This window comes from Nyctereutes procyonoides, unplaced genomic scaffold (genome assembly GCF_905146905.1).
Source record: "Nyctereutes procyonoides isolate TBG_1078 unplaced genomic scaffold, NYPRO_anot_genome, whole genome shotgun sequence".
Taxonomy (NCBI): domain Eukaryota; kingdom Metazoa; phylum Chordata; class Mammalia; order Carnivora; family Canidae; genus Nyctereutes; species Nyctereutes procyonoides.
The window spans coordinates 15,613,219-15,685,307 of record NW_026575032.1 but is presented as its reverse complement, the minus strand read 5'-3'; positions in this window follow the sequence as shown (position 1 = coordinate 15,685,307).

Here is a 72,089-nt window from a genome sequence, read left to right as displayed (position 1 = left end):
GGCTGATAGTACACTAAGCTTAACATAAAGCTTTGCAGTATAAACTAAAGGAATCATTCTAGATGTCTCTGGATGATCCCATTAACAAACCCCAATTCCAGTCTGAATTGTACATCCTGTGCACTAGTATTGGTGTCCTGAATGCCAAAGGTGTTGCTGTTCATAATTGCTTTTGATGGTACTCAAGAGAGCACTATCTTTTCCTTCCTGGAACTTATCACCACAGTTTAACTCCTGGATCTTGACCTGGACCCTTAAGAAGGCCCATTTAGAAGAGGCCCATTTAGGCTCATTGTAATGCCTCCTCTGTCAGGAGAGAAAATGGAATTAGTTAATCCTTTTAGCACTTAGACTTTTAAAGTGGAGGCCTGGGCAGCCCGGGAGGCTCAGCGGTTTAGCGCGGCCTTCAGCCCAGGGTGTGATCCTGGAGACCAGGGATCGAGTCCCACATTGGGCTCCCTGCATGGAGCCTGCTTCTCCCTCTGCCTGTGTCTCTGCCTCTCTCTCTCTGTCTCCTGAATAAATAAATAAAATCTTAAAAAAATAAAGTGGAGGCCCATTTTTTGGGTGTACAGTAGACCAAGATTAAAGTGGAGGTGCCAACTCAACCACTCATTCTCTTAACAGTCACCTGTAGGCCTAAGACAAGATGTGTTCACTTTCCAGATGTCCTTCTCTGGGCTGAGACTGGTTGACAGTGGGCACCATATCAGGCATCCCCCTTGGACTGCAGCTTGTCTACTGCTGGGCACCTATCCAAAAGACAAAGAGCTGAATTGATTTTCAGAGCATCTTCCACAGGAGCCAAGTGTGTGCTACAGCCAGAGACCACTTTCTGGTCCTCGTACAGTGCTTTTTCTGTCCCCCTAGCATCAGGGTAAGAGCCTGATCCTTGCTAATCCGCCTCTGTCAGGGTGGCCGCATCAGAAGGTGGCTAACTCCTAGCTGGCTTAGTCCTCCTACCTGAGAATGCTCTAGAAGCAGAGGCACTCCTTATTGGATGCTTTGTCCTTCCCAGGGAAGCAAAATGTGGTGGACGCCGAGATACAAAGAGAAAAGATCTATTGCCATTCATTTCCTTTTCTCAAACACATAACAAACTTAAACATTTTCAGAATTTTCAAGATACTTATTTTCCTTTTTCCAAAGGTGAGATAATCAAAACGGTATAAAGAAATTCCCTTGTGCCCTCATCATCTGTTACGGGAGATAGCCCTGTGATGATTGACGCTTGATGAATGGTGCTGTCGGGAAATGACAAGTAGCCCACTAGTTGGCAACTCCTCTCATGGAAGATGAGGATGTTTCCTCCTCCACGGAGATGCACTTGGCGGTTCCTCAGGGGGCACAAGATACTACATAGGGTTAAAAATGCGCTAAGTAGTTTTTAATTTCCGCTTTTTATTAAAATGGAATTTCACCATGAAACAATAAAGGAGAATAAAAATATAATTTTAGCAAGTTTTTTAAAAATCAAAATTAAAAAAAAAAAGTTTCTTTTCGATCAGAAACTTCCTAGCTCACCTACTTTCCATAACGCACCTGATCCCTTCACTGAGGAATTTACTTCCCCCGGTCTCTGGGTTACTTGTGTAGCAATTTACAAAAGAAAAGATTTTCATAATTAAAGAGCCCTTTTTCCCCTATAAAAATACCCGACAGCACTGAAACAGGAGCCTCGTCTCCTTCTCTCCCTTCAAACCTTTCTCTATCCTTGATCATAATTGCCTAATTGCACCCATTCTTTATATAGCCCTCTGTGCCTTCTTAGCAGTTCCCCCAGGTGGTTAGAAATGTTATTTGAAAGACACAGATACAGATGCATGTTATGCAATTAATAGGCCTTCACTAAGTGGAACCAATAGACCATTAAAATGAATTCGTGCTGTCCAAGCTCTCTCTCTCCATCTTTCTTTCTCTGGCAGTAACCTGACCCAATGGCTAAAGAGATATGAAAACCCTGCCCTGCAATCCCACTCTGTTTCAAGCACCAAGGAAGAACAGGGCACAGATAATGATTTCCTGCTCTCAGCGACAAATGTGCAAATGCTTCCCTCCTAAGCTCGCCTCCTGTCGAGGCTCCTGAATTAGGAGGTGCACCATTTCCTATAGAAAATGGAATCATTTGCCTACTCCAACCCAGAGAGAGGCAGTATCTTGCAATAAATGGCCTGGCCGTATAAATAATAAAGTAAAAATGGACCCAAGGCTGCCGGGATTTTTTTGTTTGCGGGCAATGGGATAACTCTAAGCAATTTATGGCACTGTTTCCCAGCCAGAGTCCAGGGGCTATTTAGTTAGTAATGGCAATAACAGGAACGGCTTCATGTCAAGATGGAGTCACAAGTGCTAGGCAGAAAGAGGGCAACAAATATTAAAAGATGTCTAGTGCCAGCACGAGTTGCTTGTGCCTTGTGGTGCTGGGGAAACGGAGCAGGCCAGGAGCACGGGCGGTGAGAGGCCAACAGCCCAAAGCCCCTGCATCCCCAAGATCCTTGCTGAGGAAGGAAAGAAAGAATAATTTATGAGCACTGGAGGCCTGATCTGTTAACACATTGTTATTATTATTATTATTTTTTGTCAGATGGGGTAATAACTGACCTGACAATATTATGGATATACCTCCAGAGTAACAAACATTCCTGGGGTGATGGCAGGAAATAGAGTGTTCAGGTTGCCAGAGTGACCAGTCCACTCTTGCAATGTCCTGGAGCAGAAAGGGAGACGTGCTGGACTTCCTGAGAGGTTGACGTACGAGGGGGATATGCTCCCCAGAGACTTCTCCAACGAGTACGCTGCAGCAGATTTTTGAACCCTCCCAATATCACATTTTCCTTGCAAGATAATATGATTAGTGGCTTCTACTTAATGAGTGCCTGCAAGGTGCCAAAAGATTTACGTGCTTTATTTTATTTGATACTCATAGTGACCTTCTGAGGCAGGCACCATCATCATATAGATGAGCGAGGTGAGGTGTAGGAGGCTAAGTGACTGGGAAACACAGTTGGTACGTGTGGCATGAGGGGTCAGACCCAATTTTGTCTGATTCCAGAGCTTGAGCTTGAGCTATCATGCCGTATTGTCTCATGCATGAATAATAATATGACCACAAATAATAATTCTGGGATCTTCAGCTAACATTTCTTCGGTACTCTGTGCTGAACATTGGGCTAAATGTTTGAATGAAGCAGGGTAGAGGACCGCAACAAAAAACCACAAGGACTTAGTGTAATAACACAATACAATTTTTTTGAGTTTTCTTTTTTTTTTTTTGAGTTTTCTTTTCTTCTTCTTCTTTCTTCTTTCTTCTTCTTCTTCTTCTTCTTCTTCTTCTTCTTCTTCTTCTTCTTCTTCTCCTCCTCCTCCTCCTCCTCCTCCTCCTCCTTCTCCTTCTTCTTCTTCTTCTTCTTCTTCTTCTTCTTCTTCTTCTTCTTCTTCTTCTTCTTCTTTTCTTCTTCTTCTTCTTGTTCTTGTTTTTCTTCTTCTTGTTCTTGTTCTTTTTCTTGTTCTTCTTCTTGTTGTTGTTGTTCTTGTTCTTTTTCTTGTTGTTGTTGTTGTTGTTGTTGTTGTTGTTCTTCTTCTTCTTCTTCTTCTTCTTCTTCTTCTTCTTCTTCTTTCTTCTTCCTCTTCTTCTTTTTATCATCGCATGTCACAGTCCAGCCAGGTTAGCAGAGGGTAGGTGTGTGGTATCATAAAGGGGTTCTGCTTCATGTAGTCATTCAGAGACCCAAGCTTCTTCCCAGGGAGTGTTCAACATGTGGACTCCAAAGTTATCACCCAAGGAAAGGGAGAGACGATGACAAGGATGCACCTGCTCTTAATTGCCTTAGTCTAGGAACTGACACACCCCTAGGACTCACCTAGCATTGGTAACTAGTTCCATGGCCCACCTAGATAAAAGGTTGCCCCCAAATGTAGTGTAACTATGGCCCAGGGGCAGGAAAACATTTGGTGAGCAACCAATTCATCCCTGATGTGGCATTTTGCCTGTATTAGCTCCCATGTCATACCAGTTTCATGAAATTATTATTCCCATGATGAAGATGAGGAAATGGAACAGGGAGGTTCCACTGTCTTAAGATCACACAGCCAATAAATGTTAGAGGTGGGATTATGAGAGGAAACTGATGAATTTCTCACACAACAGAAACAAAAATTTGTAAAAAGCCTTTCTTCAATGTATTTATTGATCACTGAATGGAATCATCACCAGCATTTTTCTTTGCAGCCGGTCCTTATATCCAATAGCTAGCTCTTTATCTCTGCCCATTTAGCGTGGCTCTCCGAATGAGCTTTGTTCTTTCTTACTTCTGGGCCTTCGCAAGAGCTGCTGTTCCTCTGTTTCTCAGCTTGAATCACTCTGATGTATCCTTCACATCTCAGCTCAGATATCACTTCTTCAGTAACTCTCCTCTGATTTCAAAGCCTGGGTTAGAGATTTCTTCTTGAAGCTTCCTTAGCATCCCAGATTTCCCTTAACATAGCATTTGCTGCACTACATTTTAACTTTTGATGAATGATTCAGTCTCCTTTGAGGTAGGCTTAGTTCCACTGGGGTGGAGATTTTGTTTAGCTGGTTTAGCTCTGTATCCTAGCATCTGAGGTGTCTGGCACATAACGAGAGTTCAAGAAATATTTGTTAAATGAATGAACAAATAGTGACTCCCCCAGTATTCTGAACCTACCCTTATCCATCCATGATGGTTGCCTGAATAGGTTGCTATTCCTTCTCTTATGAATCATCTGAGTGAGCCTGAATACTTAAATGTGGTAGGCACTGTATTAAGTCCCAGGCAGATACAAAGAAGAAAGACACTCATCCTGAAACTTTGAGGAGCTCCTAGTCTGGGGATAGATAGAGACCAGTAACAATGAATTATGATGTGGTATGATGCATGCTGCTAGAGTGGAATGTGGAAGTGAAGTTCTATGAGAGCTCAGGGAAAGGAACGGTTGGTGAAGAAGCTACGCAGGGAAGGAGATCTATGAGCCAGACTTTAAAAGATGTATTAAATAGAGACAGAAAGTAAGGTCATCCAGTGCATAGTGAATTGCATCACATGGGCTGAACCAGGAAGATAGATTTCCTTTTTGAAGAATACAAGAGAACAACCCAGTGGGCACATGATTTGAAGAGATTTTTCATGGAAGAAGATGTAGGAATGGCCAAGAACACATGCAAAGATGCTCGACATCATTAGACACGAGGATAAGGCAAGTTAAGATCACAGTGAGACACTTCTATGTACCCACTTGAATGGTGAAGATTAAAGAGACTTACATACCGAGTGCTGGCTGGTGAGGAAGTGGAACCCCTGAACCTGCACACACTGCACACTGCTAGTGGAAATATAGGGATATAATCATTTGGGAAAAACAGCTTGGATATCTCTTATAGGATTAAACATATCTTTTCCCTATGTTGGGAATGATTCAGCCATTCCACTCCTAGATTTTTACCCAAGAGAAATGAAAATATATATCTTCCAAAAGATTTGTACACACATGTTCCTAGCAGATTTATTCATAATAGTCAAAAGCCTCAAGTAACCCAAATGTTCCTCCACAGGAAAGTAGATCAATGAATTGTAGTACATCTATATAAGGAACTATTTCTCAGGGATGAAAAGAAACTACTTACAAACCCAACAGCATGGCTGACCTCAAAGCATTATTCTGAGTCAAAGAAGCCAGATGCAATGAGTATAAGCTGTATGATTGCATTTCTATAATATTTTAGAATGAGAAAAACCAATCTATAGTGATAGAAAGGCAACTCGCGGTTGCCTGGGGTCAGAGGTTGGGAGTGAATGACTGTAAATAGGCATTAGTAAGAATTTGCCGGTGATGGAAATATTCTTGATTGTGCTAATAGTTGCACTGCTGCATGTATCTGTTAAAATATCAAACTATAACTTGGGTAGTAGAAACAATAAAGTCCATTGCAAAGATTATTCTTGATTCAAGCAAATAGGACCACTTGTTGATTCCCAAACGCCATGTGCTTTTCCCAAACACCATGTGTATTAGAGTCTTTGATAACACTATTCCTTAGGTCAGGAATGTCCAGCCCGCCCCATCTTTGTTGGATGGACTTGTACCAACTTTACGTCACATCTTTTCAATGTTGTCAATATATCTAATTAGATGATCTCGAGCTGCCCTGCCTCTGAAACTTGTAATTGTTTTCTATCTTTCTTTCAGGCTTTTTCCCCCTATTCTGCTTTGCATTCTATTTATTTGTGCCCCTAACTTGTGTTGCTCTCCAGTGATACATAAGCTGCCCTAAGGGCTGCTTACCTCCAGGAGCACAGTGCCCAACAATGCACGTGAGAGTGGGTGTTCAGTATAGGTTTGCTGACATCAATTAATTGCAATGAATTGTTTTGCAAGTCTGATCTGAGAGATGTGTAAAATCAGGCTTTTTTTGCACATGGAGATACATTTGAAAAAGACCCGCTATTTTTCACTGTTGTTCGTACCAGGTGTTCACAATGGAATCAGGAGGATTTGCCCTCAGATTAGATTTTAAAATTGAAACAGCTACATGTGAGTTGAGCCCAGAAAGGTATATGACAGCTTTATAGAGACATGTGGTGGTTGGGTTATGAAATAAAAGGGTTGCCATTGTAAACTATTATTTGTTCTGAGGAACTTCTAAAACAAAAGAAAAATGATTTTGCTTTTGTAAAACATGAAAGTTGATAGATGGTAATTATTTTCTGCTTGACTGCAATTATGACTTCATAACATAATACAGTATATTAATGACTAGGCTGTGTTAATTGGGGAAATAGGTATATTAAGAGTATCTATTAAATGCCAAATTCTATACAGGTATTTGTTATTTTAATAAGGTTTTTTTTCATTTTTTTTCACATATATTACTTTATTTAACCACATTTCCAGGTCTTATAAGTCTCATAAATTGCAAAGATATTTTAATCCTCAAGAAGAATCTTTTCCATAATTAAAAAAGTTATTTGGACAGGTAACTTAACCTTAGTTTCTTTGCCTGTGAAACAGAGAATAATAAATGTTTCCCGGTGATGTATGGGTAGCAGATCGACGCCCAGGACTATCTTTACAAAGGATAAACCTTGATTCTAATTATCTACCTAACTCTTAGCCATGTAATTGCTATTGCATATAATTGTGCTTTCTCTCGCACCAGAATTCAATATATATGTTTATAAGGTTTAAGGCTATGGGTATTGGCTTGAATAAGGTGGTAAGTTTATAATGAAATGTATCAAGCAACAAGGAAAAATCGGAATGTCTATGAGATTTTAATACTGGTGATGTATTTGTATCCTTAACTCTAATGGAAATGGCATGAAACGTTATTTTTCCATGCCAGGACTTTTATCCTCAAAGCTAAAGAATTTGAGCAGTGAGTTTATAGCCTTGTCAATGCAGAGAATCAACTAATTGACAGATTTTTTAAATATAATTTGTTTCAAGAGATGTGAAACTTGAGATTGGAAAGATGCAAATGCTCTAACCTCTGGTTAGAGGAGAGAGAACTAACCCTATGGCTGGCTCTCCCCTAGTGTCTCCAGGGCTGTGGCTGTCCTGGCTATAAGGTTGCTAAAAGGTGTCCTATTGTATTAAGTAGATGTAGACACAGATTTAAATTTTGGGTCTTATGATTTTAGAGCCCAGACTTTTTGCGGGGTGGGGGGTGGGGGTTATCAAGCTTTTGTGCGGTTCTCAGCATCTGTGTCTGTTTCTCAGTTGTGTTGAGGGATATCATCATATTATTACCCTTTGGGAGAGGATAGGAGAAGCTGGAGATCACAGTTAATGGCAGCTCCCTCACCTTATCTTTTTCTCATGTTATGCTGAGTTTTCCTCATTGACATACCAGTGAGGATCCCGAGGTAATCCTTACCATGAAAATAGCCAATATTTATTGAGTGCCAGCGGTATGCTGAGCCCTTTACATACAATCCTATAAAAAGTAGGTATTATCATTATTCTCCCTTTTTTTACAGGTGAGCAAACTGAGACTTGGGTTAAGTAAACTTAGTCAAGTGTACACGTTAGTAAATATTAGGATTCGAACCACAAGTATTTTCTTACTTTTTGGTCACTTAAAAATATATACTCTTTCATTGCTGCTATCTTTGACCCTAAAATGAGATTAGAAAGAGCTGAACGTATTATCACAAATTCATCAAACAGGACTTAGGAACACCCACTCTGATCTGAATAGCTTTTTGCTCAGGATGGGCAAAGAGAATTCATATACGGCCAAAGTGGGAAGGACTGCTTTTATGTTTCCATCTTCAAATTAAAGTTGGAGTCTTTTGAGGCTCCATGAATATACAAATATCGTCAATAGATTTGCCCTCTTAGTCTTTGGACTTGAAAGTCTAGTTTTAACAAAAATCTGTCAATGCATGTTTAATAGATTCAACGTATATGCATCCCATCTTCAGAATGTATAAGGTTATGATTTTACATATTTGTCACAAGTGGCTGCAGCATCCATATATTATTGGAGTGAGCTTTTCTAATGGGGATAAATGTACTGCACTGTGGACTCTCAAGATGGCAAGATACACAACTCATGCTCAGCGAAGCAGGGGGAAATATATTATCCCTCTGCCATGCTGTGACTTGCATATATTCCATTCGAGCTTCATGAGGGCATTAAATCCAGAGAGAGAGATCAAAAGAAAATACAGATGCAGACTTCCACTGCTAGCTTTTACAGCACTTTCTGTTGGTTCTACGGTATTTGCATAGAGTGCAGAAGGCTCAATTGCTTCTTCAAAAGAGAAATTTTGTTAAAACATTATATTCTATAAGTTTTTTCTCTTACAAGTTACATTTCCCCAAATTGCCTGAAAATCCAGGGAGATTTTTAATAAATGATAACTCAAGGGAAAAAGTTCTACTCCAGTTTAATAATGATGGAATGCAGAAAAAAAAATTTTTTTAACTTGCTTACAAATTATCGCAGTAAGTTCAAAATTGTATTTCCTAAAGACATAATTTTCACAAGCCTTGTTTCAAATAATTGTTTTTGTCTGGCTTATTTCCTTCCATTCTTTTGTTAGTAGCATTTTACACACAAAAATAAAGGTGCCCCGGGTTAATTAATAAATTCTTTGGGCAGATACCGTTTGTTTTCTTCAGAAAAGCAAGACAAAATAAAAACAAACATAATGTGGGGAGTAACTTTTCACGAGAGTTATCATTTTCAATTTTTGCATTCTGCATAGTACAGTGGACTGTTCAAGGCATTGAAATTGTGGGGCACAGTGAGGGTTCCAGAGGATTGTAGGAAGCTCTGGGCAGCGCCTCTTTGCTCCACATACCAGACTAATCCTGGTGTCAGAACCAGAGAGCTCAAGCATTGTGATCGCCTACCTCTGTGGAAATGTAAGTGTGAAGAGAGGTGTTAAAACTCTGGGTAGAAATCCTCTTGGCAATGCTAAACGAGCTTCAGGATGGCATTAAATGAAGGGATTAAAGCCAGAAATTTTGCATTCTAGCCATTGTAGATTTTATTTCTGTGACCTCTGAAACAAAGAGATGACATTGCAAGTGAGAATTTTTCATTTGCACAGGAAACTTGACAGTAGCTTTAGTCTGGAAAAGAAAACTGAGGTTGAGTGTCTATTGGCCATGTTTGAGTTCAATGGCATGATAGACAGTTCTCTCTGGCATTGCAGAAGGCTGGACGTTTGGGGCGCTACGGAATTGCTAGGGACTCAGGTTCTCTCTACCTGGCTGCTTTGCCTTTCTTAGGATGGTTCAAGATGATGACTGGAACTCTAGCTAACATGGGGAAAGGACTGAAAGAGCAGATAAGGAGTACATGGCATGTTCTAAGGGAGTTTCCTAGAACCTGCCTCATACAATTTTTCTTTACGTTGCATTGGCCCTAACTTAATTCCACCATCACACATAGCTGCAAAGGAAGTTTGGAAATCCTGTTACTGGTCAAAAGGGAAGAAAGGATATTGGTGTGGTAACCTCGTCTCTTTTATAATGAGATTAAATAATTGCTTAGGATCATACAGTTTGCTAATTGGAGAGATTAGAAGTAGGTGTCCTGATGGTACAGTGCTCTTTGAATCAAAGAAAATGACCTTCTCAGCTCAAAGAGGAACAATTTATGTATAGACGGAAATGAGAATAAAGGCCGTTATGAATTTAAAGTTACATTGGAAAGTTTGGTTTTAAATGTTCTTTTATGGGCAGCCCGGGTGGCTCAGTGGTTTAACACCACCTTTGGCCCAGGGCCTGATCCTGGAGACCTGGGATCGAGTCCCATGTTGGGCTCCCTGCATGGAACCTGCTTCTCCCTCTGCCTGTGTCTCTGCCTGTGTCTCTCTCTGTCTCTTGTGAATAAATAAATAAAATCTTAAAAAAAAAAAGAATATAGAGATTATATCCAAATTTCCCATTCAGCAGTACTGGGGAAGCAGTAAGAGGCAGAGAGTTACTTAACTTGTGACTACCAATCTGCACTCCCCGGAGGGCTGTCAGGTCCCCTGGCCAACTCCTCCACTCTGAGAAGCTGTTTCCCGTGCTTTCTCTCACCCCCCTAGCATTTGATACTCTTACATCACTGTGGACTGATGACCTTACCTGCTATTTCACTAAGAGAATAAAGACAAACACAAGAGATTTTCTGCCAGTTTCCGCCATCCCAGATCCCCTTGGCACCGGATCCATACACTTGGCCTTCCTTTCATTGCAATGGATGAACAGTCCTGTTTCTTCCAAGGTCCAAGTCTACATTCATGCATGGATCCCATCCCTTCTTCCTTCTCAAGGGCTTTGCTCCTGCGATTACATTCTCTTTCTCGGGCATCATTCTCTCTTTCTTTCTACAATCATTCCTACCCGTATTCAAAGATATTCTAAAATCTCCCCTGACAAAGTCACCCACTCTCGCTCATATTTCACATCCCCTCTCAGGCATTTTCTTTTCTCATTGAAAAGGTTTTATGTTTTATATATTCATTCCTTGGCTCTTTCAACTTCAGGCTTTCATCTCCAGCATACCACTGAAATCCTTCCTACTGAGGCTACAAATGGTTTCTATCTTGCCACATTCCATGGGCATTTCTCAACCTTGATCTCACTTGACCTGTTAGTAGCATTTGATCCCATTTTTCACGTCTACTCTCTGGAAGTCTATTTTTTACTTGGTTTGGATAGCTCTATTACCCTCTTGTTTTCTTCCTATGCAATGGCTGTGCCTTCCCATTCTTCTTTGTTGGCTCACCTCTCTCTGACCTAGCGATCTTGGGGGTGCTCTAGGATTCAGCCTCTTCACGGTTTCTTCTCCTTTTCCTGATGATTTCACTCACTATTATGGCTTTATATATTAGCTCTATCAAGGCGGTTCTGAATTTACATCTTCAGCCCTTTCCTTTCCTCTGGGCTCCAGACTTGTATATCTATTCCCTCCTCGACATCTTGCCCTGGATATCTAAAAGGCATTTTCAAATTTAACATCTTCAAAGGGGAACTCTTGATTCTCATTTTTCCCAAGCATTTCTTGTTCTCATTTCAGTAAACAGCACTATCATTCACAAAATGAATCAAGTCAAAAACTGGGAGCTATCCTTGATATCCATCTCACAAACCTCATATTTAATATATTGGAAAAGCATAATCTCTAACTTCAAAATATATCTAGGACTTAATCAGTTTCTTCGTGTTCACCATTACTTTTCCTAGTCCAAGACCCCCATTTAAACTCCTAATTGGTTTCTTTGGCTTCTAATCTTGCCCACACTATGTCAAGAGCTACAGAGTTATCTGATTGACATGTAAGTCTCTTTTCTGCTCAAAATCGTCCAGTGGATTCATTCAATCAGAATAAAAACCCAGCTCCTTACTATGGTCTTCAAGGCTCCATTGGATCTGCCCTCTTCCTGTCCACACAATCTCATCTCTTGCCACACTCTCAGCTCCACCACACTGGCTCTTCAATTCCTCAATAATTGCTTGTTGCTTAGCTTGTTGCTACTTTAGGGCCTTTGAGCACATTAAGCTTGGAGGGTTCTTTCCCCAGATACCCGTAAGGACTGCTCTTGAATTTTATACAAGTCTTCATTCCAATATCACTTTCTCAGATGGGCCTACTGTGGGTAGGCACTCCACCTTCCCATTGATCCCCTTGCCCAGGGTTATTATAACTCACAGTGCTTATTACTACACAATTTTGCATTACATGTACACAGGATTTTTTGGTTTCTTTATTGTCTATCTTCCCTGCAGTGTAAGTTCCATGATGGCGGAAGTTTTGTGTTGCTTACTCTTTTATCCTCTGTGCCTAGAAAGGTTCAAGGATGTGTGTTCATGTGTGCGTGTGTGTGTAATATATGATTGACAGATTCTGAAGCCTTGGAAAGACGTTGGTCACTTATCCGAATAAAAATAAAAACTTATTTCTGTTTTCATTTAATCTGTGCCGGGCTGCCTAACCTTTATGCCTTTCCTCTTTCTGGAAGAACAAATCAGTATGCAGTGAGATCAAGAGCAGTTGGGAAGCAAAGGTCAATCTGATGCCCACTCTATAAGCTTTGCATCTCAAAGATGGCATTGTGGCCAGAAACAGATCCATTAGCTGCTTGAGCACATGCTACACTTCAAACACTGAAAAATAGGAAGAATTATCTTCTGAATCAAGCAATTCACTAGAAAGCCCTGGTTGCAAAAGGAACATGTGCAAATTTCATCTTTTCTTTCAAGCTCATCTCTATTTCACAGAGGCATCCATTCCACACTGTCGAAATGTATTGGGTTTGAAAATCATTCTCAGAATGTTCAGAGTTGCATCAAGGACACCTGGGGGGGGGGGGGGAGGAACAATGTGGTTAAGCAGAAAAAGAGACTCAGAGGACCAGGAGAATTTGTTTCTGGCATCCATTTAAAGTCTTTTTTTGCGTGTAACAGCATTACCTGTGGCACCCATTCCCCCTCCATTTACATAAAAAGCAACATGCATACTTCTCGGCCTCAAGCAACTCCTGACAGGTTTTGGCTGGATAAGTTGAAGGAGGGTGAATCACAGCCACTTTTAGGGGGAGGTGAAAACAGCTGTTTAATACCAGAAATGCTATCCTGCCAGAGGGGAAAACATGTTTCCTATGTGTGCATAAGTGATCCTGGGTATTAGGAACTTTGTTTCCTGTCTATTTTGAATGCCTCGACTGTGGATAGGGTTGACAATATTCAGTTAAGTTGTTTTATTCAAGTTTTGTGAAACAATTCATGTCAGTCCTTTTATGCTTCTAACTGAAAAGAACCACTCTTTGAAAAGTTCCATGTACATTTAGCTCGAGGTGTGTAGCGCCAGCTTTGGCCTGCATTCTGTGATTGCTTTCATCCCATTGTAGGCAGAAATACAAAAAGTATTAAATTTGCCTTTGGCAAGGGGCCAATTTAGTGTTCAGGCCCCCAGATACCTGAATGCCCTTATCACCACCCCTGGATGGCTTGCTAATCTGTCCTGAGTTGGCTCTGGACCTGGCCTTTCCTTTGCTCCTCCTTTCAATCCCTTTGTGAAAACAGAATCTATCCATGCCTAGGTAATGGAAGGAAGCCCTAACAATCAAACTGATGCAAATATATCAAGGAATCAAAAACAATTTAATGTGTATTTCCCATGCATGTTAATTAACAGCAATAGGGTATTTAGTTTGGGATTTTAGGCAAAAGGTATTTCGGGCCCGGGACAGAGGAAGAGTCAGTCCCTAGAAATGGTGGGACTTCCTTTTATATAGGTGACCACTTCCTCAGCTCACCAATTAGATCGTCCTTAATATTTTAAATCGAGCCCCGTTGTGTTTGACCATTATCCTTCTAATTAGGCTCGACTCGGACCTCTAACATAAATTTGGCACCATCACACTTGGCTCTTGAATATTTTTGTTTAATTTCTTTCAAATTTTTACTTATAACATTGATAGATGTTTTTGGAAAGTCAGTGAAAAATGTTTCTTTGTAAATCCGGCCCAAGTCTCTGACTCACCTAGACAGAACTGTTAGCTTACAAATACCTTATTATTTTTTAGACAGCAGCTGCTCTTTGGACAGAGCAAGTAACTCACCTGGAAGAATTTCAGTAGGATCAATGGAGCATTCTTTGAAGAAACAAACCCATCTAAGCATAAATCTACTATTTTTAGTATTGGATCTGAAATTCCTCTTCTTCTAAGTCTTTGGCCATGAACTCTGTTAAAACAGCCAGCTCTTCAAACCATAGATTATTTGGAGCTTTCATATTGGACTTCCCCCCTCCCCTGATCTTGAGGGCTAGAAGGCAGTGTGTTTTATTTCAAGTTTCGCAATATGGACAAGAGCAGGATGATTTCTAACTGAACTAAATCCCTATTGTCATTTATTTTTATGATAATAGTAAGATCTGTGAACATTTCAGAGGCTTTGGGATAAAAGAAAATACCGTTTTTAACTTTCACTACACTTGCCACTTGGGGACACATATTGTTCATTCTCTCTTAAGAAATCACCTAAATAGATTAAGTGCTCCATATGGCTTTGGAGAAATGGAAAATACTGATGGAAAAGGTGCTGGTGACCACAACAATACACTTGCAATTGCCATTTAGCTTATCCCTTTGTAATCCTCTGTTCCACCTCACTGAGGCTGGTAATGTGAAAACCAAACCAAGTGCCCCCAACACTCAGCACGGGGATTGCTGAACTCATCACACCAACCCCAATGGCCTCCCTCAATCCTTTTCTCAGGCAGGTGGATGTGATCCTTTTATGGACAGAGAACGCCACTGGGGGGCTCCTCACGCTTTTTTATTCTTTGAGGCAGGGGATGCAGATGAGGCATCAGTGCCTGCTTTTGCCCTTTCTTTGTTGGAAAGAACGTGGTTGGCTGTTAGAAGACATGATGGTCAGTTGCAAGTGGCTGAAACCTTGGTACCCCAAGTGAGCTCTGGACCAGCAGGGTCAACCTCGCCTCGCTTGAAGGCGAGTCAGAAAGTCAGAATCTGAGGTTCCAACCCAGGCCTTGCAATGCGAATCTGCATTTTGACAAGATCCCTGGTGACTCACACATGCACGAGGGTTAGGTTTGAGAAGCACAGCCCTAAATTGCTTCATTTATTTCCCTTCAGCTTCCAGAAAAAAACTTTAGTAGGAAGTGCCACAGGCATTACATTTCTCACCTGTCCCTTACCCTTCGTGTTCCCAGGTAGCGAAGTACAGTCTTCCTTCTCTGCCTTCCGCCCTGGTTTAACAATGGAAACCTTTCAATTTCATGTTTAGGTGTCCTTTTATACTTAATAGTTGATCTTGGGGAAAAGAAATCAATATTTGCCCACAAGTCATTCCTTTTCGGGCCTGTTTCAAAAGAAGAAAAGGATTGATGAATATTCTTCGCCTCTGCCACAGCCTTTATAATGCTGCAAATCTCTTAGGTCAGCAGAGAATCTATGATGACTACTAAAGTGTACAAATACCGTTTGAAAAGGCATTGCAAAAATTCTTACCTAAGGCATGCCTCTCTGTTCCTTCACTGAAGCAGCTCACACAAAGACAACCGGGGCAGGTCTTCAAAGGGGGCAGTTCTCTGCAGAAAGCAGCTCGATGGGATTGGCAACAAAGGACTTCTCCAGATCAACAGCAGCTTGCTGACACTACAGTGGGTTGGGGGATTGAAAAAAAAAATGATTAAAACACAATTAAGACGCAATAGCAGTAGTGGAGAGATCCTGTGGGGTCTGTAATGGGGTCCAAAGGAAGGAGAGGAATGAACCAACAGTTTTATGGAGATTGGAATAGGAAGCTGTTGAAGTTGACGGACCGAAGTGGTGTTTCTTTTTTCTATTCTTGGAAATAATAATGATTTATCCCCACAGATATCAGTAAACACACAAAATTTACAACGCCACTTAATATATTGCTACGAAATTTTAAAAGAATTAAGTTGAATAACTTATTCTGTACTCCAGTAAATGTAGTTCCTTAAATTCAGACTGTTTTTGAAGTTTCCCAGTTCAATTAATATAATTTCCTTGTGCAGGGCCAGACACTGACTCTTCTAGCAACGAACGATCATGTAAGATGTGCTTTTATAAGACTTGCTTTCAGAATGCTTATCACATCAATATTCCCTACTGCCAATTTGGAAAATAATTAAAGGTATTAAATTCTTTACAGATATTTGGAAAAAACAACAACAACAAATAGGACAGGACTCCCTGTCAGGAGACGACAGCTTAGGACAGGAATGTAGGTAAAAGTAGACTTCCCGTGGAAAACATTATAACCTCGACATATGGTCACACACATTGTACACGGTACAACTCCAGGGGGTGACATTTACGTGGCCTCCACGAATGTCATTCCACAGTCACAAAAAAATGCGGCGGCTATGAATCTTGTCATGTTCCCAATATATTCCTTGTAAACTTTAGTCTCACTCATTCCTGGTATTATTTAAAATTCTCTAGTTAGCCTAGAGCCACATAAAGTTTATAGAGTAGCTCCAAAAAAATGCTCCTTATGTAGCCAGCCATTTGATGTATGAAAGGAATCTGATGAAGTTAAAAGCTAGCACTATAATTTTTTTAATGGGAAAATGTGCTGGAATGTGGTTTTGGAACCCTTTCTCAAAATTACAATTGTGAACTGGCATTTATTTAAATACACACATTCGAATGGTATTTATAAGAAAACACGTTACCGATGTTACTGTCATATGTGGGTTGGCGGTGTGGGCTCTGGAGTCCCCCCAGGTGGGACAGCATCCTTCTTCTTTCACCATTGACTTCTGCCATCTTCCTAACTTTCTTCATCTGAAGTGTGAGGATGACCATAGTGTCTACACACTTCATACAATTGCTCTGAAAATGATATGAGATGATACCAACCCCACTAAGTAGCATCCAGCATAGAGTCTAAATAAATGTTAGGGACCATGAGTCGTAAGCTAATGTTCTTAAGTCTGTACTGGCCTCTTCCTAATTTTTCTTGGAGGTTTTGAAGCTAACCAGGTTCCCATTTAACAATATCCTGGAAACATAAAAGGAGCAAAGAATCACACAAAGGTGTATATTTGCATTTACAAGGAAAGGATGCTCTGAGGGAAAATAGTAAGTCTCACTCTAGTCATCCCCTACCTCTGGAGTCTGAGTTAGAAGCAATGAGATGAATGTCACTGAATTATTTTGGGCCTTCATTGGGCCAGCTGTTAAAACCGCTGCCTTTTCATTTCTTTTCTTTTAAAATTTTTTTTAAAAAGATTTTATTTATTTGAGAGAGAGTGTGTGTGTGTGCAAGCAAGGGGGATGGAGAGCAGAGGGAGAGGGAGAAACAGACTCCCTGCTGAGTAGGGAGCCTGAGGATGTGGGACTGGACCCCAGGACCCTGGGATCATGACCTGAGCTGAAGGCAGATGCTTAACTGCCTGAGCCACCCAGGTGCCCCTCATTTCTTTTCATGATGACAGGATGAGTAGGGGCTCTGATAGCCATGCTGCTGCCCACCAAACGTGTAGATGGTTCTCTTTAGCACATGGAAGAATCATGTTTCCCTGTCCACGTAAACTTAGGTGATCCATGGGCTTGCTTTGGCTAAAGAAGTGTGAAAGAACATGATTTTGAGGAAGAATCGTTAATGCTAAATACTTGGTTAATTAAGCCCTTGCTCCCACCTGCTTCAGTGATTGTATAAGATGAGCTCAGGTGGAGCAGCCAGTGGCTTGGATTCCTGTGAGGCGTTAAGGAGCAGAGGCCCCTTTTGACCTGTGATGGACGCATAGCACGAGCCAGGTACAGAGCTCTGTGGTCTCAAGCCACTGAGATTTTGGAGGTTGCTTGTTGTTGTGGCATCACGTGCCCATTCGAATTTCTCCAAGGAGCCTTGTGAGGGCATCACACGGTGCTGCCTCTGAGCTACACTCTAAGAGCTACCGATTATGTGCTGGTGATGGTCCATGTGTGGTGCTCCTTGTAAATATCATTTTTCTAATTTTTTTTAACACATCATATATATGTAGATAATATATAATAAAGCAGCCAGTTTATATGTTTTGAACATTTAGTAATACATAATAAGCATTACTTATGAAAATGTCATTCATGATCTTTAAAAAATCAACATTTGATCTTTATAAATTAATCTTTCTTAGTTAAGTCTAATATTATTGAAGAGGAACTGAGGTAGAAGAGAATATTAAAATCTACACAAAGAGATTCTTTCCTTACAAAATGGCATTGAACCAGTATAAAATTGTTATTGATTTTTGCATATTATTTACGGTGTTGTACGAAGATGACAAACATGGAGTGCAGCAATGATTGCTGTATTTTGAATGCTACTCAACCCACTTTAAAAACAGAAAAATGTCTCACAAAGAAACTTTGAAAACTAGTAAGTGGAAAACATGACTACTAAGAGATTCATGGGATTAGAAAAATAATAATGTTTAGAAAATAATGAAGGTGTTCAATTATATCTTGGACAGAAAATTTGTATTTTATATACTTTAAAATATTCCATAGCTGATTGAAAAGTAAAAATAGAAAAAAATTATAGATTCATAACCAAGCATTTCTCTCCTAAAACAAATTTGATTAGGAAAATAAACATAAATGATATGAGAGATTAATATATTTTCAATGACCAAACCAAAAATATGAAAAGGAAAACAGGCTATTGATTTATCAGAAATTAAATTCTGTTTTTCCAGGGCAGATGAAATCCCTATATTCACAGATCACATCCACTTTGATGTATTTTATAGGAATTTGTTCTTAAATTCTAGTGTTGGTTTAAATATTATTCTTGATTATTCTGTTACCTTAGTGATAGAAGATAGATGTACCAAGGGTTAGATGAGTTTTTACTCACTAAGATTTGTAGTTTTGATAACCTGTTAGGGATAATACTGGCTTATTTACTCAGTGACCCACATGGAATGTTTTCTGTGTTCCTTCATAATAGTGCGTTCTTTTTGTAAGGGCTATTTCATTTGATCATCCTTTTCCATTTCAGAGATGAGAAAACTGAGCTTCAGAGAGGTTAAGGAAAGCACTGAAGGACACAGTTGCAGAATTGCTTCTGTGGGTTGCCTTAAAAAATACACAGCTGATTTCAATTTTCATTAGAGCATCTATGTGATGATGTGTAGATAAGAGGAAAATAGAGAAATGGCACCGATCATCTGGTCCCCATTCTCTCATCCCTTGACTCTGAGAAGACTAATATATCTGGTCTTCCGTAACCTTTGGATGGAACCATTAATGGCTACTTTGGACCTTACTCAGAGGCTCAGATCCCTATCTTTCCCACCCTAGAAGGGGGAAGACCTGGAATGTTGGGTTCTAGGATATTTTTTTAACGGAAGACCCTATTGTAATTATGGCAACTCAGTATGTGTGCCTGAGACAGCATGTGTGCCTTCAGAAAGGTATAGAGACTTCCTTAAATTAACTTCCATACAAACTACCTTTTATCACATTACATAACCAACCTTCTCAATCACCTTTTTATTTATTAAGTTTAGACTTTAAGTTAGACTTTCTTATATCCGTTATATAGTGAAACTATGTGCCAGACAACAATTCCCTTTCAGCAGGATTGTCTTTTGGTATGGTTGATTGTTCAATTATTTGAATATTGCTTTTTATTTGATTATTTCTAAAAAATTATTTGAAAAGGAAAGCCTGAAAATGTTAAACATAATGATAAAGCGGAAATGGAAATCCTTTGACCTGCTGAAAGTGATAAATCTTCAGTCCAGGTACTCATTGACCTTAAGACAGTTTCTATGTATCAGCCTAGATGGATTAAAAAAAAAAAAAAGAAAGAAAGAATATATATTTCACCAGTATAATCATACTACTCGTAACAAAATCATGCTTTTGATGTCTATGAAAGTGTGCCATGAGCCAAATATGTTTTTACATACTGGTATAAATGTTGAGTGGAGTGACTGGCTTGATCATTTATAGAACTCGAATATAGCTACTGAAATATATTTATTTATATTTTCTTTCCTCCAGAGAGAAAATAAGTTCTACAGAAACTACAAATGTGGGTAGAAATGCTGTCTTGTTCCTAGCTGCATCCACAGCACTAGCTGTGACAGAAAAGACACCAGCTCAGAGTAGGTGCTCATTAAACATTTGGGGAGCACATGAGTGAGGAATTACTGCTTTACATAATTACACTTGTTATGTTTATACACACCCATGCCTTCCTATGCTTATTCAAAAAAAAAAAAAAACCATTATCCTTCAGCCTTAAAATTATTCTTTGCTTAACTCATTTTTCTACTCTGTGCTTTCAGACTCAATTATGGTTATTAGGAATTTATTGAACTTAAAAATGCGCTAGATGGTTGATGGCTGTGGTATCCTGCCTTTAAAACCACTTTTTCCTGCAGCCGTTCATATACTTTTATAAAATTCACCCCGATGTGTGTGCATGTATGTATTTTTAAAACAATTCCCCGAGGTTTAGTCTCTAAATCTTTCTCAGCACATTGTTAGAGCCAATGACTCCAATGAAGAGTTTCCTGGGTGAGTTCAGAGAGCATCCTGTCAGCTGGCTTTTGATTTTCAATAAAATCCGAGTTCTCACAGCTAGTTTTCTTCCTGTCCAAGGGCTGGTGGGCCAGTATAATTTCAATAGCCATTACTGCCAGGCAGCTTCAGCAATGCAATGTCATTGAGCGACAGTGCAAAAACAAGGTTTTATCACCCGCTCTAAGTCCTTTACCACTCTGGTTCCTCAGGAGCATTCCATTTCACAGAAAAGCAGAAAACTTAAAAAGCACACCAAATGGGCTCCTCCGTATGTGTGCAGATGGGGAAAGGTTGTATAGACCCCATTGAAAAAAGAACAATACAGCCCACACATTAAAATCCTACTGACTTTCTGTTAATTTACCTTGAAACTGTGGAGGGGGTGAAGAAAAATATGAAAGTAATATTCTCTGATTTAAACCAGGGAGCTTAGATGATCGTCTTTGAGATTATGCAGCGTTGAATCGGCCACCTGAAATGGCTGGGATCAGTGGAGGATATATTCTAGGCCAGGGAATCAGAGGTTCTGAAGTTCAGCCTGACTTTTTCCTCTTTCCCTTGTTTTAGCACCCTTTATGTAACAGAATTATTTTTCATGTAAAACTGCAGGCATCTTAACTGCACCCTCCCTGGATAATACATTTCTCTCTCTTCTCCGTGTCTCATTTTATCTGTTTCTTTTTTCTTCCCTTTCCATTCAGGGCCATACATGTATGGCAGCTATTTTGCTGGAAAGAACATTGCATTGTCTATTTTGTTTTAAATTTTAAATGCTCAACTTGAATTCCTGTCCCTTTAGACATCATGTAAGAATGGTACGCGTCGGAGTTTTAAGATATAATTTCTTTTCTCCTCTCTCCCCTCCTCGTCTCCAGCAGCCCTGTAAAATAGCTCATTGCTTTGCATTTCTCAACCATTCAAGTGTTTATAGAATCTAACGATCCTGATCTCTCGCTTCCTTTTTATAAGCAGAAAATGATAGCTATATATGGCTCAGTTCCCAGGGAAGCTGCATGGAAAGGGACAGACAAACTGATGCCAGGGTCTGGAAGAGAGCCATAGGTATGTGCTTTTAAGGGAGTTGTCCCATCAACTCAAATGCCACGTTTAATGGCATAAGGGCAGTTCAACTTCATTTTCTGAGAGAAAAGAAATTTGAATGATGCATTTGAAAATTTCCCTGATCAATCTCCTTTTGAAGTTCAGCATAACTGCACAGTAGCTCCATAGCAAAGAAAAAAAAAAAAGTAATGCCAAATGAATTAAACAGACCCCAGTGGGAAGTGAGGGCTACTAAGCAGGACAATTGACCGTGGAGAAACAAAGCCAAATATGAATAGTAATTAGTAACTTATTTTTCTGTATGCATTAACCCACGAGACCAAGCCCTTCCGCAGTAGGGCTGTGGCCAGAGAAACTGATTAAAATCTGTAAGAATCTTTCTAGCACTAGATTTGTATTTCTTTAGGTTGTAAGATTATATTTGCTATGTCCTTTCTGGGATTCCTGGAAAATCCCAGTATCTATAGCTTCACGTAAAGAAGATCAGTCAAAAATCAGGAGAACTGAGGTGCAGTGGGTGGGAAGACCCTTGGATTCGATTCAAGGCTGGAGATTACAGGTGGTGATCCAAATCTAGACAGGGAATGTGGAATTGGGGCCCCCTGGGAAGTCAGGCAGTAGGCCCTGAAAAAATTCATGTGATAATGCCAGTAGTTATATGCCAGGCCCAGTTCTAAGGACTTTACATGATTTATTTCATTAGTCCTCATACAACTGTGGAATATGACTATTGTCCCCCCTTCACAGATGAAGAAACTGAACCTGGGGAGCTTAAGGAACTTGCCTGAGGTCACACGGGAAAATAGTACCGAGGTCAAAGTTTGAGCCCATGCTCTTAACTCCTACATTGTCCTTCCAGAAGGCAAAAGCTTCAAGGAGACCTAGTCTAGAGTCTAGAGAGTGACTCCCTCGGAGACTCAAGGTGGAGGTTTATGAGAGAGGTTATCTGGGAAGCATTTGGCGGTGAGTGACAGCAGCACACAATTTAAAGACATCGATTGCCTCAATAACTCCAATTTCAGGGTTGTGATCGTCAGGCCTGAGTCCTGACTCACTTCTCTGTGATTCTTTGGGCTCTGTCCTCCTCTCAGTGATGTGACTACCGCAGTTCTGGATCACGTATCAGCTCAGAACATATCCAGCTAGCAGACCAGAAATAGCTGTTTTCTAATTCCCAGAGGAATGAGGAAGAACTTCCTCAGATGGTTGGTGTAACCTCTGCCTGTATTTCAGTATCTGAACTCGGTCACCTCCTTGCTGCTAATCTAGTCACTGACAAGGGGCATGGGATTGCACATAGATTGTCAGAGGCTTAGGCGGGGCCAATTTTCCTGAGCCAGTTGACACGTGGGACCTAAAGAGAATTGCAGATCTCTGAAGGAAAGGAAGAGGAATAGGAGTGAGGCGGACACACACAATGACTTTGCTACATGTTGGTCTTGGATCTACTGATTACCGTATAAATCCAGGGGCCTACTTCTTAGAACTGGTAAATCTGGACAGAGCCTGATTCCAAGCTCAGTTTCTTGGTTTAATATACACTTCTAGGATGGAGCTACAAACAAGATGAATTAGATGCTGTACCACTTACCCACCAGCCTTATCTCCCTTAGGCTGGCAAAAACCAGTTTGAAGAAGTGGCCTTGGTGAAGCAAAGGTAGAAAGTCAAGTGGGCATTCCTATGACGGGTAGAGCCAAGTTGATTATTACAAAATGAGGCTGAGCATTTAGCATGTCAAGCTTGCAGGCCTAATTTACTTTCAATACCATATATAATGCTCTCTTCTGTTTGCTGTATTTCTCAAAATTTATTTTTATTATTGGGTCCTGAGGCTTTATTTAGGGAGTGAAATTTTATTGACTGATTTTAGGATTTTTCCTAAACACAACTGTGAAGTTGGTAAAATGTTTCTTTGGTCTCCAGGATTGTGCTTTGGGCAGTAGTGGCAAACACAGTGTCCCACCCTGCCACTCCTGCCTCCAAGTTCCATGGCAGACATCGATCATTTATCCTCTTTCTTGTTGAGCATGGTTGCAGATCGAAATTATTCTCTATTCAGTGCTCAAGGCGGCCACTGCAGAGCTGGCACAAGAAGTGGAAAATTATTTCACATCCTTGCTCGGGGAACTCTGTCTCTGACAGGAAGCATGGGAGAGTGGAGGAATATTCTAGAACTGTATATCAAACAAGTAACTCAGCTTTGAATCAGACACATTAGGAATCTAACAAGCTTGGGTTTGAATCCGTGTTTTGCCACTAACTAACCTGGCGAGTTAACTTACTTCCCTGAGGCCGCTTCCTCTCTCTAAAGTGAGATTAATGATACCAATTTCCTAGGCTATTTGGTGATATTAAATACGATGGGATATGTACTATTCTTACCAGATTGCTTGGCTCTCTAAATATTAGTTCTTGTTGCCTTTCTATCAAAACCTAGACCAAGGAGATGGTATGATAAATTAATGCAGAATAGGTAACACGCAAAAATATTTGCATTTTAACAGGAAAGTCCCGTTCATAAGGGGGATTAATTGTTGTAGTGTTTTATGTTTTATTTAGGGGTCAAATATTTTGAGCTGGAGATTCCTTTTTTCAAACCTCTCAGACCATCATTGGTTCTATCTAAAGACACGGCTTGATTTTAGTTTCCAAAATGTCAAACTTGGCAGAGACTAGTGTTTTAGGGAATTACAGAGGGAGGAGAATCCATAATCTTTGCCCTTGAGGAAGTCAAACCAGAAGAACACAGTGACAAATAAACATACTGTGGAATACAAATAACTAAAGCCTGGAAATATACCCACATATGCTAAATTATAGCTCCATAAATGTATTCACTTTAAAAAAATATCTGCATAGGCAGACAGATCAATGGAACAGAACAGAATCTTAAGTAGGTCCAAATACTTCAGGGAATCTAGTGTATGATAGAGGTAGCATTTTAAATCAGCGAATAACAATGGATTATTTAATAAATGGTATTAGGAAGGTTTTTAGCCATTTAGGGGGAAAATGGATCTGTATGCTTTAAAGAGAAAATAGAAAACTGTAGAAGTTTTATAGGGCATCATAGCAAAAATTTTTAAGTAATCTTGGAGTAAGACCTTCTCAAGTCAGAAATAACCTTAGTAGACATTCAAAAACAAGAGTGATAGAGATAAATTTTGCTGTAATATATTAAAATTTTCTGTTTGGAAAAGTACAGTAATTAAGGGCAAAAGACAAAATTGAAAAATCTGAACATGTCCAATCATGTTCCAAAAAGTTTATACCAATTTTTACCACACCTGCACTGTATATGCACCTATATCTTCAAAATGTATATACAAGCTTCTTATATATCAACAAGAAAAATACAAACAGATCTCACAAAATAGGCAAAGAATGTGAAGAAAGAGTTGAGAGAAAAAAATCTCTTTAGGCATATTAAAATCTTCAGTCTCTTCATAATTAAAGAAATGTAAATTCAGACCATGAGACAGTTTTCACCTGTCAGGCTGGTGATAGTTATAAAATTTGGAAATTCGTGGTGGGTGATAGAGTGAGGGTAAAAGCATATATACAGTGTAGAAATGGTAAAAATTGGTTTTGCCTCTTTGGAATGCAACTGAACAGAATCAAAATTTAAAGTGTATAAATCCAGCAAGTGTTACTTCTAAAAATTTGTCCTCTGGTTTTATTTGCATCTCTTTACAAAAAGTTTTCATTGTGGTCTTATTTATACTAGTAAAAAAGAACAGGGCACAACCTCCATGACCATCAACAAGAGACTGATGAAATATTTTGATCTGGACACATAATAAATTGTTATATAGTCATTGGGAAGAGTACATCTACATGTGCTGATTTGGACAGATCTGAAAGAGGTATCATTCAGGCAAACAAAAGGAAGGTGTTTAACAGTGTTTATAGGCATGTATTCACATTAAAAATTCTGGAATGTCATACAAGAAACTGTTGACTATGGAAGGGAACTCTGAGGCAGGGAAGAAGAGTCACTTATCTTTGGACACTTTTTTTTGTACTGTTTAACTTCTGACCAAAGGCATGTGTTGTTTTCGTATTAAATGGATGGGGTTGATTGGCACACAGAGTGATAAGACAACCAATTGCATGGGAATTTTCCCAGCTAATTTCTTCTCTCTATACTACACTGAGAACCTCCCTCATACATCAGTGAATCAAAGCCAAGAACAAATTCTTATTGGAGGACAAGAAACTGATAAACAGAAAGTAGATGGATTTACACCGATCAACATAAGGAAGAGACCACTGTGCCAAGTCTTCTCAGCTCACAGGTAACAGAGAGCTGGAGGAAAGGACCTTGGAACAACTAGTCTGTAGCATCAGTTGGAACAGCTGGGTCAGTTGCCTCTTCCCTGGGTCTTGCTTGAATGGGTTGGTAGAGCTATGTACTCAGAGCAGATGACATCACTGTGTGCTCGGTCTCCAGAGACAGAGCAGCACCCTTGGTAGTTGCCAAGACTAAGAAGTCTGGGATTCATCCTCACAGAAAAGGCTGTCATATAGCTCACCAAGCCCCATATCTCACTATTCCTCCACTATAATCTTGAGCAGACTGAAGTAGAAAAGATCGTAGACCTGGCATTTTTTTTTTCTTAAAGATTTTATCTATTTATTCATGAGAGACACACACAGAGAGAGAAACAGAGACACAGGCAGAGGGAGAAGCAGGCTTCCATGCAGGCAGTCCGATGTGGGACTCGATCCCGGGACTCCAGGGTCACCCCCTGGGCCGAAGGCAGGCGCCAAACCGCTGAGCCACCCGGGGATCCCAGTAGACCTGGCATTTTCAAGAACAAAGGTTCTCAAACAGCAAAGACTCAACAGACATTGAAAAAGTGAGATAGTAAATCCAATGGGCAGAAGAACTAATATCCAAAGAAAAAGAGTTAATATAGCAAACAGATCTATTAAAATATCTGTGATTAATCAATATCTTCAGGGATATGCAACTGGATATTAGGGATATTACAGCCCTGAACTAGAAATCATCTTTAATTAAAACATATGTATTGAAAAAAAAAAAGGTATGTGGTAAGTTTTCCTATGAGTAGTTAAATCTTCCGCCAATTCACCCAGTATGTCAGTCCCTGCTACCTGTTGCTGGGTCTGACAATTGCACACTTTCCTATACTACTTGAAAGTACTTTCACACTTGTTTCTCACAACACCCTTGTAAGGTGAGCAGGGGGGTGGCAGGCTTTATTATGTCTCAGAAGATTTGGGCTTGGAATGCAGTTGAATATTTTGCTAACAATAAAACAGTCAGTGACAGAGCTGAGATTCATCAGGATTTTTAATTCCCAGTACACGACACTTCTAAATCACATGGTCTTTGTAAGGTATATAATGCTTATCCTATTTTAGAAAGTGAAATAGGACTTTTTCTGAAGTCAGGGCCTGATAGCACCGAGAAGATGTACATGTGAGAATTATTGGATTTTTGTTTTCTACTTGTATTTCTTAAACGTCACCAAGTACAAGATTACCAGAGGCGGCTTCTATGTATACAGAACAGCTTGGATTTATGGTTTCAGGAAATAACAGAGCAGAAAACTTAGTGACATGCCTTTAAAAAAAAAAAAAAACTTTCGTAGGTTGTCTGTTTCAGCCTGAAAGAAGTAGGTCGTGAGGGTGACCACAGATTTATCAAGAAACTTGAGATTTTTTTTTTATATCAGATGAAACTGTGCTTATCCCCAGATTCTGACAGTGATGGCACGAACTATATAGCTAAGGAAAAGCTCCTGATCCACCCGTGTCGATGTTCAGGACTTATTTTAAGACTAAAGCTCAAGTTTCCAAGGACACTGGGGTAGCTGTCCAACCTGATAACAAATGTTCTTATGTCCAAGTACGTCTTTCAGAAATAAAATAGTTTCCTCAAATTCTGTTTGGATTCCAAGAGCTTGTAAATAGACCCAGCCTCGGCAGGTGATACAGCACAACGGATGAGCTTGATGCCATTGAGCTGTAAAGTACCATGAAGAGTGTCTGAAAGTTGAAATTAACTTTTTATTAGCATGACACAGCTGTGGGCTGTTTCATCTTGTCAGCAGCAAATTTCTGGTTCTCTCACTTGCCTTTTCATAGACCTCACATCGGTTCACCTCCAGCTATTCCTGTCGTCCTAACAGGCACTGTCCTGCTCCTTGTCAGCTTTTTCTGGTCCTACCGCTTCTTTATGTGGCTTTTTGATGTTTCAAAAGAAGCGTGGAATGTGATAGACCTTTCATTTTCAAATGTGCTTTTACTGGCTTTGATGCCGTATTAAGAGCAATAGCCTGGAAAGATTGGGTGAAGAAGAAATGGGGGACCAGCTCTTCCAAGGGCTGACTGAATAATCTTAGTGATGCTACATTTTCCTATCTATGTCAAGAATGTGGGTTAAGCAGTAAGTCTTCACTTACCCAGAATTTGCTAGCCAGCTGCCAGGTGTGTTGCCAAGACACCTGACAAAATGTAGACCTCCAGTGGTCAGACTCAAACCAGATCTGAAATGTAATAATCCTTGCCATAGCAGTGTATCAGTGTGCATATCCTTTTAAAAAAAATTCTCAAAAAAATTTTTTTCCCTTCTGAAAAATTAAGGTTAGGTGGGCAGTTCATGCTTTGTTTTCTGTGTACCTTGTCTGTCTCCATTTGGTTACCCAAGTACGCATCTTGCTTTTGCCTGTGAGTATTTAAAGCCATGACCTCTTGAAAGAAATAACCTGAAACAGCTGAGAATGTATGAATATTTGCTCTTTTATGCAGTTTTCATTTCTGGAACATCATGTTTTGAATTGCAGTGGAAACAACAGGCCTCTTTATGGCATTCAGTAAAGTACATTTTGTTCTCAAAAGATTTGATGAGCTGAGATGTTATACAGAGCCTCTTAAGGATTAAGATAGAATAACAACAAAACAATAAAAATTCAACCGAAATTGTAAATATTTCTGGTTTTAAAATATCTAGTTACTTAAATTCTCTGTGATTTTGGCAGCTTGGGAAAGAGAAGTACTGGAATCTGCCTTCTGGAGCCACATCACATTTAATAACAGTGAGAACGCGCTTCCCTAAAGGACATAAAGATGTCTGCATTAACACCATTTGGACTCCTTCATTTGAATTACTGTAATCTCACAAAATAAATCCACCAAAAAGTCAAATTCACAATTAAAAGTAGAGGCAAAATCAATGCGCCAAAATCATTGTAAGGATAACAGAGTTTTGATTGTCTCATAGTTAGAGGGGAACCATCGCTTCATTAGGTTTTCCCAAATTCATTGAATATTCTTGTCACCTTGGGAATGATGGTTCATTTGTCTTGAAGGAATCTAAGAAGAATATGCAACGACAAGTTAAATGAAAGCACAATCCAATTACCTAAGGAAAATATACTCCATTTATTCAAATTACTGTTCTATTCTGCAGGCGCTGTGACAATATGATATAGAATTGGAAAAAAAAAAAGAATTGAGATGAGAGTCTTGCAGGTCTTTTACTCCTTGATGAAACTCTTCTAAAAGTGTTAATTTAGTGAATATGTGATGTTAAAAATGAGAGACTTAATAAACATAACTGGGAAATATGTTCCAGCACCTACTATGAATGAGAACAGATTTGATTGTGAAAACTGTAACTCTTCAGAATATACCAGCACTGAAGACCCTGGTCGTTTTGTGTGACCTCACAGGGCAAAAGTGGTAAGGATTTGTAGTTCTGGTTTCCCCCGGGCAAAGATCCTTCCCTCACGAATGTGGCTTTTTCCTTACTAATGAAGGCTGCCCAATAAAAAAATCCTCTAGGTGGTTGTGTTCTTGACTATAAGGGACAGATCTGGTTGTATACAGGTTTTTGTTGGATATTTCTGAGTTATCTTAAAATTCTGATTAATATTTTAAGAACTGAGGTTCGCATTTATGGCACACTGTACAGTTGGAATAATAGGCTTTAAAGAGTTAGGCTTGGACATTTTATAACTGGAAGTCTGGCCATTCACCTTGTGGAGTTAGTGATACAGAGTATGAAATAAAATACCATAATTATGGAGAGGAATATCAATTGCAAATGATGTTCTGCACTAAAAAATATGGAGGCAATTACACATTTGGGCTTTTGGTTCAGACTATTCCATGTTTAAAGAGTGAGCTAGCCTGTTTTCCCCAAGTGCTTCTAGGAATTCTCTTTAAGGAAGAACACAAAGTTAGGAATATAAGAGAGTATAAGGACATTGGATAAAACCCAGAGGTCAAGTATTTAAAACTAAAAGTTAGCTAATTTAAAAATGGTCCAATGAATTTTGTTTAAAATGCTGCCCTTGAGACGTGGCTTATTCCATACACTTAGAATATTTTAGGTTACATGTTTGAGAAGTGACTTTGACTTTCAGTTCTAAAGGTGAATGTGCATTTCAGTCATGCTATGATTTTGAAGACTGGGTCTAATAGTTTGAGGGCTTTCTATATATGTTTTTATATCTTAAAAAATTATATGGGGGATCCCTGGGTGGCTTAGCGGTTTAGTGCCTGCCTTTGGCCCAGGGCGTGATCCTGGAGTCCCAGGATCAAGTCCCGCATCAGGCTCCCTTCATGGAGCCTGCTTCTCCCTCCTCCTGTGTCTCTGCCTCTCTCTCTCTCTCTCTCTCTCTCTCTCTCTCTCTCTCTCTATGTCTATCATGAATAAATAAATAAAATCTTAAAAAAAGTTATATGTATTCTCATTATAGAATGCAGAGTACACACAAAAATGTTATGTCCCTCTCTTGCCTTCCGTCCTTCTTTCCTATATTCTTTCCTATGATGAGTGTTACACATCCTTGCGTCTTCTTTTCTATGCCTTAGAATGTATTCATACATACTATGCGCTATGCATGCTTACACCTACAAACACATCTGTATTTTTAAAATACAAGGGATTAAATATATAAATTGTTCTGTGACTTGCAACTTGCTCCCCTCACCCCACATATGTTGCTATATTTTTCTATATTGGTCCATTTTGGTTCACTTCATTCTTCTTGATGGCCATATAGTATTTCATGGCATGAATGTGCCATAATTTATTTAACCACTCCATATTTGGTAATCATTAAGATTGATTCTATTTTTTTTAGCCCTTTGAAAGAATGAAAAAAAAAATCAATATACACACATTTTTGTGAACTTAAAGGAGAATTTCTTTCAATAGATTCCTAGAAATGGAAATGCCACATTAAGGGGCATACACATTTTAAGGCTAGGTAAATTCTATTGGGGTTGATATTTAGCTGGTATGTATTGGAACACTGTACTGCCAAGATATTATCAACTGGTTATAGCTAGCATGTGTTTTGGTGACTTGGGGCCTGTGCCACATTGGATATTAATCTTGAATGTCACCCTTGAAATTGTCCTTCCTAAAAGATTTCAATTTATATTTATTTTCAATTTATATATAATTGAATTTATATATAATATTTTCAATTTATATATAATTTCTATTCTTCCCAGAAGTGTATAAGAGTGACTGTCTTTTGCCTTCCTCATCCCTACTCAAGATATCTTTTTAACTCTTGTTGATCTGAGAGATGAGAAGTTAAAAATGGAGAGTTGCTTTTCAGTGGTTATAACATTTTAGTTATATGAGTAAGATCTAGATCTGCTGTACAACATTGTGTCTATAATTTATGATATTGTGTTGTGCACTTAAAATTTTGTTAAGAGGGCAGATCTTATGTTGTGTTCTTACCACAATAAATAAATATTAATATTTAAAACTTTATAGTTTCCTGGTTACCAGGGAGGTGGTGTTTTTTCATGAGTTTATTGGTCATTTTTGGTTCTTCCTGGAATTGCATCTTTATTTGCTGTATTTAATTTCTACTGACTTTTCTTACTTGATGTGCAAATGATTTTTACATATTGTAGACATGAAGCTTTTGTAAAATATGTTATGGATGTTTTCTCTCTGCTAGTTGCTTGTAACCAGCTTTGCGTCTGCAGAATTTTGGTGTAAAGATACTTTAATTTTTTTTTAAACCACTTCGTTGAGGGACACCTGGGTGGCTCAGTCAGTTAAGGATCAGCTCAGGTTATGATCTCAGGGTTCTGGGCTGGGCCCAGTGCTCAGTGGAGAGAGTTTGGAGAAAAACTATACACCTGTGAAACCATTGCCATAATCCGTGACATAAACATACCCATCACCTCCAGAAGTTTTTTGCCTGCCTTCTTTATTGTTACTATTATTAGTGATAAGCACAGACTATAAGAGTTATCCTCTTGGCAAATTTTTAAGTATATAATATGGGGGTGTTAACTAGAGGCACTATGCTATACAGTTGATCTCTAGGACTTATTCATCTTGCATAATTGAAATTTTGTACCCTTTGATTAATACCTTCCTGTTTCCCTCTGCTCTCAGCCCCTGGCTATTGTGAATCATGCTGCAGTGAACATGGAAGCAGATATCTCTTCAAGATCTTGATTTCAATTCCTTTGGATCTGTATCTATATATAACCGGAAGTGGGATTGCTAGGTCATATGATAATTCTATTTTTAATTTTTTGAGGAACTTTCATACTGGTTTCCGTAGTGTCTGAACAAATTTCCATTCCCATCAAGAGTGTCCTAGGGTTTCCTTTTCTACAAATTTTGTGAACATAACATCCATTCTAACAAGTGCGAGGTCATATCTCATTGTGGTTTCGATTTGCATTTCCCTGATGATTAGTGATGTTTTAGTGTTTTCATGTACCTGTTATCCATTTGTAGGTCTTCTTTGGAAAAGTGTCTATTCAGGTCATTTGCCCATTTTTAAATTGGGTCATTTAATTTTTTTTTACTATTGAGTTTTAAGAGTTCCCTATATATTTTGGATATAAACCCTTTACTAGATATATGGCCTGCAGATATTTTTTGCATTCCGTAGGTTGCCTTTTCATTTTGTTGATTGCTTCCTTCATTGTGCGGAAGCTTCTCAGTTGCATTTCAATACACCTACAATGAACTATCCAAAAAAGAAATTAAGAAAATAATTCCATTTATAATGGGATAAAAAATTAAATTATTTTGAAATAAACTTAACCAAGGAGGTAAAAGTCTTGTATATTAAAGACTATAAAACACTGACAAAAGAAGTTAAAGCAGACAAATAAATGGGCAAATATTCCATGTTCATGGATTGGAAGAATTAATATTACTAAAATGTAATACTACCCAAATAGTACATACTACCCAAAGGAATCTGCATATTCATGTAATCTCTATCCAAATCTCAATGACATTTTTTACAGAAATAGAAAAAATAGAAAGAATTCATATGGAACCACAAAAAATTCTAAATAGCTAAAGCTATTGAAGAAGAGCATAGCTCAAGGCATCATACTTTCTGATTTCAAGATATATTATAAAAATAAAGTAATCAAAACAATATCATACTGGCCTAAAAAGACATATTGACTATTGGAATAGAATAGAGACCCCCCACCCCAACCCACACATTCTGTTTGATATTTGACCAAGATACTAAGAACATACAATGAGGAAATGATACTATTGATAGTCTCTTCAATAAAAGGTGCTGAGAAAACGATATTCACACACAAAAAGAATGAAATCGGACCGTTACCTGACACCAACCACAAAAATTAACTCAAAAAAAATTAGAGACTTAGGCCTAAGACCTGAAAATGTAAAACTCTTAAAGGAAAAGATCAGAGAAAAGCTTCTTAACATTTTCTTGGCACTGATTTCTTAGACATGACACCAAAATCACAGGCAGCAAAAGCAAAAATAGACAAGTGGGACTACATCAAACTAAAAAGTTTTTGTATAGCAAAGGAAGCAATCAACAAAATGAAAAAAAAATTTAAATTTCATGAGCTCAAAATTGTCGGTTTTCCCCATAGGAAAAATGCTTTTTCTTTTTCTGTTGTTTTATGACTTGCTCAGTGAGGCCTTTTACATTCTAAAATTATGAAATATTCCCCTGAATTTTCCTCTGATTTTACATATAGATTTAATTCTTTAATCCAGCTGCAATATCTAAAAGCTGTGTTGTAGCCCTAGTTGTGGAACTGGGTTCTGAACTTATTTTTTCCTTACAAAGAGCTGATTGTCCCCTATGCAATTATTGAATAGTCCATGTTCCTCAATAATTTGCGATATCAACTGTATTATAAATTTTATTACTAAAATCCTTATTATATGTGAGTATGCTCCCAAACCATATTCTATTCTATCGGCTTGTTTTTGTGTTTCTGCTTTATACCATACTGTCTTAATTAGCAGAGAATTTTAGTATGTTTTGCTGTCTGATTGGGTAATATCTATAGGTGCTTAGTATTAATTTATACTTTCTCATGATTTAATTTTATCTTCAGAGTCCAATTCTCCGAGCAGTATTTTTGTTTTTTCCAATATGATCATACGTTCTAGCTTTCTGGTCTTATTCAGCTCTTGCCAATACTTAGTACTTTTTCTTGTTTTTCTACTTCTTAAGCTGGTACTACTGGGCATAAGTAGTTCCTTCTGTCCCTTTAGCTGAGTTTTTTATTAGTTGAGACATTAATAATTATTTTTTAGGTGATAAGTTGCAGGCAAGAACGTTTTTCACAAAATATGGTTTCCTAAGCTTTAATATTTAGGTTCATCTCATTCTTTTTACCTGCTACATAGTATTGCATGGTATGGATATTCCGTAATTTGCTTAACTACTCCTTTTTTTAGTGCTGATTATGATTATTTCTTTTTTCTTTTTTTATTTCATTTTTCTTTTCCAAACAATGATGAAATAAACATCAGCATACATACATTATTATGTACTTAAAATGAGAATTTCTTTGGGATAGATTCCTAGAAAAATGGAATTGATGAGTCAATGAAGTAAATATCCAAGTTATTTTACTAATGAAATACTAATGAAATAAATGTCCGTGTTATGTTATAAAGACAATTCTAATTAAATTTAAAATGACAAATATTTTTTTTGCCCTTTCCACCCTTCCTTCCAGAAACCACCTCCCAAATAACAAAGAGGAGGGAACAGAAAACCACAAACACTTTCCTCTATGATACTAAGAGATGCCCAGTACCTGAACCAACCATCTTTGAGTTGCCAAAGATGAGGAAGGCGATGTTGGCGTAGAGAATTGTGACAAGAAGACAGCTAGTCCCAGAAAGGCTTAGAATAACCACAGGAGAACTGAGCCAAAGTGGCTTCAGACTTCAGGACCCAGGCAAAGTAAAACTTGGAGTAAGATCTGGACGGAACACAGGGGATTATGTGACTGATGATATCCCCATCACTTCCCCCACTGGGTTTCCAGCTGCCTACAGTCTGCTCCCCAGAGAAGAGGTGCCCACCTCAGAGGGAACCATACCAGGAGAAGAGACTCATTGAGATAGGTATCTGAAGTTAGTTATACACTGACACCTCCACCAAAGTCCAGATCTGTGTATTTCTCCACCTAGATTTTCCACCTAGATTTTCCCTAAACATCTCAAAATCCAATCTCAGCTCTATTTTCCCTCCTGCAGCTGCTCTTCATACAGGTTTCCTATCCTAGGGGCAATCATGCCATCTAGGTGTTGCCTTGAGCAAAAAAAAAAAAAAATGAGCGTTCATTGATTCCCTCTCTTTCTCATTGATGCAGCCTGTTAATTTTTACTGCTTGAGAATCTTCTATGTCTCTGTGTTCCTCACAACTCCTGCTTTAATTTATGTTACAGCATCTCTCCCTGGGCCTACTACAATGGTAACCTTGAACTAGTCTCCAACCTTTCATCTGGCATCATTAAACCTATCCTCTGCAGCCTGCAGGGTGCTCTATCTAAAATGAAAATCTTATCATCATCTCCAGCACCCTCCTTAGAACCTTTTGTGCTGCCTGTTGCCTTCTCCTCACCAATCATGTCTCCTCCCTTAGCCCTCAGCAATGGTTCCAAAATTCAATATGCATCAGCAAAAATTGAATAGCAACCTCAAAATGCATATTCCTGGGCCCCCCTCACCAAAGATTTTAATTCGACAAATCACTCAGGCAGAGTATAATGTTCTTGGATCACACTAAAAAACACTGGGCTAGAGAATCCTAAATTCCCTAATATGACATATTTGGTCATCAGTGCCCTGACTTCTACCCACCATTTGTCTTCTGACTTTCCATCTGTCTTGTGTTCCAGGGTAATCCTGCTATTATTTCCCCTGATCACCTACCATTTTGTTTTATGTCTTCATATATGAGGCCCTGTCTGCCTTGCTCCAGGACTTCAGTGTCTAGCTCAGTTTCAGGTACATGACACAGCAGTTCTTAACCCAGAGTAAATGAATCAGAATCTGTGAAGTCCCTGAAATCGATATGTGATATTTTGTACATTTGAGAATGTGTGTATATGTCATTCGATCTCTCAAATTTCATCAGATTCTGAAAGTGGACCATAAGTCTTAAAAGGAGGTTATGGGTTAATGATGGAAATATCAAATAAGAATTTGTTGAATTGGGGCATGTGGGTGACTCATTCAGTTAAGCATCTGTCTTGGGTTCAGGTCATGATCCCAGGGTCCTGGGAACAAGCACCACATCGGGCTACCTGCTCAGTGGAGGTTTGCTTCTCCATCTCCCTCCACTTGTACTCTCTCTCTCTCTCTCTCTCTCTCTCTGTCAAAAAAAATTGTTGAATTGAATTTGCAAAATCCATCTGAGTGATTAATTTTTCCTCAGGTGGACACAGTTGACTAATATGTGTGTTTGTGTTTACATTTACGTATAATAGAAAGAGGGGTTAAACCCCGTCTGAGAGTAAGATTTGTTCACTGGTAGCTTTAATTACATCTCCTTATTCTAATTTAAGTGAACTAATGCAACTTTAGAATATATCATGACAAAAGCACTTGCACATGTCAAATATCCATAATAGAACAGAAGTTGTTTTTTTTTTCTTTTTTTATAGAGTCCCTGATAATTAACTCTGCTCTTCTCCTCACTTAGTGTGGACTAACAGGATTGATTGTTTTGATTGACTTAACTCTGTCCCAGATCAATAAACAATACAATTGGCTTTTTCCATCACTTCATTGACTGAATCAACTGGCAATTTTAGTTCCGAAAAGAAAGCCTCATGCCTTTAATCCATATCTTCCCTGTTGGAGTCTGGTCTGTGTTGAAGTTTCAGTTCAGGAACTTTCAGTTCAGGAGCCTTGAGTTTCCTGTCAATGAATTTTCTAATTTTGTTGCCTAGGGACAATCTGCCTGTTTCTATCCCAGTGATTTAAAATTATCTAGTCAGAGATGCCTGGGTGGCTGAGTGTCTGCCTTTGGGTCAGGTAGTGATCTCGGAGTCCTGGGACGGAGTCCTGATCAGGCTCCATTGCAGGGAGCCTGCTTCTCCCTCTGCCGATGTCTCTGCCTCTCTCTCTGTGTCTCTTATGAATAAATAAAATATTTAAAAAAATAAAATTATCTGGCCAATTTTAGTTTCTGGAAAGTGTGCTGGTGCTGAGTTCATTCAGACTTACCTACTTTATAGCATTTGAAAAATTAGTGATTGGGGTAAAAAGTGTTGAGATGTGATGTTCTAATTAGGACAAGAAATTAAGAGAATAAGGTTAGTAAGGCACTCCTCTGCATGTCTGCTTCATTAATATTACATATTTAGATTTATCAGCAATTTCATTTAAAATTAAAAAAACTAATTAGTTTTATTTCTAAATATTTTGGTAAATACCAATACTTAATGTCTAGTAAAGAAAGTTCACAATACATAGTGAGTTAGTTAACCATACACCATACTGATAGATTGGTCTTACTTATGTTCTTTTTTTGTTAAATACTTCATTTTTTAAGCAGTAATATTAAGAGGATGGTACAGAGAGTTCCCATACACCCTTTGCCCCTACACATGATAGTTTCCACCATTATTAACATCATTCACCAGAATGGTACATTTTTAACAAGAAAGAACCCACATTGACACATAGTCACCAAAGTCCATAGTTTACTTAGGGTTCATTCTTGGTGGTATATATTTTATGGATTTGGACAAATATATAATTATACATCATTATAGAGTATTATTTGCAGTCCTAAGAATCTTGTTTTTTACCTGCTTATCTCCCTTTCCTACCTTGGCAACACTGATCTTTTTTATTGTCTCCACAGTTTTGTCTTTTCCAGAATGTCATATAGTTGGAATCATATAGTGTGTAGACTTCTCAGATAGGCTTCTTTCACTCAGTAGTATGCATTTAAGATTCTACTATGTCTTTTTGCGGCTTGATAGCTCATATCTTTTTAATGCTGAATAATATTCCATTGTCTGGATATACCACAGTTTCTCCATTCACCTACTGAAGAACATTTTGATTGGTTCCTAGTTTGGGCAATTATGAATAAAGCTGCTATACACATCCATGGTCAGGTTTTTGTGTGAACATGTTTTCAACTCCTTTGGGTAAATACCAAGGATGGCAATTGCCGGATTGCATAGTTTTGTAAGAAACTGCTAAAGTGTTTTCTAAAATGGTTGTATCATTTTGCATTCCCACAGCAATATGTGAGAGTTCCTGTTGCTCCACAACCTTGTCATTTGGCATATTAGTCTTTTGGAGTTTGGTCACTCAGATAGATATGTAGTGGTAATTCATCATTTTAATTTGCATTTTCTTGATGACAGATGATGTGGAACATCTTTTCATATGCTTATTTGCCATCTGCATATCATCTTTGGTGAAGTATCTGTAGTCTTGGGCCCATATTTGAAGAGGTTATTCACTTTCTAATGGTTGAGTTTTAAGAGAGCTTTGTATGTTTTAGGTAAGTCCTTTATCATATGTGTGTTTTGTAAATATTTTTTCTTAGTCTGTAGTTTGTCTTCTAAGTCTCTTGACATTGTCTTTTACAGAGAGATTTTTTTTTTATTTTAATGAAGTCTAGCTTATCAGTCTTTCTTTTATGGATTATGTTTTTGGTGTTATATCTAAAAGGATCATCTGTATTTTCTCCTATGAAATCTAAGGGTTTTATAGTTTTGTATTTTACATTTAGGTCTATCGCCCATTCTGAATTAGATGTGTAGTGTCTGTGTCTAGACTTATTCATTTACATGTGATAGCCAGTTGTTCCAGCATCGTTTATTGAAGAGACAATCTCGGCTTCATTTTATTACATTTACTTCATTGTCAAAGACCAATTATTGTTTATGTTCTTTTCAGATTCCTTGTTTCTCCTTATATTCATTGTTGCATCAGACATGATGTCCTTCTGGAAACCATATGCCAATCTATTTTGTAGGGGAATAGCAGGAAATAAGTAGATATGTAATAATTCTTTCTACTTAAACTCAGACACCCAAAAGGTATTACAAGGACTGTCCAGAGTCATTTATCTTCTAATATCACAAACTAGTAAAATATTATGTTTATCTCTTCCTTTTCTGTTTCTCTCTATTGGCATCCCCTTAGTGATGTTGACTTTTGCATAGGGAAACTGGAAGGAATTAGGTACTGTCTTATGAAAGGACATGAAAAGTGAGATTCCTTTTTATTATAACTGAATATTCAAAAGGTTAGTATAAATACACATATTCTATTATTACATTTGAACCTTAAATTACTTCGTGTTTCTTACATTGGTGGCTTTGGAGTAAAAACTAAATTTTGGCTGGAGTAATTCTGAGAAAATGACTTTTGCCTTAAAATCTGTCTTAGTGATCCACAAGGCTCAAGAGTAAGGGTACAAATGAGACAGGAAGTCTTTTTTTAATATTTTATTTATTTATTCATGAGAGACAGAGAGACAGAGAGAGAGACAGAGAGAGAGAGAGAGAGAGAGAGAGAGAGGCAGAGACACAGGCAGAGGGAGAAGTAGGCTCCCTGCAGGGAGTCTGATGTGGGACTCGATCCCAGGTCTCTGGGATCATGCCCTGAGCAGAAAGCAGATACCCAACCGCTGAGCCACCCAGGCGTCCTGAGACGGGAAGTCTTAACAAATTGTGAAGACCTATTGGAAGCATCTTACTTAATTGAGAGTTCATTGAAGTTAGGGACTGGCGTCATGTCATGTATCTCTAACACCTAGTTCAAATTCTGGTATATATTTGATGGTCAGTAAATACTTGAATGACTAGATGAATAAAAGAAAGAACAACTGAAAAAATTTCCTCAAACAGGGGCATAAAAATATTATGATCATCCTCAAGCATTGGTGAAGCATTTACTTTGTTTCAAGAATGAGGGTTGCCACCTGTGTTATTTTATTATACTGTGATTTCATAATATAAAGAAATTGAAGTTCAGTGGGTTTAAAATGACTTGATATTACAGAGTGGATTCAAAATTTAAACCCAATGCATTTGTCACAGTTACTATAAATCTATTAATAAAGATTTAGATTTGCATCTTCCCATCAGGATGGGGGAGGAGGCAAATTACAACTGAGCCACCACTGAACTGGAATAAATTTGGTATCTTTGAATGGAATAGGAAGCTAACAGAAACATAAGTGTTACCTCTAGCCCTGCAATCTATGTACCAATGAGCCCCTTACAATGGCGCTCTTACCTCCTTATTTCCCATCTTTTTCCATTTACCATTTATTACATTTTTCTGTTAATATACTCAATGATATGTTAACTGAATTTTCCACAGCACCTATTCCCTATACCTTAACTAACTCTATTGCTTATGAGAAAGAGAGGGCACAATTTCTAGTTAACTAACAGCTATCGGAATAGATTAAAGGAGCAGCAATAGGATAAAAAGATAATAGGTAATAGTGGGAGGAAGATATAACTGATCTTTGAAAACAAAAATGAATATAGAATTCATTAACTCCTGATTATCAAAGTGTTGGAAACTGGATATTCTATTTCTAATTCTGTACATCTTACACAGAATTAATTTGAAATCCATTAGTGTTCTTTAATTTCACAAAATCATTGTTCTTCTATCATCTATATTCCCAGAATTGATTTACTTTGTTATTTAGCCTCATAGTTAAGGGATTCTTATATTCAGCCTCAAAGGTTTTTGATTTGGGAATTGTTTCACAGAGAAAGTTGAACAGAAGAGATACCCATAAGTTAGTGTCTCAAGGCAAAGCAGAGGTGAGAGTTGTTCTTTGAGAGAAAAGAAAATGATTATGGAAATTGCGTTAATATGAACTTTTTTTATATACAGATAACCTTTCCCATGGCTAGAGTTTTATGGTTCAGCATTTTTAGATGTAAATATTTTTTTCCTGACCATGGCATAAATAAGTTTTGAATAGCACAGAGGTATACTTGGTTTAAAATAAGTGACCTCTCATTTAAAAAGCTGCCTAAAAGATGCAGTGAAAGAGAGAGTCAGAGTGTGAGAAGTGGCAGTGTTTATTATTTATCAAGCTTCTCTCAGGTCCCCACTGGCATACACGATCTTGGCTGTCTCTGCACTTGCCACATTAATCATTTTCTCTTTTAAAATTCAGGAGCATCATGCTAGGTGTACAGGGTCAAAGACAAGGTAAAACAACGAGAAAGTCAATTATGGTAAATAAGTCTCTGATAGTAAGTTAGAGGTAGTTCCATGATGATTTTGGCATCAGCCATTACAATTTACATTGCAGATAACTGTATTTATAATCTCTATTAGTAAAAACCTATGCCCACCGGGGTGATAAGGTATACAATTTTTGTTCCATTTAGAATAATTTTACATGTAAATATGCAGAATCTCTGGAGATACCAGAGACTGTGTTTATGTGGGAGGGATTTTTGTAACAAGAACGTGGAAATACTTGCCTGAAGATGATAGTTGGCCTCTCTGCTTGTACCATCAACTGTCTGCGGTCTGTCTATTGTATATAGATTATGGTTATTTATTTATTTATTTATTTATTTATTTATTTATGTTTTTATTTTTAATTTTTTAGGTTACGGTCATTTAAAGAAGGATATAGGTTGAATTTGAACATTTCCCTCTTTGGAAAGTACTGTTTCTTCCCAGAATAGAAGAAAAAATGGAAACTAAATTTTGTACAGATAAATCTTATATTAGGAAATCAAGGCAGGTAGTGGTTTCTACTATTTTCAAGAAAAGGACTTTTAACATCAGTAAATTTCACTATCCCTGTACTCATAATGGAAACATGCTAGACATTTATGACACGTTCAACACATGTCTATGTCACTTTCAAGATTTGTGTACATTTGGACAAGGCTGTTACTAGCAGCACAGGTATATGTGACACAGGTTTGGTCTATAAGCAGTGTGATGTAAAATAGCATTTCCCCACCATCATCACACCCAGCTCCATGGCTGCATTCTCTCTGGAACATGCTCAGCTCATTCTTGCTCAGGGTCCTTGCATTTTCTCTCCTTGGAATTCTCCCCAAAATCTTCATAAGCCTATCTCTTTCTTATTATTTTAGATTCAGCTCAAATATTTCCTATACAAAGAACCCTTTCTATGGCCACTCAGCCCAGAACAAGACTTCTACCCCCACCCTCCCAATCACTCCCTGTTACATTACTTGTCCTGTTTTTTCCATAGCACTTATTGCAATTGGCGGGTATGCCATTATACCTAGCTATACTCCTTCGCTAGACTATGCTCCTCAAGAGCAGAGACCTTGTGTGACTTGTTTCTGCAATAGCCACAGGTCTTCCTGATAAATACTCGTCAGTGTTTGCTGAATTAATGAAAGGGAATATGATTCAGTTTGTGGAACTCTTAATAATAACCAATTTTTCAGCCTACCAACTGGGAAATATTGGCTTAGGTTCTTCTTTTTACACAAAGTCCCAAAAGACTAATAAATCATATAACTAGATATTTAATGACTATTACCCTGTTGTCTCAGAATGTTTAAATGATGTCCCAAAGTTGAGGACAGAATATTATACAGAGAGGTTTTATATAGATCCCTAAAGCACTTAGTAAAAGGCTGCCAAACTATTAACCCTGCTTCCCCACCTCCAGCCCATGTTCTCTCTCACTAGAGTCCAGAGAACAGTGGATGACGATGAGGGGAGAGAGGCTTACCTTATAGGGCAAGTGAGGGATGCTCCAGGACCCTTAGTGATGGACTCCTATGTCTGACCCCTGGCCTGGAGGCTGATGACGCTATAAGTTCTATTTTTTGAGGCTGCCCCACAACGGCTGTTTCGTGAAATGAGAATGTGCCTTTTTACCATTCTAGCCCCAATCAGGACTGTATTTAATGTGATCCATGGCAGGCAGGTGGGAGAATAGGTATGAGTGCTAGGGAAAGTGTCATTGGTATAGAATGAAGGGAACTGGGCCTTCCGTGGAGGAGGTTGTTTTCCTTCCAGAATGGCTTCTTTCTAAAAAATACCTCTCAGACTTTCTAAGCCATTTATTTATAACATGACATATTGCATATCCAAGTAGAAAAAGAAAGCTTCCTTAAGATAGAATCCTACAAGGAGTGTACTTGACTCAATTTTGCACCAGAATCCTGACTTCAATAGACAGGGAGGCTCTATCAGTTTCAACCCCAAAACTTAAAATACCAATAATTCAGTTGCTCACAATTCTAAAATATGGGCTGGGTTCAGCTGAGTGGTACTTGTTCAGGTCTTACCAGATGACTGTCATCAGTGTAGGCTGCTGTCAGTTGGTGTTTTGACTGGGGACTGATAGTTCCAGTTGGTCTCAGTAACGTGCCTGGGCCCCCAAAGAGATGCCCGGGCTTTTTCCCACAGGTCTCCATCTCTCTCCCTCATGGGCCAACTCCAAGGATCCTTGCTGGCCTTTCTTACATAATAGTCTCAGAGCAGCAAAAGGGCAAGAGAGGAAGCTGCAAGGATTCTTGAAGTTAAGGCTTTGAAGCCCTACACCATCACTTCTATTGCATTCCATTGGCTCTAACAAGTCATAAGATAGGACCAGCCACATCAGGGGGAGGAAAAACATCTCCACCTTGAGAAGAACAGTGAAATCACTTTATAAAAGCATTTGCTTCCAAAAATGGGAAGAATTGATGAAACTATTTTTGCAAACAATCTACTAGAGAAAGAATTTACCAATATGTCTATAGATAGCAAATCTTGGCACTTATTTGTGGATTTAAGAATAGGATCTTCTGAGATCCTTCTGAGGATCTTGGCACTTATTGTGGATTTAAGAATAGGATCTCATTGAATAGTCACAAGAAAAACAATACAATTTCCTACACATAAATGCTTGATATATTTTATAGTATAATAGAATATATAAGATATGTAGTAGTTTCTATTATCTGTCTCCCATTCCTCATTACTATGGAACAGAATCAGTATAATCCCATCTAGATCCTCTCTATGCCCTACATTGTTCTTGTCCTACACAGTTAAGTCTGTAGGACTTCTGTTTCAGAACCCTATTACTATAATATGATCTTTACTTATGCTCTTGTTTAAAATCCCATCCTTGGGGATACAAAGTAAGCCCTTAGTACAGTGGGTCTATAGTGTTAAAACTAGTATGAAAGTTCTGTGTGTGTGTGTGTGTGTGTGTGTTCTCTGCCAGAATCGACTTTTGTGCTCTAGCACAGCTTTCTTCCTTCATGTCATAAAAACAAGAGTGGTTTAAAAAGACTCTGGTATGAAGAAACTCTTCCTGCTTAGAATGTGAATCTCAAATAAATCCTGCATTTTCCTAGAGCAGTGACAATTCTAGTGTGTACCTGATATAATGCTTTGGGCTGCAAGTAACAGAGTACCTACTCAGACAGTAAACAAATCAATCATCTTCTATAGCTTCAGGTTTGATTCATTTAAGAGCTTAGTGGTAGGCTCAGGTTCTTTCTCTCACAGAGTTAACTCTAATCTATTACTTTTATCTAGCAGGGGAGAGAGAGAGAGAGAGAGAGAGAGAGGAGAGAGAGAGAGAGAGAGAGAGAGAGAGAGAGAGAGAGAGAGAGAGGAAATTTCTCCCCCAACCATGGACATCTTCCATTCAGTCTGACTAAACCATTTGGAGTCACATGTCCATTCCTAAAGCATTGACACTTCCCTGGAGTGCTCCAACCTGATTGGTTGGGGCTGACCATGAATTACCTCTGGAGTCAGGGATGTCACCTTTGCCTGGCATCGTAAATGGGAAGGGGTCACTGAATAAAATTTGGGTTCTCATAAGAAGGTAGAATGGGGAAAAGATGCTGAGAAGGCAATCAAAAAACGTCTTTTTATAGTCTTACATAGTAAACATATTCTGAAAAAACAGTAGCTCTGGATAAATGTTTTAACTGTAGTAACTAAAACTAAAATGGATAGAACTAATAATTAAAGGGAAAATTACAATGTCTTTAAAATTTATTTAAAATTACAAAGTTTCAAAAGTTTTATTTAAAAATAAAAAGCTGGGATGCCTGGATGGCTCAGCAGTTGGGCATCTTCCTTTGGCTCAGGGTGTGATCCTGGAGTCTCAGGATCAAGTCCCACATTGGGTTCCCTGCCTGCTTCTCCTTCTGCCTATGTCTCTGCCTTTCTCTCTCTGTGTCTTTCATGAATGAATAAATAAATTTTTTTAAAAAAATAAAAATAAATAAAATAAATAAAAAGCTAATATTACTGAGTTTTACTTATTTGCTTAGAACAAAGTTCAAATACACATCCCCCTCCATTCCTTTCTGCTCAGTATTACATATACAGACAGAAATGCACATACAAGATGTGGTATGTGCTTGGATCCTCTAAAAGTAAAACATAATTCATCAACATTTTAGAGGAAAGCCCTGATTTGTTCTCATGTGTTTTCTTTCCCAGACAAGGCTATTATTGGCATCTACCAAAGGCCACCAGATGAGAGTGGTTGGAGATGGAGAGGTGCAGCAAAAGGGAAGAACTGGATGTCGGTTATTCTTTCTTATGCTCATCTCTCTCCTCTTCTTTAATCTCCAGTTGGCACTTGAAGATAAACTCCCAGAGAGCAATGTCTTATTTGGTTCACTGCTGTGTCATTAGCACCTAGAACAGCACCTGATATAAAATAGATACTCAGTAAACTGAGGTTGAATTAATTGCCACAAACTCTCCCAGGCGTAGCTCTGAAATGAGAACAGTTATAGGAAACTGGGAAAGGAAACACCACCTGCTCAGTTGGTTGTTTGCAAGGTCAGGGCTGCTTAAATGGCTCCCTTCAGGTTGCTGGGTTCTTTTTAACTAAGCAGAAATAAAACTAAGCAGATATTTCTTCAAAGAATAAAATGTCCTTAAAATCTAATGACGAGATTTTTAAGGAGAAATGTAATTGAGATTCCTGGATTTTGTCATGTGTGAAGTTTTAGCTTTTCCTGAGGAAAACATGCCAGACACGGGGTATGAAGCACCTCTCTGTTTGTTTGTAGATGTTGATGTGAATGGCTGCTCTTTGATGTTGGTACTATGGACTTTAGATACAAACATTCGATAAAAGCTAAATTCCCAGTGTCCACACAACCCTTTGATGCCTCACCATGAAATGAAGGAGATCCTTTGGTGCAGGGCATGGATGGTAAATAGGGTGACTACTTCACTTTGCCTAAGTAATTTTATTAGGTTATTTCTCTTGGTAATCCATTGATTATTGTTGCTCATATGCATTCAATATCCTAACTCCCAGGAAGCCATATTGGAGGCATGATCTCTTGGGATTGTTAACAGGGCCTACGCAGAACTTTAGTGTATATCCTACAGGAAGAGCACAACTCTTACCTGTGAGAATGCTAATAGCTTCTCTGTAGTGAGGAAGGATAATTAGTGCTCGGTCTGCACTAGGCTCTCCACATGTATTTCTGAGTAGTCCTTACCAAAATGCTATGAGGTAGGTGTTTATTTCTACACTTGTCTCCTATTGTCTATTACTAACACCACAGCCAGAGTGATCCTATTCAAATATAAGTCAGATCATGTCACTCCTCTGCTCAGACCCTTCCAGCAGCTTCCTGTCTCTCACAATAAAAGCCAAAGCCCTTGATATAACTTACAAGCCCTATGATTTGTTGCTTCCCCTCTACCTCTCTGACTCCATCCTCTCTCCCTCTATGCACATTGCTCCATAAGCTACACTGGCACCTGTGCTTTTTTTTTTTTTTTTTTCCCTTGGAAATCCTACCTCAGAGTTTTCATACTTTTTGTTCCTTCTGCTTGGAATTGTCACTGTCAAGCTTTTGCTTGAAAGTCACCTTCTTACCAAGAACTTTGCTAGCAATCCTGACTGAAATCTCACGAAACCTTTCTATCAGCCAACATTTCCTATCTTTCCTTCCAACTTTAACTTTTAAATATTTTTTTGGCATCACATTTACCTACTTGTTCTGCTAGTTGTCTTCCCCATTAGAATGTAAGCCCCACAAAGGTAAGGATTTTTCTCTATTTTCTAACCACTCCCACTACCCTGTACCCAGCAACTAGAACAGCACCTGGGCCACATGAGATACACAATAAATGTTTATTGAAAGCTGAATGATTTCATTCTTTCAGTCATCAAATATTTATTCTGCATTTACTAAAAGCCAGGCATTATGCTGGACACTTGTAAAGCAAAAATAAACCAGAAGGACAAAGGTTTCTAACCTTATAGAATTTAAAATCAAGAGAGAAAAGAAAGAAACAATTAACAAGTGCTCATTTTATAAATGTGTGGACTCTAAGTTTCACAGAGATTTGTGATAGTCTCCAACGTCCACTCTCCTTAAGTGCCACAGCTGGGATATACTCCCAGGAATTAAAAATCACAACGTCAGCTCTTTTTCCTTTATGCTGTGCTAGGGTTGACATAAATACCTTTTTTTCTCTCTTTTTTAAAAAATAAATTGCTAATTGCACATGCTTGTGTGTACTTATAATGCCCTTCATTGAGCAGGAATTTCGTTGCTGTTTGCATCTATTGGGATTGTTCTCAGAGGTATTGAGGATTAACATTAGATGAAGCTCATCAATCATTATTATTGCAGATAAGCTTCATTTGATCTGCCCTTCAAGAACATCAAAATAAGAATAACAACTATTTCATCTCACTTGTTCTAAATAAAGAAAAAATCCCTTAGCTTCTTATATGAATAGGATGATGTGAAAACAAAGTCTGCTAAGTGGTTCACACTAGGAATTTCTTTTGAAAAGGTTATGTTGGCTATTAAATTTCAGCTTTATATAGTAATTATAAATTTTTAAGTTTGAAATTTTTGATCAGAATAAACATTTAAAATGGGCACCTAGTTAGAAATCATATTAAATTTCGGCTTTATATAGTAATTATAAATTTTTAAGCTTGATTTTTTTGATCAGAATAAACATTTAAAATGGGCACCTAGTTAGAAATCATATTAAATTTCGGCTTTATATAGTAATTATAAATTTTTAAGCTTGATTTTTTTTTAAAGATTTTATTTATTTATTCATTAGACACACACACACACACACACACACACACAGAGGCAGAGACACAGGCAGAGGGAGAAGCAGGCTCCATGCAGGGAGCCCAACGTGGGACTTGATCCCATGTTTCCAGGACCAGGCCCTGGGCTGAGGGTGGTGCTAAACTGCTGAGCCACCTGGGCTGCCCAAATTTGATATTTTTGATCAGAATGAACACTTAAAATAGGTACCTAGTTAGAAGTCAACTTCCACTGTTAACTTTTGTTAGGTTAGGGCTTTTCATTGAGAAAGCAAAGCTTTAAAGAAAAAACCACAATTTTATGTATGTTTTTTAAGAAAAGAAATTAGCTCTCCTAAACAGCAACAAATTTTAAACATTGCTTGATTGTCTATCTCAGGAGATAATTGTGTATATCAGTCTGCAAATATTGAGGAAATCTCTCCATTTGGAAATATATCACATCACACAGAGAAGGCTTATCACCTCCACCGCCATTTGATGCTACCGTCTGGAGGCCAAGGCTTTGCCGTCTTTAAGGACAAATAACCAAAGATGCTGTTGAGAAAAGTTCCACTGGATTCATGCTGCACCTTATAGAATGCAAAAAAGGCTTGACTGGTAGGATCCCTGTCATTTTCATACCTTGTGATTTTTGGTGAAAATACACATTAACAGGATGCGTTATCTCTGGCTTTCCTTTCCTTAATCCTTTCAACTTCACTCTTGGTGAGGGGGGCTGTTTTAGCGCACGAATGTGGTCAGCATTAACAGGAAATGACCGTGTTCTTATTTTTTCATAAGTGTTAGGCTCTGAAGAAGAAAGAGTCACTGTACTCTTCTGGCTGGAACTAGGAAGAGATCAAAGGGCTAGCTGCAGGATAAGGCCAGGACCCTGGAGGAGGGAAAGAGAGGGGGGCAAGGGAGCCAAGGGAAAGAGACTTCCAGCTGACCCTCCAGATGTCCTGAGCCATACATGCAGCAGCCTACATCAAAGACATTACATATGTTGTATTAGTAATTATCCTGTCTGTGGGTTCCTAGTAAAGACATGGGTATCATGTGATACTAAAGTTATGTGCATTTCACAAAAACCTAAGAGACAAATGCTTTGACAGAAACAGGATACGATTACATTTCAAATGAAGGTACGAAGAAATGATTATTTGATGTGATTTTCTCCAAATCGTAGAAGTTCCATGGAAAGTAATAGGAAAATTGTAAAGATTTGTAGATAGGCTAAAATGTTGACCCCAGACATCTTCAAAGTCATTAGTGCTGGAATAAAAAATATTTCTGCCGAAGTAGCTCAATGTTGTGCTAGGTGTGCACCAATCGAAGTGCACAGCCCTTGCTTTCATACCACTATATAGAGATGAGAGAGTCAGAGTCACCTCTCTTCTAGCTGAAGGAAAGCATAGTGGCGTGTTTTAGTCTTCTAAAATTAGTCAGTTGGTTGGTATGTTGCTTTTGGAATGAAAGTCTCCAAAGTCTTCTGAATAAGAGAACATAATCTCTCATTATGCAATCTTACAAGTTCCAAGAAAACGTAACACCAAATTTTAAAAGTTCTGTTTTTAAAAGAGATAAGACATTCCAAGTTGGGTTCTAAATCATTTCAAGTGGCCAACGCTGGCTACAGAGAATGGAAAAATTGGACTTATTGCACGTGTTTGAAAATACGAGTAAGTGGTCTCTGAGAGGAGGATTGGTTTTGTCACACCTAGTTCAGTTTCCCTGAAATTAGGACTTGTTTGCTCATTTCAAGTTTCGTTAGATATTCTGGCTCAGTGCAACTATAGAATATCTGAATTCTCTAAAGGTAAATTGTTTCTGTACCGCTTCAGGTTAATTATGTTAGTGTATATACTTTCCTATCACTTTATTGGAAATAAATTTTGACCCTTTATGTAACAAGATACCTAAGTGGTATTGGCAGAATTCTGAACTGAATTGAGATTATAATCACTTGGAGAAATCAGTCATGCTAAAAGATACTTGAAGCATGTGTTTTCTGGAGTAGCCTATGTCCAACATTTTCATCATCGTATACTCACCTAAGTATTTTCAAAAATTTGTAAATCTAAAAAAAAATTGTAAATCTAAAATCTGCAGTCATCCTGCCCCTAAAACAGCTGCTGATGTTCACACAACAATCCACCGCCACCTGTACAATAGAATTATGATGTAGTGCTTAGATTAAACCCCCTCTTATTGGTCTGCATAAGACGTTACTCACTTTTTTACTTTACGTATAGGTTATTCCATAACTGAACAGGATGGAAAGAGGGGAGCTATTGTACGTATTAGAAGCTTCATTTGACATTTGTCATAATGGAGATGCTGCTGGTGACAATGCTTTCGACATTCTTCCCCATAATACACTGATAGAGCCAAACTTTAGAAAGTCTCCAACGCTCTGATGAATAAGGTCTTTAAACAAATGAAAAATAAGAAAGCATCTGGAAATGATATCATCCCTGCCAAATTTTCATGCTGGAGGAAAAATGACTCATGTAATCTCCCTGTATTCTCCTCTTGAGAAACAAGAATAAAAGAGAAAATGACATATGACTCTAGGGATATGGAGAGCACGGGTTTTATGTAATGATATACATCCAATGGCAGGATAGATACCCATTTCTGAAGCACCTGCAGAGCATATGTTTTAGAAAAAGAGTTTTCATAAACAAGTGTCCATGGGAGAACTCTCATTTCTATTTTGGAAAGAGAATAATTTCATTTCTTAAAGGTGGGTATTTTGACATGGAGATTTCACTTCTCTCTGTTTCATCTAGTCTCTAAAGTTTTTCTTAGAAAGTACTGTATAAATGTATTTCACTCCACTTTTAGATGTTCTAGTTGAGGAAAGAAGCTCATCAATGGCTTAGCGACTTGAAATAAAATGAATCTGAAGGCTCTTGCTTTAGAACATATCCTTATTTAATTTCTGAGTGATGAATAGAGTTTTCAAAGCTGTAGAAACTACTTTGTATACTTTCTATTTATTAGCCGATTTGAGAAGAGTCTTGCTTATTGGAAGTGCACAGGATTTAGATAATCAGAAAACCTAGGCAGAAATCATATTTTTACCATTTTCTGATAAATTATTGAGCTCCCTGTTTTATGATCTCCAAAATAGATGTAATAATAATACTGAAAAGGGCTTTGTTACAGTAATACACTCTCACAGTGCCATTTGGTCTCACTCCCTCTTTCTAGTAGCTACTTAAAAAAAAATGTTTTCCTATTTTGTTAGTTACTCTGAGACCGTAAAGCATGTTTTCTTTTGGGAAAGTGCTATACAGTTATGGTTGTCTTAAAATGTGTCTGGTACCTAAGTGTATTAGCCAAATATTGTTATGATAATGCTAACCATAAAAATCTCAGTGTCATAAAACAAAATCATATATTTTTCATCTATGAAATTGGCTGGTGCTCAAGTGACCTATACTAGGCTCAGCTGGATTCAGGCTGAAGGTTGGGTCCTGGATTGTATTACATACATCCCCTCCTCTTTTGAGCCATGAGCATCCTAAGGCATGTTGTTCTCATGGCTCAAGGAAGGAGCACCAGAGTGCAAGATCACTTGTATCTGCTGCATTCCATTTGCTAATATCCTCTTGGCCAACATAAGTCACACGGCCAAGCCCAAATCAGGGTATGGTGACGTACACTCACTCGCTATATCACAGGTGTGATGTGTGTTATTATTTTAGGGGATGCAAGAACTTACACTAATAATCCAATCCTTTGAAAAAGGTCTTAAGGTGACTTGTTTCCTCTTGGAAGAAAAAAAGAAACAACCAAGAACAGCAAAATACTTTTTTAAAAAATTGACTATAGACTTGAGCATAAAGATGTTACTTTTTTTGCTAAAACATCTAAGTAACTCCTTTCCTCCAGAATCAGATTGGAATTTATACATAAAGCTTGAAATCTTGGCAGTCATTGCTTCGATACAAATTTCCTTGGTGTTTTATCTTTTAATTTGTAGATCAAGGGAAGGAGAGAATATATATAACCATCGAGATGATGGTAAATATTCAGCTTTAGCAATGCCTATGAGTTTTTGAGAGTCTCGTCTCCATCTGCGCAGGGGTAAACCTACCCTCGTGCAAAGGTGATCTGAAATGCATCCCTCAGTGATTTCTTATATTCCTGGAGTCACAGACACATAATGACAGAATGGAAAGAAATTTACAGAGTGCCCATGCCAATACCAATAGATTTTGTTAATGATATGGTTTGTTCAGAATTATGAAGGGCCCCTGCAAAATGTCGTAAGTGACATGGCTCCATTTATTCTTAGAGTGACTGTCTGTGACATATGTGTTGCTGTAACAGCAACGGGAATGAGTTAGTAGATGTCAAGGTATTTAATATTATGTTTATGTTAAGGGTTTTCTTGCTTTTCAAGTCCCAGATTTGGCCTTGAGAACTTTTAATTTCTGAGGAGAAGGACCAGGCAGCTGCTGGAATCCTAGTTTGTATGGCTGTCACATCTTCACACCTCTACGTTCCTTGCCAAGAAGTGGAAAAAATATATACAAAGATTGAGAGGCAGCCTGAGAGAAGAAAATTAAGTACTTACTACTTTTTCCTTCTCTCTATCCAAGCCAATAATTATTGATTGAATCATTCATGTCTTAAATCATTCATGACTGTAATGCTGTGGCAGCCCACATAAGCAAACCAAAATCTAAGCCTATAAATGCTTCAAGGTTACAAAGTCAAACCTTAGAAACAACCAATCACGAACAGCCGACTAGGCTTTAAACTACACCGATCAATAATTTCCTTAACTTTGCTTTTGACTTTTCTCTATAAAAGTCTTTCCCCACCACCTCCTGTAGGTGGAGCACTCCTATCCCTTTCCGGTTTGGTGCTGCTGATTGAAATAGACTTTTGCTCAAATAAAGTTTTAAAATTACCAAAACAAACAAAGCAACAAACCAAAGATGTGAAGATTTGCCTCAGGAATATAAAGACTAATGGAAACACTGGTTTTGAGTCAGAAGGCCAGCTCTGAAGCTCATTGCATATGCAACCCCAGGTGGCCCTTGAGCACCCTTAAGACTGACCTGTAGTTTCTCCAGATTTATGTATTTTTAACTTTTATTTCTGATAGCCTCTGCCTCTCTCTCTCTCTCTCTCTCTCTGTCTCTCTCTCTCTCCCCCCTTCTCTTTGGTCATTCTAGAATAGAGATTACAATATTGGTCCTGTTGATTCTCTTCTATTTTCAGATTTCAGAATTATTTATTGGTTCTACTCTTATTTTTATCTTTTACTTTTCTGGTGCTATTTTTCAATTTTTAAAGTTAGATACTTAGATCATTAGTTTTCTCAACTTTCGATTTTCTCTTTTTAAGTTAGACACCTAAGTTATTAATTTTCAGCTTTCTAACATATATACGTTAGACTTTAATTTTCTCTCTAGGTACTACTTCCATTGATTCCAAAAGTTTAGACATGTTGGATTTTCGTTTTTCTTTTTTTTTAAACAATTTTTTTAACAGCTAACGTGTATTCATGATTTATAAGTGAAAACTATGGAATAAGATGTAGACTGAGGCTCTGATGCTCACTTTCCCTATTCATTTCAATCCTTAGCTGTTTGTGAGTAATGGCTTCTATTATTTTTTCATGCATTCTTCCATTGTTTCTTTTTCTTTTTTCTTTTCAAGATCTTATTGTTTTTTGAGCAGTTTTAGATTTACAGCAAAATTGAGAAAGAAGTACATAGATTCCCTATATACCCCCTGCCTCTGCACTTGCACGACCTCCCAAATTACCAACATCACTTATCAGAATGGTACATTTTTTCACAGGGATGAACCTACATTGATGCATCATAATCACCCAAAGTCCATATTTTACCTTAAGTTTCACTTTTGCTTTTGTACATTCTATGTAGAGGTTTGTATAAATGTATTATGACATATATACCTCATTAAAATACACACAATATTTTTCTTCCTTAAAAATCCAGTGTATTCCATTTACTTATCTCCCACTCTGCGCCCCTAGAAACCACTGATCTTTTTGTTGTCTTCACAGTTTTGCTTTTTCCAGAATGTCATATACCTGGAACCATACAGTATGTAGTCTTTTCAGATTGGCTTCTTTCACTTAGTAATATGCATATAAAATCCTTCCAAGGCTTCTTGTGGCTTGATAGCTTATTTCTTTTTAGTATTGAATAATATTCCATTGTCTGGATGTGCTACAGTTTATTTATCCATTCTCCTACTGAGGGACATCGTGGTTGCTGTCTAGCTTGGGCAATTATGAATAAACCCGCTATGAACATCCGTGTGCAGGTTTTTGGGTGAACATAAGTTCTCCTCTCCTTTGGGTAAATTCCAAGGAGTACAACAGCTGAGTTATACAGTAGGAGTAAGTCTAAGAAACTACCAAGCTGTCTTCCAACGTATCTGTATCATTTTGCGTACCAACCATCAATGTATGAGAGTTCCTGTTGCTCTGTGTTCTTGCCAGTATTTGGTGTCCTCAGTGTTCCAGATTTTGGCCATTGTAGTGAGCATGTAGTGGTATCTCACTTAATTTGCATTTTCCTGATGACAAATGATATGGAGCATCTTTTCATATACTTATCTTCCATCTGCCTATCTTTGGTGGGGCATCTCTTAAGATCTTTGACCCAGTTTTTAATTGAGTTGTTTTCTTATTGTTGAATTTTAAGAGTTTTTAAAAAGATATTTTAGATAATATTCTTTTATCAGAAATATCTTTTGCAAATACTTTCTCCCAGTCTGCAATTAGTCTTCTAATTCTCTTCTATTGTCTTTTGCAGAATAGAAATGGTTAATTTTAATGAAGTCCAGTTTATCAATTCCTTCCTTTATGTCTTTGGTGTATCTAAACAGTCATCTTCATATTCAAGGTCATGTAGATTTCTTCCTATGTTATCTTGGAATCTTATGGTTTTGCATTTTATATTTATATATTTAGATTTATAATCAATTTTGTTAATTTTCATAAAAGGTATAAAGTTTATGTCTCTCTCTCTCTCTCTTTTTTTTGCTTATAGATAGATGTCCAGTTGTTCCATAATCATTTGTTGGAGAGATGATCTTTGCTTTTTTTGTCAAATATCAATTGACTATATATCTGGGGGTCTATTTTTGGACTTTCTATTCTGTTCTATTGATCTATTTGTCTATTCTTTCACCAATACCTCAGCGTCTTAATTACTGAAGCTTTATAGTAAGTCTTGAATTTGAGTGGTATCAGTCCTCTAACTTTTTTCTTCTCCTTTATTATTGTGTGTTTGGGTCTTTTGCCTCTCCCCCAAAACATTAATTTGTTGTTATCTACAAAATAACTTACTATTTTGAGTGGGATTACACTGAATCTATAGATCAAATTGGGAAGAACTAACATTTAACAGTATTGACACTTTCTACCTTTGAACATGGAATTTCTCTCCAATTATTTACTTCTTTGGATTTTGTTCACAAGAGTTTTATAGTTTTACTCATATAGATCTTATACATATTTAGTTAGATTTTATAGAAAGTATTCATTTTTGGGAGTATTAATGTAAATAATATTGTGTTTTTACCTTCAAATTCCTCATGTTCATTATTAGTATATTAGAAAGCAATTGACTTGTATATTAACCTTGTATCCTGTCATCTTGCTATAATCATTTATTAAGTCTAGATTTTTGTTGATTTCTTTGGATTTTCTGCATAATCATGTTATCTTTTAAACAAAGTCAATGCTATATCTGCCTTCTTAATCTGTATGCCTCCCCCCCCCCTTTACTTGCCTTGTCGCATTAGCAAGGACTTCCAAAGTCATGTAGAAAAGTAGTGAGAGGATCTATTGTTTGTCTTTATGTAAATATGAACAAATATAAATACCTCTTCTTAATTTCCCTCTTTCTTACACAAAGAGGAATATATACTGTACACTTCCTTCCCCTTGTTCCTGACAGTGTACCCTATCAATAGGAATTGTCCTAGAAATTTCATTCTTATTATGACTACAAAATATTCCATTGTGATGAAGAAACAAAAATTGTTTCTCCAGTATTCTATTGAGGGACTGGTGTTATTTCTTTGTATAGATGTCATTTTGTACATAGCACATTCATAAGAGAATTCCTAGGAACAGAATTGCTGGGCCAAGGAATAGATGCATATCTATTTCAATTTACATTATCACATTGCCATCCATAGGGAAATAGTTTTGTACTACCACCATCAGAATATGAGAATGTCTATTTCCTAATAGTTTCTTACTTTTTTTTTTTTAAAAAAAGGATTTTATTTATTTATTTGAGAGAGAGAGAGCATGAGCCAGGGCAGGGACACAAGGGGAGGGAGAAGCAGGCTCCCTGATGAACAGGGAGCCCAACATGGGGCTCAATAACAGGACCCCAGGATCACGACTTGAGCTGAAGGCAGCGGCTTAACCCACTGAGCACCCAGGTGCCCCTATTTTCTAATAGTTTCATCAAAGCCTGGAGTTTTAGAATTTTTGAAGATTGAAATATACTTTTAAAACTTACTAAAAATTCTTATTCATTCCTTAGGCATTTAGAAGTGTTTAATTTTCCAGTACATGTGGATATTTGGTTTTCACATGCTTATTTATTATGTTGCATTTTTAGTCAGCAAACATGATCTGTATTACACCATTTCTTTGAAAATTGTTAAGACTTGCTTTCTGGATGAGCCTGTGGTCAATATTTGTAAATGCTTCATTTGTGCTTAAGAAGAATGTATGTTCTATAATTGTCGGGTTTGGAGTTCTCTCTCTGTCCAATTAGATCATGCTTGTTACTTCTGCTATTCAAATCTCTTATATCATTATTGCCTTTTTTCATCTGCCTGACCTATCATTATTGAGAGATGAATGTTAAAATCTCCTCTTTTAATGCAGATTTCTCAATTTCAGTCAGTAGTTCTATCGTTTTTATAATTTAAAGCAATTATATTAAGTGCATCTTTCTATTATTCAAGAATATGTTTTGCATTAAAAATATAAAACAATCATAACTAAAAATGTAAAAACTACAAAAACACACATAATAAATATTGCTTTCATATAATTATACCACTCCAAAGTAACCACTGCTTATTTAATATGATGATGTGTTTCTCTTTCTATATCTTTGTTATGGTATTTATATAGAGAGATCCATAAGGAAGGAGATGTTCATGCTCCACAATCACAGCTGGAGATATTCCAGGCTAAGTGGTTTGTTCAATCCCTTAGTATGGATATGGATACCCTTACCTCACATCCCATTGGATATTCAGGAGTTACTTTGGTGTTATAGTGATCATAATGAATACTGAAAGGAGATATTCTTACAGAGTAGAACTGATAGGGCTTGATGAAGGAGTAATTGGAGATGTAAAAAATAAGAATCTGAGAAAACATGTAGATTTTTGCCCAGAAATGGCACTATTTACCAGTACAAAGAAGCCAGAGAGAGAAACAGGTTTGCAGGGGGTATGAATTAATAGTTCTATTTGAGATTTATTAACTTTGAGATGCCTATTGGATATTCTAGTGGAGATAACATGCAGATGATTTGATATGTGAATATGGGTTTCAGGGGGGAGATATATATGGAGACATAGGGAGTTAATAGTATAGAGATAATATTAAATCCATGGGAATAGATGAAATTGCCTATAGAGAATAAATATTTGGTACGTGGCATTTAAAAGCTGGATTAAAAAAATAAGAAATCAGCACAGGAAACTGAGAAGGCAAAGTCAATTAAGTAGAAGATAAGTCGAAAGGGAATAGATGCCAGAGGCTAGATCTAAATGGGAGAAGATTTAAATGATGGTGTGGACTTAACGAATGTGGAGGGTGGGAATTAGTATCTGCAGCTAGGGGATGAAATTAGCTTCATCGAGAGGGAGAGACATCTCCTTGATTGCCAGAGGAAAGGAAGAGGAGAGAATAAGTGTAGATATAGATGAAGTTGTAGACTTAGGAGAAGATAATTTGCTGTTTGCTTTTTGCATTTTTTTTCCTGTGAAATAGAAGATGAGGTTAGCTAGAGGAAGGAGAAATTGGAGAAATGGTTGTTAGAGTTTTGATGACAGTAGAGAAAGAACTGCCATAAAGATTATGTCAATTCATATTCCATTTATGGCACAAGAATGTCTAGTATACCCACCATTGTCAACATTGGGTATTATTTAAAAAATAAGTAAACTTTTCACTTAAATGAGGTGGCAATGATACTGCATTTGAAAAATACTACATTTCTTTTGCTTACTAGTGAGAGAGAACATTTTTTGAATGTTTTACAATTGCCTTTTAAATATTTTACAATTCCTTTTAAAGTCTTTACCCATTAGTCTACCGAGTAATTACAATTTTAATTGATTTACAAGAATTACTTACAATGTGTATGAAGAGTATTAACCATTTTTGTGCTATGTTTCAAATATTATCAGTTTGTTTCCCCATTTTAATCTCGTTTAAGGTGCTTTTTGGGAAATACAAATGTAAATTTTTATGTATTTTTAGATTATTTATCATAGCCTTTTAGGGTATTCTCTCCAATTTTGTGCTTAGAAAGAGCACTCTCTCCATAAAAACAAATACATATTCATCTATAAGCTCCTGAAATTCTCAATATGCAGTATATCTATCCTAGACTTATTTGGAAATAAAATGTGGTATGTTGCTTTAACTTTATTTTTTTCATAAATTGCAAACGATTTCAATATGACTTATCAAATAGTCAATTTCCTCCCACTTAGTTAAACTAATACAATCTAGTATTTATTGAATAATTATTTTTGGCAGGCTTTGTGCCAAATATTATATGGACATTGTGTCATTTATCTGCAGAACAGCCATCAGGTTGTAATAGTATCAGTATCCCCATGGTAGGGAAAAAGACAAAGACTACCCAAGTTTTGGAGTCCCCAAGATAACCCTCAAGTTCAGTGACATACTAGAAGCACTCATAGACCTTATAGAAGCTGTTATACTCATGGTGCTTGTTTTATCCAGAAAAAAGGATCCAGATTAAAATCAACAAAGTGAAGGGGCACATAGGGCAGGATCCAGAAAATGCCAGGTACAATTTGTCAGCTGTCCTCTTGCAGGGAGCCATGTGGACAGAGCTTATTTCTCCCAGCAATGATGTGTGGCAACATGCATGGTATATTGGTAGCAAGAGAATCTCACCTGAGCTTTGTTGTTCAGGGTTTTTACCAGGAGTCTATCGGGTAGATATAGCTGACACATACATGACCTCACTTTCCAGTCCCTCCAGAGGTCAAGCTGATAGTGCATGGCCCAAGCCCTGCACCATAATTCAGAGTTAACATAGATTATTTGGCATTTCCCAAATTCCCACGTAAGCCAAAACCCTCTTACCAGGCAGGAGATCTCACAAGGTAACTTCTAGAAGATGAGCAAGGTAAGACCTTTGTTGCACTGAGACTTACAAAAGGGAAGGACTTTCCTCTAGGTTATCCAATCAACTTGTAGTAGAGGCAGAATTTAAATTTGAGCCTTTTCTGGTTTTAGAACCTGAGGTCTTAGTCACTAGAATTTATAACTTTCATAACATAAAACTATTGCTGAGAAGGGAAGAGCTAAGGGCCATTTCATAGGTGAAGTAAATAAGCACTAAAATGAGATGTTTGGGGCTTTTTTGTTTTGTTAATTAGTCATGTATCTTTATCACTAGATTTTATTACTTATGAAATTTTTAGAAATATCTCCTTAGCTTTAAGATCCTCTTCATTGTTATCTTTGTTCATTCTTGTGCCATCTCTCATTGCTCTAATTATTTAACTTTATGGTGTGCTATACTATCTGATGGAGTAAGTTAGCAGCTCTCTTCCCTTCCCCCCCCCCAAACCTTCTCACCAATTTTCATCCCCTTATTTTCTAACACTTCAGAATCATTTTCTTAATATGCAATTTCTTTGGGATTTCATTTTAGTTATATAGTGCTTGTTGATGAATCTGGGGAGAGTTCATATATTTACATTATAGAATCTACCAATCCAGAAAGAAAATATTTGTTTTTGTTTTTTTTAAAAACTTATTTAAAAAATTTCAGCAAGATTTTATAGTTTTAATGTAATTTTTTTAACTTCATTCCTTCATAATTTTTTATTGTGAATATTTTGAACGGCATTGGCAGCAGTGACTTTGAGTTGATGCCCAGAATGCATTCTCCCCTTCTTCTTAAATAGAACTCCTGATTTTTAGTTGGACACATAGTCACCTTGAATAAAGATATTTCTCTGCCTCTTTTGCCATTAGTCGTAGCCATGTGAGAAAGTTGTGGCCAATGGCATAAAAGCAGACATATTCCATATGACTTCTGGACAGTAGTTCTTTATGGACAGCAGGTGTCTTTGTTTCTCCCTTCTCCTTTCTGGCTGATATGCAGTGACTCCTGGATCCAAGAGCTATGAGGATATTCCCTAGAGATAGCAGAGTGGAAAGCTCCAAGCTGACTCCCTAATGGTTCTGTAGAATTGCTGTCTACGTCCGTATTCTTTACATGAGAAGATAATCTTTGCATATTTGAGCCACTATTTATTACAGTTGTTTTATCATTTGCAGCAAAACACAACTGCTAAAGTGTTTTTTCTTTTTCTTTTTTTTTTTGTCCAGGTTTTTAAGTTAGTCTGTTTTGCTGAATTTTATATTTTGAGCAATAAAGTCACATGCAAATAAAATAAGTTTTTCATCTCCTTTGCAGAGTCTATACCTCATTAGCTAGAAATTTCAGAACAATGCTATGTAAGAATGACAAAAGAGGCATTCTTCTCTTATTCGTGACTTTAACGGGAATGCTGTTACAGTTTTATTATTAAGTATGGTACTGGCTGTCAAGATTCTTCAAATTTAAAATGGGGATAATGATATTTGTTTGTTATATAGACTTGTTACAAAGGTCAAATACACTAATAAATATAAAAATGCCACATAACTTTTGAAAGGTATACCACATTTGGCGGGAAGATCCAGTCAACAAATGTTTTCAGTGTTATTATTGTTTTTAATAATTAGTAACTTTAATGTCATGAAGAAAGGAATTCAATATTCCATAAATATCTCTTTGGTGCCTCTGTATAGAAATAAGCTGGGTCTAATGGGTAATTAAATAACTTTTTATATCTTAATGTTAGGGCCAAAATTTAGAAAAGAAATAAATGATTCCTATTATAAAGAAAACGGATAGAGACCGAAATTTTGAAAAGAATGATAATTTCAAAGTAGAAGTGGTTCTTAAGGATGGGACTCATGTTTGGAATATACACTTAAGTCTGTTTCGTGAAGTTGATTGACGAATGGTCAATTCGCTTCAATTACCAAAGTATAGATCACCACACCACACATTTTACTCAGTCTTAAAGTCCTTTCCTCACATATTCCTGTTCTTTTTCCTCCCACGACTGCCCTGAGAACACATCCACTGAGGATATATATAGGTCCTTTCACCTTTTCACATTTCCAGTCTGTTCTTAGAGACAGAAGTTCTGTGTGTTTGCGATTTTTTTGTGGAAGCAAGGTGTGACTTTATTTAACAAAATCTTTTGCTATGCTCAAAAAAAAAAATGTCTTTTTTTGTTCTTAACGTTCCATAGCAGAGATGTGCCTTTTAAAATTAGTCCATTTTGCTCCCTGCAATTAGTTTCAGAAAAGGTCTGTGGGGGAATAAATTAAATCTGTTGACTTAAATGCCTTTGGATGTTATCTATTTATCTTACCTCTGAAACAGCTGAAACCCAAGATCTGGTAATTTGACATGTATATTGGATATAATTTAAATTTAATAACTCTACCTATTGTTTTGCTTTTCCTAATGAGAAAAATACCTTCACTTGAAAATTTTATATAAAAGCCTTTTATAAGTTAAAAATAGATCTACCCTTTGATCTGATAATTGTACTACTAGGTATTTACCTAAAGGATACAAAAATACTAATTCAAAGGGATACATGCACCCCAATGTTTAAAGCAGCATTATCAATAGCCAATTATGGAAAGAATCCAAATGTCCATTGACTGACAAATGGGTAAAGAAGATGTGGTATATATAATGGAATATCACTCATCAAAAAGAACAAAATCTTAAGATTTGCAATGATGTGTATGGAGCTAGAAAGTATTATGCTAAGTGAAATAAGTCAGTCAGAGAAAGACAAATACCATATGATTTCACTCCTCTGTGGAATATAAGAAACAAAACAGATGAACAGGGAGGAAAAAAAAGAGAATAAAACCAAGAGACATGTTTTTAACTATAAAGAACAAATTGATGGTTATCAGAGGGGAGGTGAGGGGGGGGAATGGGCTAAATGGATGTTGAGCGTTAAGGAGGGCACCTGTTAAAAAATAAAAATTAAAATTAAAAATTAAAAATAAATACAAAAACAAAAGGAGGGCACTTGTGATGAGCACTGGGTGTTGAATTATATTCTATGCCTGTAAGTAATATTACACTGTATGTTTACTAACTGCAATTTAAAAAAAAACTTGGAAAAGAAAAGAGTTGTCCCAAGTTCCCCATTAAAAAATAATAAGTTTTCTTACATACTGGTAAAAAAATTAATAAAATAAAATCCTTTGATTATATATATGCCAAAGTAAAATTTGAGATGATTATCTGAAAAATTAAAACAAAATCAATCAATCAATATAACCCCCAAATGGATCTTTTTAAGTGTTGGCTATGTAAATTCTTCTCTCCTTTTTTATTTTCTGAATAATTATCTCAAAAAAATTTATTTATTATAATATTCATCTAACATCAACATTTACTGAGTATCTATTAAGCACCTTGGACTCTGACATGTTCTGATAATAATAATAAATAACGTTAATATGAATTTTTATAGACTTCCTTCTTTTATATACTTTGATCACCATAGAAATCATTTGATGTAAGAAAAGAAATATTATCATATCTAAGGAAACTGAGGCACAGGGAGTTAGAGCATTTTATAGATCATGTCACATCAAATTAGTCCTGTGACTCCAATTTGAACCCAGAATTTCTGACTATAAATTTTAGAAATTCCCTTCAATCTTACTCCCCTTTATCATTTGATTTCAAGCCTATTCTTTGAAAATAATATGTAATAACTCACACTTAAAGAATGCAAATTGTGTATTGGATGCTGTTCTAAGTGCACTAGCTATATCAGTTCATTTAATTTTTATTGCTTCTCTTTGTGAGAAGTACTGTAATTAGGCCTGATTGCATAAATTGAGGTCCAGTGAGGTTGAATAATTTCCCCGAGGTGAACAGAGCTAAGTACTTAGTAGAACTGGGATTTTTGAAGCAAGCATATAGCTAGACAATCCAATCTTTTCATCATGAAGGTCCTGTGTTTCTTCTCTAGCAAGCCCTACATTCTCTCCTTGTTCGTGCTACTTTTGCCTGATTGTCCCACTCCGCAATGGAGTAGCGGGTTGAACTTTCATTAGAAACAGTATTTTTCTGGGTTTACTTGTCCTATGTCTAGAGAAGACTGAAAAGTAGCCCATTTTCCTAGATTTTAAGTCCCGAAAAGGTACCATATCCTGACTTTTCAGAGATTTCATAAGTTTGCACACACAGATGTAGACATTTGCAAAATTATTTGATTCTTTAGGCCAATCTGTTCTTTGCTGCTGTGTTAATGGAAATAAATGGTCGGTACTGAATTTTACAGTCCAATTGCACACAGAAGCATGGTGTAGATTCAGCCCACATCCAACTATTTTTGGGCTCACTTTTATTGCTTTCCTTGGAAGTGCCTCCAGTGTTTTACAACTATTACACACTGTGATATTCAGAACTGACCAGAGCTTTCTAGGTGAAATTCTGTTCAGTATCATGATTCCTCTGAGCTTACAGCAAAATTACATTAGGTGCTTTTTTTCTTTCATCCTTCTGTTGCTGTATTGTAATGCAAGCCCATATATCATCTGCTATCCATTCTTTCTTCGGGTCTTTTTTTGTCACTACTGCCTTCCAGGTGTTTTGGATTATTTTACCTAAGATAAATTAAGTTTACTTTGTCTGCAGCAGGGTATTATTTTGCTATTTTCTTCCTCTTTTCTCAGGATGACTTCCAAATTCGGAATCCTTTTTTAATAGGTGTTGTGATTACCTTTTTTTCACATCATGAAGAAATGTAACATAGACCATTAGCTGTGATTGATTTATTAGTATAGCTACATTCTTATTTGGTTTTGGCCAGTAAATATTTTTTGTTTGTTTCTCAACAATATGACTTACCATTTTCTTATTGTTGTTAACTGAGCACCTAGTAAGTGGCATATTACTATGAGGAATATAAATATGAATAAAGGGCCTGCAGTTTCTCTGACACTCACCATATATGTGACCAAATCCTCAGTGTCTTCAAATGCTAAATAATATTAATAGCATTAAGCCTATTTTATAGCATTGTTGTAAACACTAAGTAAGATTAATCTCTGAAAACTTCTGGCATATATGAAGCTTGAGCAAATACCTACTACTCTTTGAATGTCAGTGCAATAAGCACTTTATATACATAATCAGTCTTTATAATAATAGGTGAAGCTAATTTTGTCCCTACTTTTACAGATAATATGTGTGAGGTTAGCTACTTTGCCTAAGGTCACTTACCTAGTGAGTAGCTATGTTAGAATTTGGGTCTCTGTCTACCTGACTCTAGAGCGTATAGAGACTTACTGACCTGGCCCACCTCACCAGTTAATGAGTAGCATAAAAATCTATTAGATACCAAGAAAGGATAAGTGCCATAATCCAACTTTAAACACAGTACTACTTGGGTAAGAGAAAAACAAGATTTTTCAGTTAGTAGTTCATAGAAAGATTTGTGACATTTTCTCTGGGCCTTAGCTGAAATAAAGAATTTGGACATGAGATGTGAGATGAATTGCTGGCCCAAGAGCCCATGTTAGTAGTTACAAAGTGTTAGAAGTGATAGGTCATTAATGGGCAATAGCTTTTAATGTTTTTTGACTTGGATTTAAAGAGTAACAGGAAATGAAATTGTAAGGATTAGGTGGGGCTAAAGGGAAGAGAATTTGAATGGTGGATAAAGTAGTCTGAATTTACTCAATAGGCAGTGGGAAGTCATGGAAGGGTTTTGAGGGATGAGCAAAATGAATTTAGCAATGTTTCAAGGAGATTTATCATGGAAAAATGTGAGATGAATTAAAAATGGGAGAAACTAGACACAAGGGACTTTGTTGGGGTGCCATTACAATACTACAATTCAGAGGTAAGTAATGATCTGAAATAGGGTATTGGCATTTGTAATAAAGGAGGGGAGGGAAATAAAATATAAATATATGTCCTCGGAGAGAATTTACTGATTTGGCCAGCAAATGTCTGAAGAAGAAGACAGAGTAAAGAAAGTCTAGGAATTGTTTGGGTGTGTGGTATTTCCATTACAGATGAAATGGGTGCATTTGGTTTTAGATATATTGAGTATGAAGACATGGTGTTTTTGTTTTTTTTTTTAAGATTTCATTTATTTATTTGAGAGAGAGAGCACATGAGCATGACCAGGGGTGGGGGACAGCAGAGAGCCCTACAATGCAGGGCTTGATCCCAGAACCCTGAGATCAGGACTCAATGTGAAGGCAGATGCCTAGCCAACTGAGCCACCCAGGTGCCCAGATGTGGTGGGTTTACTATCAAATATGGATGCTTTGTGCAGCAGTGTTTGGGAACATAGAACTAGAACTTAGGGGAGTTATTAGAATTGGTGATAGGAACTGGAGCTATAAGATTGGATGAGATTTCAGGAGTAAAGATTATGGGGGCAAAAAGAAAGGAAACCAAGTCAGATCTGAGTAGTACCTATAACTCTGAAAAGCAGTTCAAGAAGGTATTTGTTGAGTGTGTACTAAGTACCTGACTGTGTGTTACATACTTTTCCATATATTATGAATACTGCATTATTCCATTTATATGAAGTTTTATGTTAGGTAAAATGGCTTTATGGTAAACAAGTCAGAACAATGCTTGCCTTTATGTATAGAGGCTAGAAATTCCCTGGAGAGTGGCACAAGGGAACTAACTGGGTTGATGGATAGTGGTTTTGGCTACTTGGGAGTATGCATTTCTCACAACTTCTCAATTGGTAAACTTAAGATTCCCATAGTTCACATAATGTAAAATTCTAACTTCAAAAAAAAAGTAAAATAAAAAGTTGTATTGAAAGGTTTTAGTGTGTTGGACAATAGTATCTACAACATACCATGAAATGCATCAGAAAATAAGCTGGACAGATACATAATGAGGCAACTCTAAAAAAATGTCAACTATAGAGCCTAGATGGTAAATATGTGGGTGAATACCATATCATTCTTTCACCTTTACTGAAGGTTTGAAAATTTCCATAATAAAACAGTTAAAAAAAACCTATATAGGTTATGCAGCTACTGTGTTATTCATACAGTCCTTCCCTCAGCAGATTAACTGCTTACCATGTGCTGGGCTCTTGTTTCGTGAGTACTTCCTTGAAAACCAGAATCTATACTAATGAATACATTGGCAGTTGGTTTTCATACCATTTGAGCTGTGGAAGGAATTAATTGTGTTCAATCTCAGTAAATTTCATGGATGGGTAAACTGAGCCAGATGGTAAGGGCTATGGCGATGAAAGATGGAATATATTTAAATAGGATAGAGGATCACAAAAAGAAGGCCTGAAACTTGTGATCTTACTGAAACCTTTGCTTGTAATGATGACTTGGCAGTGTTTTTGTTAATGGCATATAGTTCAGAGATAAAGACAAAGTTGTCTAAATAAACTACGTGGTTATTAATTGATTCATAGCTTGGTCATTCTAAAACAAAATATTTGAACCATAGAGAGATCTTGACTTTTGCTAATATCTAGCTTTCATATTTGCAAACCTAATTTCACTCTATAAAAAAAAGAAACACTCCATAAAAATGCAGCATTTTGCAATAAAGTATCTTCTATTGAATTCAAAAGAATAAAAGTCAATGATCTTTATGTTTAATCTGATTCACTTGAGTTCCCACTAAAAGTAAATATAAATAATTGTAAAGAATATGGAATAGTATTATCTTCAGGAGGTAGGTGTCTTATCTTTGAAAGACATCAATGAGTTTTGGAAATATACAAAGTTTTCCAAATCTGATAGAATCTCTGTATTAAGCAATGTAATTGATTTTCACAGTATTAATTCAATGGAATGACATAAATTTGTCTTTATGTACTAAATAAATCACTTATAAGTTCTTTGATATCTTGAAGTAGGTAAGTTTGGATTTTAATGGTAGAATGTGCGTATGCACTTAATTAATTCATTAATATTAATATTAACTTTTTACTTTCCTTCCCGAGCAGTTTTGAGTGTACTTAATTATTCTGACACTGATCTATGGACCCTGATGGATTTAGCTTCTTAAATCTTGCTACAGATGGAGAGGCTTTATTGGAGAAATACCTAAGCACTGGGTTGAGGGTCAGTGGGCTTTATATTTGTTGCTAATTAGGTATGTGATCTTGCACAACGCACTTAACATCTCCAGGCTTCATCTTCCTAATTTGAAATTGAGGAGTTTGGACAAGTAAACTTTAATGTATTCCATGATTTAAAAAAAATTGTGCTAAAGAATCTAGGGTAAATCTAAGTAGAAATTTGGAGTAATTGTGCTTTTACTATCTTCCTTCCTTCCTTCCTTCCTTCCTTCCTTCCTTCCTTCCTTCCTTCCTTCCTTCCTTCCTTCCTTCCTTCCTTCGTCTTTGTTTCACATGAGATGTTTTTCCTAGGTATGTAACCAGAATGGGGGAGGATAATTTCCTCTTATTTCACACAAGCTTAAGAAATGACTATGTAAAAATATGCATATGAGTAAATAATCTCAAGTAGGCTTAGCTACTATAAGAACAACTATTTATTTGCTTCTTGCTCACTATTTTTACTCATATTTTTACCCTTTTATATAGTAGCTTATTTAATCCTAACAGTTTTATGAAGTATATACTATTATTACTGGCATTTTGTAGATGAGGGAATCTAAGGCAAAGATATTTAAGTAACTTGCCCACGATTAAGTGGGGGGTCCAAGATTAAATTCAGATGGTCTGTGTTCAGACATTAGATATTAACTATTATGTTAATCTGCCTCTAATGACTGTCATTATCTGTGTTTATGATAATATCAATCAATCCATCACTCTTTTACATAATATGATAGCAGAAATTTAGGTTTTCTTGATTAAAGGAATTAAATTAAAAGTAAATTCCTAAATCATGAGAACTTTTAATTAAATTTTATTATGTTTTGGCCAGATACAAAATGTTTTAAAACTACGTGTGAGATATACACTAGAGTGACTAAAATAAAAAATTAATAGTGCTAAGTATTAGTGAGGATGTTGAGTGATTAGAACTCTTATACACTGGTTGTAGAAATGTAAGTCGGTATAATTACTTCATAAATCTATTTTTTCAATATCTACTAAAGCTAAATATGTATTTATCCTATGAACCAGCAAGGTGTTTTCCTTATGCTCAGGCATATTTCTGTCAGAAATATATACTTAGGGATCCCTGGGTGGCGCAGCGGTTTGGCGCTTGCCTTTGGCCCGGGGCGCGATCCTGGAGACCCGAGATCGAATCCCACGTCGGGCTCCCGGTGCATGGAGCCTGCTTCTCCCTCTGCCTGTGTCTCTGCCTCTCTCTCTCTCTCTCTGTGACTATCATAAATAAATAAAAATTAAAAAAAAAAAGAAATATATACTTATGAGTGAACAGAGACGTCTGCAGCAGCACTATTTATAAGAGCCAAACATTGGAAGAAATACGCATTTATCAACAATAGAAAGGATAAATTGCAGCATTTTTAGATTATTTAAAAATCAGAATGAACAAACAGGAATTATAAGTAGCAACATGGCTGCATCTTTTAGGCATATTGTGCAAAAGAAACCAGACACAAAAGATGACTGTATGCATAACTCCATTCATATGAATTTCAGCAACAGACAACACTGATCTGTGCTGTCTGTAGTCCCCATAGTGTTCACCTTTGGAGGGTGATGATTGGAAGGCAGCAGAAGGAAGCTCTTGGGGTTCTTATAAATTTCTGTATCCCAATATGGGTGCTGGTTACACAGATGTGTTCACTTGGTGATAATTCGTTAAGCTGTCCACTTAATATTTATGCAATTTTCTATATGTATGTTAAAGTTTAATAGAAAGCTTTCATTACAAAAATAATCACAGGGCTAAAAGAATACCAGTACAAGTAGCACTCCCATGGACCCACCACTCTTTCTACTCCTTTCCCCCTTTATTTTGATCTTTCCTTACCCCTCAGATAAAACTCTTACTTTTTTTTACTTCTCCCCCTTTTTTCCTTTCTTTTATTTTTTTTCTTTTCTTTTTTCTTTTCCTTTTCTTTTCTTTTTCCTTTCCTTTTCTTTTCCTTTTCTTCTTTTCTTTTCTTTTCTTTTCTTTTCTTTTCTTTTCTTTTCTTTTCTTTTCTTTTCTTTTCTTTTCTTTTCTTTTCTTTTCTTTTCTTTTCTTTTCTTTTCTTCTTTTCCTCTTCCCACAAAAAGCTTTATTGTTTGCATATGGTTCCTGGCTTGGAAAAGGTCTCCAAGCTGGTTAAAAAGCTGCCCAGTGGCTGCAGGGAAAGACATAAGCAGAAACTCTGAAGCTGCTAGCTATGCTTGAAGATGAGCTTTTCCAGGAGATACTTGCCCAGCCCAGCCTGGAGACCAGCCAGCTTGGGAGGTCAGAGAGGTGATTGTCATCTTCTTGTTGAGCTTCACTTCTTTATCCACCAAGTGGTTCTCCAGGAAGTCACAGAGATGTGGGTCTGGAACGCTGGGCATGCAGATACAAAATGGAGTGGTTCAGGGTCTTCTCCAGGACTATGGTAGCTTCCATGGCATCCAGGGTGTTACCTCACTCATCTTGGGACAGCTTCTGCATATCTTAGGCAGGGTACAGACCACTGGTTTTGTGTCTTGAAGAGATGCTGGTGCCCTGGAGCTTTTCCTCAGGCAAGTCACAGAAAAGTGGCCCATGCCCTCAGAGCCTCATTGTCACAGTGGAAGTAGAGACCTAGAGAGTGGTAAGCGTAGGAGGCTGGTGGATACATGCTAACCAAGGGGTTGACAGTGGCCTCCACCTGGGTGGAATAATTCTGAGAAATGTGGGAGTTCACGGTTGATGGATAGTAAGAAGCTATCCAGCCAAACATGTTGGCTGATCTCAGAGGCTGAGGATGGCTGAGAAGATGTTTCTGAAGGTTGCAACTGGAAGAGAAATTGGATGGTGGTCTGAGGCTGGAAGAAGAGGTGTCTCTGGTGTATTCCATCCAAACACTGTTGAAGCAAGAGAGAGATCTGTAGGATTGCCCCGCATACTACCTAAAACTTTTATCTTGAATTGACCCTTGTTTTTCCCTTTTTAAATAGTTTACATTATACATGATTGATTTAAAAATCATGTATTTAAATACTTTGTTTTAAATATTTTTTATTTTAATTCTCATACAGATGATGCATAGTATTATATTAGTTTCAGGTGTACAATATAGTGATTCAACAAGTCTATACACTAGTTAGTGCTCATCTTATTAAGTGTACTCTTAATCCACCTATTTCTTTTTTTTAACGTGACATTTTAAATTTTAATTCTAGTTAGTTAGCATACAGGGTTAAATTAGATTCAGTACAATATGGCGACTCACCAATTCCATATATTACTCAATGCTCATTGAGATAAGTGTACTCCTACTCCCCTTCACCTATTTCACCATCCCACCACCAACTTCCCCTCTGGTAACCATCTGTTTGTTATTTATAGTTAAGAGTCCTTTTTTTTTTTTTTGGTTTATCTCTTTTTCCCTCCTTTGCTCATTTGTCTTGTTTCTTAAATTCCACACGAGTGAAATTATATGATATTTGTCTTTCCCTGACTAACTTATTTTACTTAGCTTTATACTCACTAGCTTCATCCATGTTGTTGCAAATGGCAAGATTTCATTCTTTTTTATGGTGGAATAATGTTATACATACCATTTCTCTATTTATCTACGGAAGGACACGTGGGCTGCTTCCATAGCTGGCTATTGTAACTAATGCTGCTATAAACATAGAGATACATATATCCCTTTGAGCTACTGTAATTACTTTGGGTAAATACCCAGTAGAGTGATTATTGGATTGTAGGGTACTTCTATTTTTAATTTTTTGAGGACCTCCCATACTGTTTTCCACAGTGGCTTGATTAGTCTGCGTTCCCACCAACAGTGCGAGAGGGCTCCTTTTTCTACACATCCTGCCAACACTTCTTGTTTCTTGTTTTTGTGATTTTGGCCATTTTGGCTAGTGTGAAATGATATCTCGTGGTAGTTTTGATTTGAATTTCCCTGATGGTGAATGATGACGAACATCTTCTCATGTGACTGTTGGTCATCTGGATGTCTTCTTTGGAAAAATGAATGTTCATGTCTTTTGCACATTTTTAAATTGGATTATTGGCTGTTTTGGGTGTTGAGTTGTATCAGTGCTGTATACATATTTTGGATACTAACCCTTCATCAAATATATCATTTGCAAATATCTTCTCCCATTCTGTAGGTTTTCTTTTAGTTTTGTTGATGGTTTCTTTTGCTGTGCAGATCTTTTTTATTTTGATGTGATTCCAATAATGTATTCCCTTGCTTCAGGAGACATATCTAGAATGAAGTTGTTATGGCTGATATCAGAGAAATTACTGCCCATGCTCTCTTCTAGGATTTTTATGGTTTTGGGTTTCACATTTAGGTCCTTAATGCATTTTGAGTTTATTTTTGTATATGATGTAAGAAAGTGGTCCAGTTTCGTTCTTTTGTATGTTGGTGCCCAGTTTTCCTGACACCATTTGTTAGAGACTATATTTTTCCTATTGCACTCTTGCCTCTTAGCCAAAGATTGACTAATATAATTGTAGGTTTCTATTTTGTGTTTTTTATTCTGTTCCATTGATCTCTATGTCTATTTTTGTGGTAGTATTCTACTGTTTTGATCACTACAGCTTTATAACCGAACTTTAAATCTGTAATTATCCATTTTTTTTTTCTTTTTCACAATTGCTTTGGTTATTTGAGGTCTTTTTTGGTTCCATACAAATTTTA